Source organism: Miscanthus floridulus, chromosome 15, assembly GCF_019320115.1.
Source record: "Miscanthus floridulus cultivar M001 chromosome 15, ASM1932011v1, whole genome shotgun sequence".
Taxonomy (NCBI): Eukaryota; Viridiplantae; Streptophyta; class Magnoliopsida; order Poales; family Poaceae; genus Miscanthus; species Miscanthus floridulus.
In genome coordinates, this window is record NC_089594.1 from 45848915 (window position 1) to 45921003 (window position 72089).

The window sequence follows — 72089 nt, forward strand, 5'->3', positions numbered from 1 at the left end:
ATAATTGGTCGGTTCTGTTACAGCTGGTATCAGAGCATGGTTTAGCGTGTTACTGTTCACAAGTGTATTTAAAACAAAAAGGCATTTGGAAAACGTGATTTTAAAACTATAAAGTGTGCCAGTGATCATATCCTTTATGCCCAGTTAAGGACTTTAGGTGGCTTAATTAAGTACTGACTTGGGGTTCTTGCATCATATTTCTCTTTCGTCGCTCATACGGCGTGCTATTGTATGAGTGCCACTTGTTTGAGTGGTAATGAATGGATCATTTGCCTCTACGCGTCGGTAAGTGTGAGCTGTGAGAGCATGATCAGATACACCGCCGATCTAGGGTGAATGCTTATATGATACTGGAGTAATTACATGTTCTACGCATGTTTTACAAAGGTATCTCATGTATGGGTCTTCCGTCTGTTGAGGCGATGCCATCAGTAGGACGATGGTTCGGGTAGTTACTACCGTTGTACACGTATCTGGAGATTCATGTAGAGCGTGTAGATAAAACTTTACTGCTTTTATGCATTCATTGGAAATTTGGGACTAAATGAATCTTCTGCAGGTACATAACAACGCTATCATGTAGAACGTATTAGCTACGTATTGAGAGATCGTTGTATGCCACCGAATTCGTCGTTAGAAATTATTTATTTCCTAAGTTTGTGAGAACGTACGACACGTACATACATCATGTTACTTATGCATTTCATTCATGTCAGGCATTCCTCCCCTTATAAATTGATTATCTCCTTTTGATAAAAGTTGTATCACCTAAAATATGTTTCCCCGAGGTAATGAAAGAACTTTTGCTACAGATGGCCCGCACGAAGCAGACCGCCCGTAAGTCCACCGGTGGAAGAGCACCTCGACGTCCGTTGGCCCCGAGGGAGCACCGCACCACGGACACCTTCTTGAGCGAGTTTGGCATGCCGACTTTGCTTTGGAGAGTGCTCCATGATGTGGGGTACCCAGAGGGTCAAGAGCCGGTGTACTCTTGGAACGAGAGCCAGTTAGCAGAGGATGGACTCACAGTAGTGGAGATCACGGTTCCTGCTCTCGGTGATGCTCCAGATTGGGATGGTTGGCATTTGGAGTTTGAGGGTCGCACTCCAGCTGAGGGTGCGGAGGGAGCAGCCTTCCATGTCATCAGGGACATTATGAGCAGATTTCCCAGTGAGCTTGCTGCAGCTCTAGCTGGTACTTTTCCTAGGGATGATCCTCGTGATGCCATTTGGGTTCAGCCTCAAGGAAGTGCATTGGTCAGAGGTCCAACTGAAGGACAGGCTAGCGACAACCAGGCAATGAGTGCTATGTTCGCCGCCATCAGAGCGTATGAGGGTCTCGAGAGTACCTACTGGACTTTGACTGGTTTGCGTAGTGAGGATAAGCTAAAAGGGAAGAAGCAGAAGAAGAGACAGGCACGTGCTATAGCTAGCTTGCAGGAGCAGTTGGCTGATATGAACTTACAGAGAGATCAGGCGGTTGAGAGAGGTGATAGAGCTATGCAGCGAGTGCATACATTGACTCAAGCCAACAACAATGCAGACCGCATGATTGGACAGCTGGTTCAGGAAAGGAATGAAGCCTAGAACACAAGAAACCTTCTGCTGCAGAGGGTCGATGAGCTAGAGGAATACAACGGCTACTTGCACGAGGAGTTTCACGCGCTCTACAATGGGGTTGGCCCATATGCTCCACCAGTCGCTACTGGCATGGACGTTGACAACGACAATGAGGACGAGCCTGTAGTTTCACCTGGGGGCGATGGTGACGTCTCCGATCCTGATGATGGCCCCAAGGAGTAGGCTAGTTGCCTTGCGCTAGTATCTAGGTCTCGTCGCGATGGCATTTCTTTTGTTGGCATGTAATCTATCGTATGTTGCTTCGAACGTATGAGACTTGGCATGTGGTTGGAACTTGATTTTCGAATGCGATATCTAAACGCATAAAAAGTCCAGTGTATGTATGCTGGCAATGTGATTGTATGGACGCGATGTTTGCCGTTGAAGTAATTCGATTAAGTGTTGTTGTTTTAATTGGGATGCGATTGTTGTGCCTCTGTTTTATTGTATGAGTTTATTCTCTCCAGTAAATTCAGTACGGCATAAATTTTCCTTCACTCATAATTATTACAGCTTCACTCAATCGTTACTTGTTGCTGAAATATGTAGATGACAAACACTCGCCAAACCACGTATGAGGCCGCTGAGCCCGGTGCTAACGGTGCGGGGACCGGTGGTGGTGGTGGTGGAAACCATGGCAATGACAATGAACCTCCCCACGAACCGCATTTGCCACCTCCTCCCTCGTTTACCCCCGAGATGTTCCTCGCACAGCTGCTCGGGAGTCAGCGCAACGTGGAACAATCCCAGAAGAACATGGAGGATCTTCTTCGAACCATCGCCAACAACGTTCAACGTGGTAACAATCAAGGTGGTGGCATGGGAGTGAACCAATATAGCAGCTTCAAAGATTTCATGGACACTAGGCCGCCAGTATTCAAGGAAGCAACAGAGCCACTCGATGCTGAGGAATGGATCAACACGATGGAAGATAAATTCCGTGTGTTGAGGATGACGGAGGTTCTAAAAACGGAGTATGCTGCACTTCAATTGCAAGGACCGGCGGGAATGTGGTGGAAGCACCATCGCACTACCTTCCCTCCAAATGCTCAGATTTCTTGGAGAGAGTTTGCTGAGGCCTTCCGTGGAGCCTATATTCCACCAGGGCTGACCAAGATGAAGTTGGGAGAGTTTCTGGCGTTGAACCAGGGCACCAAAACCATGACGCAATACCTGCATGCCTTCAACAACTTGTGTCGCTATGCTCCCAACATGGTTGACACAGATGCTAAAAGGATAGCTAGTTTTAAGAGGGGTCTCAATCCAAAAATGATGAAGCATGTTGGTACCAACAACCGCGTCAGATTCAATGACTTCATCAGCGACTGTCTGAAGCAGGAGAAGAATAACAACGCCAGCACCGCAGCCAAGACACGCAAGAGAGCCTTTGAAGGTGGGCCGTCTCAAGCTAGAGCCCCTATGGGAGGTTGTCCCCCATATCGCCCATTGGCACCTGGCGCTAGGTTTCGGCCACCTCAGCCAAGAAGTCAGAATTTCCGTGGACCTCAAAAGCCGTACAAGATGGCAGTACAGCCCAACAAAGCAGCCGCAACTACGGTACAAGGCAGTTTCAAGGGAGCTATGGGATCTGCCGGGACAGTGAGAGGACCCTGCTATAACTGCGATCAACCCGGCCATTTCTCAAGGTTTTGCCCGTACCCGCCCAAGAAGAAGCAGCAGACTTATAATGCTAGAGTGCATAGTACAACAGTGGATGAAATTCCTGAGGGAGAGCCCATCACTGCTGGTAAGTTTCCTGTCAACGAAAACCCTACAGTTGTTCTATTTGATTATGGATCATCGCATTCTTTTATGAGTCAAGCATTTGCACAGAAACATGGACAACGATGTATAGAATTGGGTTATGGGTACCGTATAAGCTCAGCAGGGGCTGATGTTTTGACCAACCAGATGGTTCGAGGGGCAACCCTTGAATTAGGTAGCAGAAAGTTCCGAGTGAACTTGATAGTTATGCCTGGGTTAGTCTTGGATGTCATTATAGGGATGAATTGGATGAAGGATTGGGGAGCAGTCATAGATACTGGAAGTCGAGTACTTACCCTTAAGGATCCCCTGGGTGAGGGTACTTTCCAAGTACCATTGCCTCGGAGAACAGACCTGATAAGTGTTACCTGTGCTACTGGCAGTCATTCCTATTCATCAGATTCCGGTAGTATGTGAATTCCCGGATATATTCCCGGATGAGCTACCTGGTCTTCCACCAGATAGGGAGATTGAGTTTGGAATTGAGCTAGTCCCCAGGAATAGCTCCGATTTCAAGGAGACCCTATCGGATGCCTCTAGATGAGTTAGCTGAGCTGAAGAAGCAATTAGAAGAATTATTAAAAAAAAGGGTTTATTCGGCCAAGCAAGTCTGAATGGGGATGTCCCGCTTTGTTTGTGAAAAAGAAGAAAGAGGGCACATTGAGAATGTGCATAGATTATAGGCCACTCAATGCTGTGACCGTCAAGAATAAATATCCCTTGCCTCATATTGATGTTCTGTTTGACCAATTATCCAAGGCCAAGGTGTTCTCAAAAATAGATTTGAGATCCGGTTATCATCAGATTAAGATTAGGCCACAGGATATACCGAAAACTGCATTTTCCACCAGATACGGGTTGTATGAGTATCTTGTCATGTCCTTTGGCTTGACGAATGCTCCTGCATACTTTATGTTTTTGATGAATACAGTTTTCATGCCAGAATTGGATAAATTTGTGATAGTGTTCATCGATGACATTCTGGTGTACTCCGAGAACGAGAAAGATCATGAAGAGCATCTGAGAACTGTCTTGACCAGACTTAGAGATCATCAATTGTATGCTAAGTTTAGCAAATGCGAATTCTGGTTGAAGGAAGTTCCTTTCCTTGGTCACATTCTGTTAGAGAATGGAGTTTCAGTCGATCCAAGTAAGGTGCAAGAAGTTATGAATTGGAAAGCACCGACCACAGTCCCTGAGATTAGAAGTTTCTTAGGACTAGCCGGTTATTACCGTCGCTTCATACCAGATTTCTCGAAGATTGCCAAACTGATGACGAGTCTCCTACAGAAGGATCACAAGTTTGTGTGGACAGAGGAGTGTGAAGCAGCTTTCCACACTTTGCGGAAACTGTTGACCACTGCTCCTGTTCTAGCACAACCAGATATCGAGAAACCATTTGATGTGTTTTGCGACGCATCGAAGACTGGATTGGGTTGTGTTCTTATGCAAGAAAGGAGAGTCATTGCTTATGCATCACGTCAATTGAGGAAGCACGAGGTCAACTATCCAACACATGATCTTGAACTTGTTGTAGTTGTGCACGCCCTAAAAATTTGGAGGCATTATCTACTTGGTAATGTGTGCAATATTTTCATGGATCACAAGAGTCTTAAGTATATCTTTACCCAACCAGAGCTAAACATGAGACAGCGCAGATGGTTGGAATTGATAAAGGATTACAACTTGAATGTGCAATATCATCCTGGTAAAGCCAATGTAGTGGCAGATGCTTTGAGCAGAAAGTCACATTATTTAAATGTGCAGCCATTACTTGAAGATGGGTTCGATCTAATGCATCCTGCTGTGTTACATAGTATTCAGATTAGTTGCTATTTGGAAAGTAAGATAATAGAAGGCCAGAAAACTGACAAGGGGATATTCCACATCAAAGAGAAAATAAAAGAAAAGCCATCTCAACACTTTAAAGTGGATGAACAGGGCGTGTTGTGGTTTGACAATCGTCTTGTGGTTCCCAAGGATCGAGAGCTTAGGAATAAACTCATGGATGAAGCTCACCTTTCTAAGCTATCTATCCATCCCGGAAGTAGTAAGATGTATCAAGAATTAAGATCTCGCTATTGGTGGACCAAAATGAAGAAAGAAATTATAGCTTATGTTGTCAGATGTGACACATGTTGTCGAGTGAAAGCCATTCACATGAAACCTGCCGGTATGTTGCAACCCTTATCAGTCCCTAGTTGGAAGTGGGACGATATCAGTATGGATTTTATCACGGGTTTGCCCACTACCCCAAAAGGACATGATTCGATTTGGGTAATTGTGGATCGTCTTACCAAGACCGCTCATTTCTTGCCTGTCAAAATAGATTATCGACCACCTCAATATGCCGAGAAGTATATCGCAGAAATTGTGAGGTTGCATGGTATACCAAAGACCATAGTGTCTGATAGAGGCTCACAGTTCACGGCTCACTTTTGGGAACATTTACACAAAGGCTTAGGAACTAGTTTGATTTGCAGTACCGCTTATCATCCTCAGACAGATGGTCAGACTGAACGAGTAAATGCTGTTTTGGAGGATATGTTAAGAGCCTGTGTATTGTCTTCCAAGGGATCATGGGAGTCATGGTTACCGTTAGCTGAGTTCTCTTATAATAATAGTTATCAAGAAAGCATCAAGATGGCCCCATTCGAAGCTTTATATGGCAGAAAATGTAGAACACCATTGAATTGGGTCGAGCCTGGTGATAGAAGGTATTATGGCATTGACTTTGTAGAAGAAGCCGAGAAGAAAGTTTATATTATTCAGCAGAATATGAAAGCGGCCCAATCACGTCAGAAAAGCTATGCAGACAGAAGAAGGAGACCCCTTATGTTTGAAGTTGGTGACTATGTTTATCTGAAAGTCACGCCAATGAAGAAGAAAAGGTTTGGAATCCGAAGAAAGCTTGCCGCGAGATTCGTAGGACCATACAAGATCTTGGAACGAAGAGGTCCGGTAGCCTACAAGTTAGAGTTACCTGAAACAATGAGTACCGTTTTCCCTAGTTTTCCATGTATCACATCTCAAGAAATGTTTGCGTGTTCCGGAGGAAAGAATAGAACCTTGAGGTATTCAACTCAAATCAGATTTGGTGTATCGTGAGCAACCAGTCCGAGTGTTAGACACGAAGGAACGTGCTACTCAGAATAGTGTGGTGAAAACAAACAAGATACAGTGGGATCATCATGATGAGGGAGATGCAACTTGGGAAATAGGAGAGTATCTATAAAAAGCTTATACTTGGGAAACAGGAGAGTATCTACAAAAAGCTTATGAAGATTTTTATAACAAATGGTTCGTAACCCAAATCTCGGGACGAGATTTTTATAAGGGGAGAGGGCTGTAACACCCCGGTGTTATGCCTGCATTTAGGCACTGCAAATCACGCATATCATGCATCATCAAGCATCCAAATCATACATGCTTAATCATGTGAATAACAATTGAAACATTGCTTTGAAACATCTGAAACATGCGTGAAACCTGAATGCTGCATACACCTGTTTAAGAATTGTTTTGCCCTAAATTTTCTTGCTAGGTTAGTAAAACATGTTTGGCTACTATTGTAAATCATCTAGCAATGTTTAGTTCAATTTTTGGAGCAATGTTTGTATTCAAATTAATTCAAAATTTGGCTTCAAAAATAAATTTCAAAAATTAGGGTTTTGAGCTAAACGTGGACTTTGATGTTATAATTCAAAATCTATCAAGAATTGGACTTTGGTATTAAAAGCAAAGTTGTAGAGAATTAAATTCTAAACAACTTTCATTTTTGGTGCATTTTCAAAAGAGGTCATTTTCTTGCTCAAAATAATATTTGAAAGATGGCATTTAAAAATTCCTTGAAAATATATTTGGAAAAAAAGATTTTTCTCCTTCGCGGGCCGCCGCCTCGCTTCTGGCCCGCCTGTCGAAGCCGGCCCAGCATCCGCCCCGCATCCCCACCTTCGCCTCGGCCCAGCTCGATCAGCCGTGGCCCAATCCTCCCGCGCGCTGTCTTCTTCACCCGCGCGCCGCGCCCGACCGCGTCAGACACACCGCGCCGCGTGGCGAGCGCATGCCGGCGACGCCGGCCGGGTGGCGTCCCGTGGCCCCCGCAAGCACGCACGCCTCGATGATATCACGCCACTGCAGCTCTGCATTCAAGCTGTTCGAGCGCAGCACTCCCCACTCAGCCAGCCGCAGCAGCTCCTCCCGCGCGTAGAGAGCTTCGCCACCGAGCGCCGCAGTCGCTCCGCCGGCGATTTGCTCCTCCTCCCGCGCCTCATTTCCCGATTCCTCCCGCCCGTAGCTCCTGCCTCGCTCTCCGACACCTGGTGCTCGCGGTTGTGCCGTCGTTTGAGCCAAGGTAGCGCTTGTTCCAAGCTTCGCCGCCGTCGGCCATGGCGCCACCATGCTCGGCCGCCGTGGAACGTCCCCTTCCTCCCCTTCTCCGCCCTGCTTAGCTGCCTGCTCGCATTCGCCAATGCCTCGCGAACCTCCTGCGCTCGCTCGCTTGCCCTGGCCTGGCCGACAATGGCCGCCGGCCGCTGGCCAAGCCGCGCCGCCGCGCCAGCGCGCACACCGGCGATGGTCTCTGCCTCCGCCAGCCAGCCGGGCCGGCCAGGCAAAGCGGCCGTGGGCCGAAGCCCTGCCAGGCCGCCGCGCTCCCCTTTCGCTCAGACCGCGCGGGCCAGAAGTGGCCATGGGCCAGCTGTTTCCCACGGGCCGGCCCAGCATTGTTTAAAAGAATTGTTTTCATTCATTCTTTATTATTTGAAATCTGAAATGGTTTGAAAAATGTTTGGGTGCTCAAATTTGATCCAAATTTGTTGAAACAAATTTTGCTAGGTTCCTTATCATCAGATCTACTTGGGAAAATTATTGCATGTCATTTTTGGGATACTTTTCTGTAGGATTTTATTTAATCATGTATATTGCTGATAACTTGAAAAATGTGTAGAAAAATCTATAGGCTTCAGAAAAATATGATTTCAAGTTTGTTAATCTTCTTATGTCATTTACTTCCTAGGAAAAATATGTTTCATGCATGTACTGTGGGAAAAGTTTTAGGTGTAGTTCAAGTACCTTTAATGGCTGATTTTTGTTATTTTTGCTAGAGAACAAATTTTGTATAAAACATGTATGTGATAATTTTTGTACAGTCATTGTATGCTATGAAGAACCTAGGAAAAATATTAATTCTGTTGTTTGAAACTTTTCACAGTTCAAAGTATTTTTATGTACAAAATCATGCCATAGTTTGTGATTTTTGTGTAGACTAATTCACTCATTCAAACACCATGAAAATCTGATGGTAGGCTAATTAGAGTAGTACCATGCTACTGTAATTTTCTCAGATTTTTATAAGCACCAAAAATATAGATTTCTGTTGTAGCCCTAATTAAAAAGGAAATAAAATAATCCTCTTTAATACAAGGTTAGTTAATAATAATAGCTTTGGTGTATCTTTGAGGCATTTCATAAGATATGTTGGCTTAACATATTAGTAGTAAAAGAGAATGCAGTAGATGACATGTGCTTGTAGTATAGTTTCTTGGATGATGTTGACTACCTTGCATTTAAACATATCCATTGCATTCATCTCCTTCGATGCACCGTTTGCATAATTACTTACGCGCATTGCATCATATAGGATCGCAAACCGAGAACCCAGTCATCATACCCGAGGAGCCTGAGGAGCAGTTCGAGGTGCAGCCAGCAGGAAGTGCCAGAAGCCGACGAGGAGGACGTTGAGGAACTTCCGGAGTGCCCCGATCACCGTCCGAGCTCCTTCGAGAGAGGCAAGCCCCGGAGCATTTTCTCCTCGGTTTGCAATCATTTAATTAAATGCTTTACTTTAATTGATGCATTACGTTTAGGAGTTGTTTGCAACCGTTGCTGCATTATACCTTGTTTACCTTTGTTATACTATATCCTTGTTACCCTGGTATCCGCAGTCGAGTCATTGCTTAGCTGGCTTAGACCGGTAGAAGTCGGGTGATTTCCTGTCACCTGCGAGCTATAGGTGGTTATCTGGATCTGCTTGGATGACTATGAAGTCATGGTATAACTAAGTGTTAAATGAAATTGAGACCGGACGGAGACTTGTAGAGTTTCGGACTGTAGTGTTTTCCGTCTGTGTCGATTAAGGACCGACCGTTGTTGGGCCTCGAGTCATGTTGAACGCATGCCTTACATTTAGCTGGCCGGATAAAGTACCTTCCGACCGCGAAGCTGGGAGATTTTTCGGGCCGAGTAGATTGCCCGCAACGCACTATGCCGGAGCAGGTGTGGTAGGACACGGGGGCGGGATGATAAGACCAAAGTGCAGTCGGTCGGCCCCCGGGTACATGTGGTTCCTGGCAAACTCGAGATTTCCTAGAAAGTTGACTCGGTGATCAATATCTCACTTTAGCGGGTGAGTGAGGTTTGTGTAAGGAATAAATCATCAGCTGGTTAGGAATCGATTCGAATCGCCATCGCTCCTGGATAGTGAGCACTTGACTTGAGTTACTTCATCGTAGTAATTGTTATGGAACACTTGGACAGTTATAATGAATATGACAGTATGGAAGTTGTTTAATGATCATTGGTTATCATTATCTGCTTAATCACTTGTTTACTCTAGTATAGGTGCAAATCTAGTCGACAGGTTAATAATAATTAACTTGGCAATAAAGCTTTTCGAGAAGTTCTTGAAATGCTAAAAATGCTTCTTTTTGCAAATGAGTCAGCTACCCTACTATAGAGCCCTTCATAATCCTTGGTGTCGCTTATTTTCGGTTATGTCGGGTAAGTCTAGCTGAGTACCTTCTCGTACTCAGGGTTTTATTCCCACTTGTTGCAGATGTGCAGATGTATTACGGCTACTATATCAACTGCCTTTATCCTGCGATGGGTGATGCTTAGGACCATGGGCATGGTCATTCCTTACGTCTCGTCTGATGCTTTTGTTGGAGATGATCATTCGCTGGCACTATATTAAAACTCTGCGTGAGTGTGTGTGGTTTGAACAAATGACTTCCGCTACTTTTATTCGAACTGGTTTTGTAATAACTATGTTGAAACTCTGATGTATTTGAGACTGTGAACTTTTATGTAATATGTGATGGTGACCGCTAAACTTATTACGATCTTGGCTGGAATGGAAGTTAGTTTGAAATCCTTCGCGATTTCACGGACTACCGGGTTATACGGGCTTAAGTTTGCTAAATCGTCTGCCCTGGCGGATGATTTTCTTACTTAATTTCGTATAATTGGTCGGTTCTGTTACATTTACTTATGCTCCTGTGATTGGGTTCTTGCTTTCAAAACTGCCACAAGACTGCCGTTCAGGTATTTAAAGACCTAATCGATTCTACGTAAAATTGTGCCTATAGCCTGTGTCAATTGATAGTTTCTGGTTCTATAGGAACCAGACAATAAAACACACGAACATACATCAATCTCATGTATAAAAACATGCTTGTTGACTGCCAATCCATGCAGGTATAGAAATTTATTTCTATGCCGTATTTGAGTTGTCGAGATTTCCATGTCTTATTTTCTGATATTTTCTCATGAACAAGTTTTATACCATTTACCCCTTCCTCCATTTTATTTTGGCCAATTGGAAGATTGTTGTTGTGTTGCTGATGGTGATGCCTCTTCATCATCTACAGCTTGATGGTTAGGTCAGATTCTCAAAGCATCTAAAAATTCCCAACATTCCCAAGAAAAGTGTGACTGTGAAGGTACATATTTGCTACAGGTCATGTCTGGGTTCTACAACAAAATTGCAAATCACAATTATAAATATGGAAAATTGTAGCACTAGCCCATTTAATAATGTCCACTCCTCTTGCAGAAATCCATGGCAATTACAGGTTTGTTAGTACATACTTAGATGTCTTGTGGACTAAAATAAGGTAGCTGATTGCTAAATTCTAAAATAGATATTAATTGTTATGTCCTAAAGTTAAATAACTATATATGGTGTGCATGGCCGTGTAGCCTAGTGCTTGATATCCATTGCTGATGTTGATCCGATGTTGTCAGCATTTACCATTTGCTTTTTCCTCTTATTCAGCTTATGATGAAAAATTCCATATCCATTGCTGTATCAAGACCTTCATCTGAATTCACCGTGGCAGCCAACTATACTGAAAACATCAGACATCTGCAAAGTGCCATGAATCAACTTACTGTTGCCATAGAAGACCATCATACTACCATTACTAGGTTATTTCACAAATTCATGGAGTCAAAGGTACCGTCTATAAACTATCTAAAATTTCCAACACATCTACATAGCATTCAAAATTAGAAAAAAATATATATATACACACACACATAGGTCCAGTACCTTGGCACATACATGGAGACTGAATCCCCAACTGAAAAACCAGGGCGGCGTACTTGGGTAGAAAAAACAAGCAGTTCTCAAGGTCAGACCACACCGCCGATCGATTCAGCGCAATCATCAAATATATATGACTGAAATCAATATCTCCTATAACTTCATCGATCCAGGTAAACATGCACTCAATACTTAACAGACTTAGCCATCACTCATGCAGATATCTTCGCTATGAGCCATACTAATTTAAGCATAGCTTTGCCATACTAATTTAAGCACAGCTGGTGTATCAATGAAAACAGAAAGCTGATAGCGAAGATATCTGCATGAGTGATGGCTAACTCTGTTAAGTATTGAGTGCGCGTTTACCTGGATCGATGAAGTTATAGAAGATATTGATTTCAGTCATATATATTTGATGATTACGCTGAATCGATTGGCGGTGTGGTTTGACCATGAGAACTGCCTTGGTTTTTCTGCCCAAGTACGCCGCCTTGCAGTTGGGGATTCAGTCTCCATGTATGTGCTAAGGTACTGGACCTATGTGTATAATGATATGTATATAATTCTAATTTCGAATGCTATGTAGATGTGTTGGAAATTTCAGATAGTTTATAGATGGTACCTTTGACACCATGAATTTGTAAAATAACCCAGTAATGGTAGTATGATGGTCTTCTATGGCAGCAGTAAGTTGATTCATGGCACTTTGCAGATGTCTGATGTTTTCAGTATAGTTGGCTGCCACGGTGAATTCAGATGAAGGTCTTGATACGGCAATGGATATGGAATTTTTCATCATAAGCTGAATAAGGGGAAAAAGGCAAATGGTAAATGCTGACAACATCGGATCAACATCAGCAATGGATATCAGGCACTGGGCTACACGGCCATGCACACCATATATAGTTATTTAACTTTAGGACATAACAATTAATATCTAATTTTAGAATTTAGCAATCAGCTACCTTATTTTAGTCCACAAGACATCTAAGTATGCACTAACAAACCCGTAGATTGCCATGGATTTTGGCAAGAGGAGTGGAAAACGGGCTAGTGCTACAATTTTCCATATTTATAATTGTGATTTGCAATTTTGTTGTAGAACCCAGACATGACCTGTAGCAAATATGTACCTTCACAGTCACACTTTCTTGGAATGTTGGAAAATTTTAGATGCTTTGAGAATCTGACCTGACCATCAAGCTGTAGATGATGAAGAGGCATCACCATTAGCAACACAACAACAATCTTCCAATTGGCCAAAATAAAATGGAGGAAGGGGTAAATGGTATAAACCTGTTCATGAGGAAATATCATAAAATGACACATGGAAATCTCGACAACTCAAATACGGCATAGAAATAAATTTCTATACATGCATGGATTGGGAGTCAACAAGCCTACTTTTAGACATGAGATTGATGTATGTTCGTGTGTTTTATTGTCCAGTTCCCCTATAGAACCAGAAACTATCAATTGACACAGGTTATAGACACAATTTTACGTAGAATCGATTAGGTCTTTAAATACCTGAACGGCGTCTTGTGGCAGTTTGAGCCCAATCACAGGAGCATAAGTAAATACGCTGAAATAGGTAGAAACATACACAATGTTAGGTTTGAGTATGTAAATAACACCAATGAAATTAGTGTGTTAAGTTGTCAGTAGCAATAGGAGGAACACTGTACCAATTACAGTAATCCAAATTAAGATGAAGGCAAAACAGAGAGGGGGTATAAAATAGATCTGCAACGCAAATCATTGTTAAGGTGCGTAGATGTAAGTAAAAAATACAGAGGATCAGTATAGATATTGATGCTGTCTTAAAAAATCAAATTGGAGCATATATGCGCCAAAACTGTCCATGGAGGTGAACATTTCAAAGTCACATTCATAAATCATGCTCATCACTTGGAAGTACAACGATATTGGAAGTAATATGGTATGGTGTAGCAAGAATTCAGGAAGTTGGCATACCACTAATGCCTTCCATAGCACCTTTCCATAACAGGAAGGCTGCAACATGAAAGGTAGTCTAAGTATTTGCCGAGTGCCCTAGAAATGTATCTGAAAAAATTTATAAGAGAAGGCAGAAAAGTAGAGGCCAAGTTCATATGGTAGACGAGCACAACATAAATATCATGATATATTTTACCGAGAGATCAAGAAGTAAATACATGTGCACACTACACTTGAGGCATGAAAGGGTCTCGTTAGACAAAAGCCTATTTTTTGTGTAAACCTGGATTGATAAATAATTGGCATGACCAATAACACAAATATGAAAACCATGACATGCTTATCATCTAGCATTCGGTGACATGCTGGTCTTCTAGAAAATTCATGGATTTAAAGCACTCAGTATAGAATAGAAATATGTACCCATGGTTCGGATGAGATGTAAGATCTTTTTTAGCTGCAAGTTGCATCTGAAATGAGTCCAAAGGAAATTTCAATAGGAGTTTCCCTAGGATAGGTAGGATCAATATTTTTATTACGAAATATGTATCCTATGCTTGAGCTTTTTGTGACAGTTGTTTAAAAGTTGCTAGGACGAGTGGAGCACTCTCCTAAGTTGTATAGTTTTTGGACTCAGTTTCCGCTCAAAAAACTGGGTGGGCATTTGCCTTTTTTTTTCTTTCACCGTGTAATAGAAATCGCGGCAAAGCTTTTGCCGTCCTTTCAAAAAAAATCTGATATGTACTTTCCCAATTTTATATTTAAGGACACCATTTGCAGCTGTCTTCGTTTCCATTTTATCAAAAAGCTCAAGCATGCTGAAAAATATACCTTTAGATATGCATCCTCAGAAAGCATGGTATATGAGCCTTCGTGTAGGTTGCCTCCTTGGACATGACAGCAGGGCCTAGAACATGAGATGATCAAAAAAATTCTGAAGAGAAGCCGGCAGGAGCCACCAAAAAGAAGTACATGTGAACACTCACTTTCATGCTATATGTATTCACCAAATCTGCAAATCAACGTAGAGCGTGGTACTGATATCTATGTCTCACTGAACCGTATTACTGATGCAGGAACAAAATTTTTTTTCTAGTTCTAGTGTCACCTGGGTGGTGATAAAAATTAAGAAGGTCGTGATCAACCTAGATCATGTGTTTATCCTTTGGTGCTGCTGAAATACGTAGTAATTGTAAGTCACATGCGTGCAGAAGGACATGTAGGTGGACATGATAATCCATAAATGAAACAAGGCAAGAAAATTTGGAGTTGGGGATAATAGGAAACCAACTTTATCCATTGATATGATAATTAATAACTTGATTATCCAGAGATGACACGATTCAAGAAATAAAGATTCAGATTTCCAATTAGAAGTGATGAACTAACTTGGAACTGACATATTAAGATACTAATGCACCAAGTTGATCAAGGAATGTCATGTCACAAAACTCAAGGCCTCTCTATGCAAAATTAAGGTTGTCTAAGATCATATCTGTATAAGAAAGATCTGATAAGACTTTAATATTGCAACATATATATATAAAAAGATATGATAAGACTTTAGTATTGCAACGAATAGCCAATTGGCTGTAAATTACATAAGTGACATGAGGGCCTTTCTTTATGCATTGCTAGAAGGTGCGTAAGTCATTGGCTTTCAATAAAGTGGGAAGGCAAGCTATCGCGCCCTCTCAGGAGAGTAATGTTATCTATGAAACATTTAAGAACAATCTGAAAACACACGCATGCACCGCACAGTGTAGGATATGGGATTAAGCACAGTTATTCTAAAATCGCACATATTTTTTTTCCTAGTGTCAAGTTCTGAAACCAGCAGGTAAATAATCTATTTTAATTGAGGAACTTTCGGTGCACAGAACATGTAGGGCAAGGTAGACAGAACCGAGAACCGAGTATGAGACATAATATCATTACTAAACAAAGATTTATGATTTATTCTAGGTGTCTATCTATAGGTGTATAGAGACATTACTTTAAAGAAGTGGACAGACACAGGTATACGCTGTACATTTTCCATGTGAAATTAGGCACCCAGTCTGAGACATCTCACAGGTCATAGTAGTTATGAGTTTGACAATGAATACCTACAGCTGAAGTGCATACTAAAATCTAAGGAAGCTTAATTTTTTGCAATCCTACAAAAAAAAAACAAAATTGCAGACTTACAACTAATGAAATAACGTAAATTCGATACAAAAATGTTATAATAGGTGACCTCGAAGTCGTATTTCTAAGGAATTGATTAAGAAAAGTTCGAGATGAAGCGCACTTATGTGTGAAGCTAGAACAGTTAACACAGCAACAACCATCAAATTTGGGGGTTCCTACAAAAACCCTAGGAAAGAGAAGGAAGCAAGCTGAAATCAATACCGTAAAACAAAAAAAGAAACCAAATCAGAAGAAATAAGAAGCATGTAACCAATTTGCAGAACGCGTATAGGTAGCTAGGGTTTCATGGAGGAGCGGGGCAGACGCTCCCCGCGCGGGAGAAGGCGTTGAGAAGCCAGTGCAGAGGATGGGGGGAGAGGTAGGGGGGCCGCCGGGCCCCACCCACGCCGGAGCGGCGCCCGTAGGGGCCGTGCCCTCACCTCACGCCCGCCGCTGCATCGGAGGGAAGGGGAGAGAGAGAGGAAGGGGAGGGAGGAACATAGGTGAGAGGCAGGCGAGGGAGGGTGGAGGAGGAGGAGGGCCGCCGTCGCAGCGCCGCTTGCGCTCGGTGCCGTCGCCCCTGTTCGCGTCGGGAGAACGAGGGAGAGAGAGCGAAGAGAGAGAGAGAGAGAGAGAGAGAGAGAGAGAGAGAGAGGAGGGGTGAGAAAGAAGAATCTGGAATAAGAAGCGGAAGCTGTTATATATATTTGATTCTCCGGATTCGGGCAAGAAGCGAGAGAAGCAGAGGAGAAGCGGGAGAAGCCAACCAGAAGCACGAGAATCGGTTGTCGGCGAGAATCCGCTTCAAACGATCTGGGCCGTTGAACGCGAGATCAGACGACCGGGGGAATTTCGGACGACGTGGACGTGGCTTGTGTGCGAGGAGTCGACGCTATTTGTAGTTTTAAAAATAGGATTATCATTTTTTCCTCAAATACGTAAAAGATTTGCGTATTTTTTTACATTAAGGTAGAAAGAATCTAAACATACAAACGTCGCACTTCAAGCGAGCGCACTAGGAGGTCTAGAACGAGCAGCGCGGTCGGACCGTCCTAGTGTCTGTAATCAGAAGCTAAACAACCAAGAAGCTAAATCGAACTACCATTTTATCGCTAGATGCAAGTTGTTCTAACATGTATGAGCGGGTAATGAGTCTGGATCATATACGAGATACAAAGGGCACGGGCCAATATATATTGGAATCATCGCTACACTGCGAGCTGTTCTAAATCTACGAGTATGAGTCATAAGTATGTGTATTGGAATAACATTGTTCTAACTATGTTCTTTTTTTCGAGTTGTTCTAACTATAAAGATTTTTTGCAATGGATGGCCAAAGATAACAATGTTTGACTTAGGACGCACCTAACGTGATGTATAAAAAAGAACGGGGGAGTAAGTATATAGATTTTATATTTCGAAATCGAGTTTACCAAACATCATACTGTAATGAGGGATGTGGATCTCAGTACCTTAGGTTGAATTAGTGCTCAAAAGATCTAACATAACCTATGGGAAACACCCATACACAACACTTGCACTCGATTCAGCTAGTTTTTGGAAGAGTTGAGAAGTTGTTCAAGTGCATAAGTGTGTGTGAAGTTTCTATTGGAAATACAGCAAGGAATAGACCATATACATCCTAAGGAAGTGTGGTAGCTTGACAATCTATTTTGATACCCATTTTCCTAGTGATTTGAGCTTTTTGTTGAACTGCCTAACTTGCGCATATTTTGTGGAACTTACGCATGTGTGTGTAACTTCCAAGACAATACAAAATTGCGTGACCTATGCAGTTTAACTAATCTGATGCTTTTAGTATTCGAAGAATTATTCAGATTACTCGTATTCAACTCTCCCCTCTAGGCATCATTGATCTTTTTCAGTAGCAATGCTAGAGAGGTGGAAGAAGGCAAGGGCATGGTGGACTGGTGATGACACAGTGGGGATAGTGAGCAAAGGAAACAACAAGAGTAACGAGATAAACCAAGAGGGTGGAGTGACTGACAATCAGATTTGACCTATCAGCAACAAAAAGCGACTGACTGATAAACAAAATGCAAGTAAACTGTTAAAAGATAAAGATATGCATGATTGTTATTCAAAAGACATAGTTATTACATGCAAAATTGTGTCATCCGCTAAAAAAGAAAGAAGTCCGTTTATATTTGTAAATGTTTTGATATCCACAAGAATCTATTGCGCAATGCATGTGCTTTTCGTCCTCAGACTAGAATGAAGTTACAACAGTGAAAAGGATCAAAATGGTCATGGCTAAGAAGGGTTTTAGGGTTCGGGGATTGGGGGATATTGAATTGGCCTTCCACATATTTTTGTAGGAAATTAACATAACTGAAAATGCCTCCAGCTCTTAAGTGGATTTTATGTATTTAATGATAGACTTAATAAAGGACTAGCTTATTTGCCCAACATTGAGCAGGATATTAGGGACCTGTTTGGGACAGCTCCACAAGATCTAGATCGGCGAAATTCAGATCCAGATCTAACTTTTTAGCCAAAACGCCTCTGGCTGCTCCACAAAATTGGTGGATATATGCCCAAATTCACCAAATTAGTGGAGCACCTCAAGGGGTGTGTCATCAAATCCAAATTTGGTGGACTTGGAGAAAATTACCCACCACTACCACTCGTTACATAGAATACCAGTTCGTTTTCTTTTTTTTTCTCTCTTCTCCTGTTGCACGAGCGCCGCCTGAATGCCATGGCCACGCCCAGCGCCTCCCTCTCCCACTCCAACTAGCCCAGCGCCCATCTCCCCTTCCCCTAGCACGCGCCTCCTCTCCCCGTCCAACCGTGTCCGTGCGCTCGACCGCCGAGGCCGGCTGCTCCCCCATGGCCGCGAGCCGTGCCTACTGTGGCTGCGCACCCACCTGGTGAGGCCGACCGCGCCCCAGTGCAAATTACATCTTTTCAAACATACTAATTCTACTTCTCATAGGATGATAACACCTTTAGTTCTTAGTTAGTATTTTTTTATCTCTGAGGGCAGCTCCTACAATCGACTTTTAAGTTAGCTCTAAGTATTTTTCTTATATTTTAATAGAAAAGAGAGAAAAGCTAGCTCTTGCACATATTTCAAGGTTACATGAGAGGACCATGTGAGGCTATCCATGTTTTTTTTGCGAAAGAAAGGGGTACTTATATAAATCTTGGCATAGTACGTCCCCAAATTACACATTAAAAGAATCTGAAATAAAAAATATATAATATTCTATCCAGATTCTTTCATCTTCTTCTTTCCTAATGTCATCTCTCAAAAGCCGGAGCTAAAGTGTAGTCCTTATGCCGAATTCAACAACCAACCCCAAAACATTAGACATGCTGTAAGATCTAACGCTTCAGAACCAGTCCAAAACATATCTATGTCGCTGAAAGAATATCGGTAGTTGCATCATCAGGTACAACATAGGCTGCATGTTCATCACCTCAAGACCTTGAAATCCTCTCCGCGGCCATCGATGACCCAGAGTCGCTGTCCTCGTAGGGGCTCCCAGAAGCACCCCTCCCCTATAGATAAAGATCATAAATTGGACGCCTGTCGATGAAATCGACGCCTGCAACAATGATCTTGCCCGAAAATCATATGATTTCGCTGGAAATTTATTAGACTAAATCTTAAACAAACTAGAACTAAAAACTATGGAAAAGAGAATGGGACCCCTCTCCTTCTTACCTCGGCACACGCACCGAAGAGTAAGAAGGAGAGGAGCCCTAGGTGGAGGCGTGGCGACGGCGAGGCATGACGGCGTTTTTCTGAAGACCCGCGGCGGCTCCTGACCCTAGGCAACGGCTCTGATTGCTACCTCATCAAAGTTGTAGTGCCCACAGATTATTATATTAAAAGCTATATGCTAAAGTTAGCACTATTAATTGAAAAGTTGACCTAAAGCTAGTAACTTGTTCTAATTATTGTGGGTGTCCTGAGGTTTTTTATCTAGACAAAAGAAAGTAATAAGAGGGGGCGAACTTTTGGTTATGGACACTGAACAACATCATAATAACAACCAAAAGTTTAAATAGGACAAAAGCCTAAAATGTAGAGAAGTATGTTAATTATTAATTCCATACACACAGCTTTAAAAGCAGCATCACAATCGCATAATACTTTGCAGGTTCTCTACGTTACGAGTTACGACACCATTTGAGACTCGCTCCCGTGCACACTGCAGTACTGCACAGCCTGCTCGTCCAAAAACCTGCGACGTCGGCTCAACAACCCACAGGAGAAAAACCCTCAACTAATTCTGAGAAGCCACAGCCCTGCAGGCCCCCAGCCGTGTTCAAAACCTCACGGGGTCTCCACGGCCGCCGGCGCCGCGACCCGCACCGCACGCCAACTGCCTAGCCGCAGGCCCCACGCGTCAGCGTCTGGCCAGTATAAACTTTCCTCCCTCCGCACCTCCTCCTCCTCCTCCCCGTCTTATCCCCTCGCCCCCTCCTCCCCTCCGCCGTTCCCCCTCCGTCCCCGCCTCAACCTCCCGTCCTCCCCTCCTTGGATACGGTTAGGAGTTGCCCCCCGCACGCGCGCTAGCCATGACCTCCTTCACCTGCTCCCAGGTCGGCGCGACGGCAGCGGGCGGAGCCTCGCCCTTCCTCGGCTACCGGCGGCGGAGCGGAGCCACCCCGTCGAGCTCCCTCTTCGTGGGCCGGCGGCTGGCGGCGGCGGTGCGGATGCGCGCGCCCTCTCGCGGGGCCGCCTGCGGGGGCTCCGCGCTGCGGGTCACGTGCGAGAAGGTGGTGGGGATCGACCTGGGCACCACCAACTCCGCGGTTGCCGCCATGGAGGGCGGCAAGCCGACGGTCGTCACCAACGCCGAGGGCGCGCGCACCACGCCCTCCGTCGTGGCGTACACCAAGACCGGGGAGCGCCTCGTGGGGCAGATCGCTAAGCGCCAGGCGGTCGTCAACCCCGAGAACACCTTCTTCTCTGTCAAGCGCTTCATCGGCCGCAAGATGTCTGAGGTCGACGACGAGGCCAAGCAGGTCTCGTACGGCGTTGTCAAGGACGAGAACGGCAACGTCAAGCTCGACTGCCCCGCTATCGGCAAGCAGTTCGCTGCCGAGGAGATTTCCGCGCAGGTAACTTGTTATGTTAGATAGGTTTTCTACTCTCAGCTGGTGGATATGCATTTTACTGTAAGTTTGTTCATGATGCAACTGGGTAATTGTGGGATGACTTGTATTGAAATTCGGGTTTTGAGGATATGGATAAATGCTACTCTTGTTGTCAGTCAATTGTCTATATTGAAAAACTACCAGTTTTACTAGAGAATAGCTCCTGGACCTAGCAAATCGTTTGTTAAGGTAGTCCATATATGTTGTTTGTAATGCAAGTGGTTACATGGCGTTTGAGGTATAAGATGTATTTTGTCACACAAACATGATTGGGTTTAAAGGCAGTTCTTTTTATATAACAAGCAAGGCAACCAGTCTGTGTTACAATCTTTGGTAATGCTATAGGGTTATGATTCTTTGGAGAGTTAGTGCCAGTTTTGAATGCAGAGGTTTTTCCAGAATGCTGCATATGTAAAATTCTGAGCGGACCAAACTGGGTTTATGTATTTTGATTTCAGCCTGAAAACAAGTGACATTGTGATATTATTTCTATCAACATTGAGGTTTCCTTGAAATTTCTTTGCTTCAGTTAAGCAGTTGGGTCATTTGTGTTCTATATGTATGTACTTATGTCCTGGGGGAGCGAGTTTTTGAATGTATATAAAATATGGTACGTTATCATCTGTATAAAACTACTTTCGACTTTTCGAATTGCTACTAGCTACCCGACCAACAGATGTCGTATACTTGTCATTTTACTTTCATAGTAAGTTGTACATCTGACTTATCTTGGTTTATTATCCGAACAGGTTTTGAGGAAGTTGGTGGATGATGCATCTAAGTTTCTTAATGAGAAAATTACAAAAGCAGTGGTTACAGTCCCAGCATACTTCAATGATTCACAAAGGACAGCAACTAAAGATGCTGGCCGCATTGCAGGACTGGAAGTTCTCCGTATTATAAATGAACCAACTGCTGCATCATTGGCCTATGGTTTTGAGAAGAAAAATAATGAAACAATTCTAGTGTTTGATTTGGGAGGTGGTACCTTTGATGTATCTGGTAAGCAAGTGTTCCGCCTGTTATTTCTTTTTTTTATTATTGCTTTACTTCTGAATCACATGGATAATAATCATCTCATATAATTGAGATAAACCTTTTGCTTTCAATTGGTTCAGAACTATGTGCTGAATATTTATTCAACTGTATGAATTGCTCAACATTGTTTCATTTTGCCCTGATCGAGTCGTAAGGTCTCAAATGGTTTTTCAGGAATATTAGTGTAGCTCTTACTCTCATTTTGCCCAGTTTGAGCTATAACGTGTCAAATGATATGTCCCAGAACATAGTTGTACTTTTATGTTGCTCAACTCTTTGAACCAGGTGTTTTCATTTTTCTTTGATGATCATCTGGATGAACATGTTCCAATTATATTTTCTTAATGAAAGTGACATTCTCTTCCAGTGTGTTACTATTATATCCTAAATGCTTTTTTTGAGATGTTTATTCTCGTGTTATAACTAAAGTAACACCGTCCTGCAGTATTGGAGGTTGGAGATGGTGTGTTTGAGGTGCTTTCCACATCAGGTGACACACACCTTGGTGGTGATGACTTTGATAAGGTCTGTCAAATTTTTCTTATGTTCTTTTTTAGTAGGTCGTTACACAGGGAACTTGAACTTTCTCAACACCCGCCATTTAATTGCTTTGTATGTTGTTATAAGCATTACTGTCATACTGTGAAATTGTTTCTCTTACATTTGTGTCCTTACTTTGCAGTAAACAATCCCTGAGTAACAAGCGCTATGTAGATTTCTTTCTATTTAAAAATTCATAAACATGCCATTTTAATTCCTGATAGAGCAAATGGGCGATACATGTGAAAAGGCAGCTCACAGATTCACAATGTACCAATCATATAGAGTGTGTTCATTTCTATTTTTGAATTAGTTTGAATTCCTGATAGATTAAATCAGTAACACACGTGAAACAGCGAGACTATGGTGTTAGGCAGAGTAGCATTGCCTCGCCTAACACGTAGGAATTTCATCTAGGTGCCTGATAAGATGAACAATGATCATGAGACTCAAGGATGCATCATATCTCAAATTTTATGCTTTAGCATGCCAAATTTTATCTATTTTGCATTCCATTACTCTGGCCTTTGCTGGGCAGGTTTTGACCTCCTGTCTAGTGCCTAGCATTTCTTTTGAAACATTGATCATATGGAATGTCAAAATCGATCTGAGTATCTAACCAACTTCATACATCATGCAATTTCAAGGGAGATAGCTCTCAAGTATATTGATTATATTATCCTTGACTTGTGCAGAGAATAGTAGATTGGCTTGCTAGCAACTTCAAGAAAGATGAAGGTATTGATCTTCTGAAGGATAAACAAGCCCTTCAGAGGCTTACTGAGGCAGCAGAGAAAGCTAAGATGGAACTGTCAACGCTGACACAGGCAAATATTAGGTAGGCTACTTTCAGCGTATTTTTATAAAGTGTTTAAACTTGAGCAGTGTTCTGCTCTGCTGTTGATCTACATCATTTCAAAATGCTTATTTCTGAATGCCTTAAATGCAGCCTGCCATTCATTACTGCTACTGCTGATGGGCCAAAACACATTGAGGCAACCCTCTCGAGAGCCAAATTCGAGGAACTATGTTCAGACCTTATAGACAGGTACTGTGACCATTCTGTCAGTATTTTGTGCCCGCCGCTTTTTGAAAATCTACAATCTTCTATGTATGATAATTTTTTCAAAGGCTTTGCTGATGTTCGCTCTGGTGACAGGCTTAAAACTCCTGTTAATAATGCCTTGAGAGATGCCAAGTTGTCTGTCAGTGATCTAGATGAAGTTATTCTTGTGGGTGGATCCACCCGAATCCCTGCAGTTCAAGAACTTGTGAGGAAGCTTACTGATAAGGATCCCAATGTTACGGTCAACCCTGATGAGGTTGTTTCTCTTGGGGCAGCTGTGCAGGTGATTTTCTTTATCCTCAAATGTGGTTTATTGTTGCAGATCCTTACATGGAGAGCCCTCATTTATGTTCCTTCCCCACATAGCTGCAAAGTTGCATTTATAAAGAATTGCATAACACATATCATTACGATGTGAAGCATCATTTTGACTCATCCAATATGCCACATTTAATGTATTCTGCTTCCATTGCAACACCAGGGCGGGGTTTTGGCGGGAGACGTGAAAGATGTCGTTCTTCTGGATGTTACTCCATTATCTCTTGGTTTGGAGACATTGGGTGGAGTGATGACAAAGATTATCCCCAGGAATACCACATTGCCCACTTCAAAATCAGAGGTATTCTCAACAGCTGCAGATGGACAGACGAGCGTTGAGATTAATGTTCTCCAGGGAGAAAGAGAGTTTGTCAGGGACAACAAGTCCCTTGGAAGCTTCCGGTTGGATGGGATCCCTCCTGCACCTCGTGGTGTCCCACAAATTGAAGTGAAGTTTGATATTGATGCAAATGGTATCCTCTCAGTTGCTGCCATTGATAAGGGCACTGGAAAGAAACAGGACATCACCATCACTGGTGCTAGTACGCTACCTAAGGATGAGGTATGTTACAAATCTTCCGCATAGCATTCTTGTGTCTGATCATTGTAGTGAGCTGTTGTTGGCACCTTGGCGGTTAGACATAAAATTTGCCAGGTTTCATTCTTCTTGTGTCAATGATGTGATGCTGGCTACTTTATGATGCTGTGGTATCATTGTTATTTTCTACCATCCTGTAGTAGAGTAGTATGGTTCCGTTAATTCCATAACAAATAGTACCTACATTGGTGCATGAAGGCTTCAACTACTTCCTTTGCAGGTTGAGAGAATGGTAGAAGAAGCCGATAAGTTTGCAAAGGAGGACAAAGAGAAGAGAGATGCAATTGACACCAAAAACCAGGCGGACTCTGTGGCCTACCAGACTGAGAAGCAACTCAAGGAACTTGGCGACAAAGTCCCCGCTCCCGTGAAAGAGAAGGTGGACGTGAAACTCCAGGAGCTCAAAGACGCCATTTCTGGTGGATCAACACAGAGTATGAAGGACGCCATGGCTGCTTTGAACCAAGAGGGTGATGCAGATTGGCCAGGCAATGTATAACCAGCCTGGTGCCAGTGCTGCTGGGCCTACTCCTGGTGCTGAGGCTGGACCTACACCTGGTACTGGACCAGTGCAGAATGATGGGGATGTCATTGACGCGGACTTCACAGATAGCAATTGAGGGGTGATCGATGCATGACCATGTGTCGAGCAAGGTTGGCATTGAGTGAACAAATAGTTCCTTTTTTGTGTTGGGATTGTTACTGTAGGCTCTAGTATGGAGTTGATAGATGGTGTTTCTCGAACTTTTCTTGTGGTTTTGTCTCAACAATTAGCCGAATGCTATATAAAGTTGAAAGAAGGGCATAAGCTTTTTATTCAAATTGTAGCTGATTGGTTGAATTGTTGCAACAAAGTGTTGAATTGATCAGTTGCCTGTCTACATCCTTGACAAAGAGAGTTTTTTTTTTAATACAAGTATTTGATAACTTTTGGGATACTACTAGTAGAAACCAACGGCTATCTGGACACTTCTGTTGCAAAAACATTACAGTTTTCATAAAAAGCCTGCAACTATTTTACCATGGTGTTACCAAGAAAAAAAGTGTTGTTTCTGCACCGAACCTCCAAAACATGTGTATGCTTATGCAATAGTTTCTATAGAAGTTGCAGTTGTTTCTTAATCATATGCCAAAATGCTTGTTTTTTAAATTTACTCATTGATAAATAATTACCATTGCTTTCAGGTTAGGTCCTTGAGTTGCAACTCAAGGAGCCATGTTTATACTGAAAGTATACACCATTTTGCTAACAAAGATCCAACCACGACCGACACGGCGACACCTCCACCGAATCAATACCTTACAGCAACTAAAACCTAACCAACTGCAAGGCACAGGCGCCTGCAATCAGAAGAGAAGCAGAGAGATTTCCAAACAGTGATACAACACCAGACCTCACACACAGGGGTCAGAACAAAAAACAAAGCAAAAACAGACTACACCCTGCGCTAACAGCAAAACCACTACTACTGAGTCCTGATGCTGATTTCCAACAAATCAGCTAGCTCTCGCTACCAGGTCTTCAGCTCTTCCTTCACTTTCCCAAGTGTCTCCTCCATTCAGTTTAATTGCTCCAGAAAAGGCTGTCCATATCCAAGACCTTTGCTGTCATGTGGGGCCAAGGCTACGTCAGGCGCCGGCGCAACCGCGACGCACGCCGCGCCGAGGAACGCGCAGCCCGCGCGGGCCAGGCTGTCCCAGCGAGCCTGGGCTAGATGGGAAAGTAGGGCTGTTAGTTTGTTAAGTCCCTAGAATCAAGGAGTGATTAGTTTCCCTTTCGGTTGGCCGCATGGCTATATGTATCCAGCGACAAGAAGTTTAAGAATTAAGCATTGAATTATCCCTAAACTCTTCTCTCGCTCTCGTTCAACTAAAGCCTGCGGCGGAGGGGTAAACCTCGCCGGAGAAGACGGATCGCGACTACGAGTTACGTAGTCAGGGTCGTGCTATCATAGGGTTTGAGGCCCTTGACAACCTGGTATCACGGTCACATCGATCCTCTTCACCATCCGCTGCCGCACCACCAGACCAGCCGCCAGCCGCCGCCTCTTCCGCCTCACCACCTTCCGCCGCTGCCGCATCCCTAACCCCATCATCCGTCGCCTCCTGCTCCGACGTCGACATGGGTGACGACCTCAAGGCAGCCATCGCAGCGCTCACCAAGACAATGGCCTTGATGCAACAATCAATCGAGGCCAACGCCAAGGCGATCCATGACCTCTCCATCGCGGGATCTTCGGCATCCGGTGGCCGCCCGGGCACCGGCGAGCACCACCAAGATCGGCCGCCGAAACACTGACGTCCCGAATTTCCACACTACGACGGCAAGAGTGACCCGCTGATCTTCATCAACAAATGCGAGTCCTTCTTGCAGCAGCGGATCATGCCAGAGGAACACGTTTGGATGGCGTCGTACAACCTCCAAGATGGGGCGCAACTGTGGTACATGCAGGTCCAGGAGGACGAAGGCACGCCCACGTGGCCGCGCTTCAAGGACCTCCTCAACCTGCGCTACGGGCCCCTGCTCAGATCGGCGCCCCTCTTTGAGCTATCATCCTGCCGCCGCACGGGAACGGCTTCCCCGCGCCGGTCATCTCGATGAGGCCCAACGGGTGCATCTCTTCACGGGGGGTCTCTTGCCGCCGCTCAGTCTCCAAGTCCAGACGCAGAACCCACAAACCCTAGCCACCGCCATGAGCCTCGCTCGCCAATTCGAGCTCATGGAGTAGTACGCTGCCGCTCCGGCCAGGGCTCCTGCACGGGGTGTTCTCCCCACGCCGGGAACGCGCCCGGTCCTGCCCCAGCCTCAGGCGCCCAAGCCGGCTGCACCCACTGCTACGATCGAAGGGCGGCCCGTGCGGCAGCTCTCCCAGGCCGAGCAGGAGGAACGACGCCGCCTTGGGCTGTGCTTCAACTGCGATGACAAGTACAGCCGCGGCCACAACAAGGTGTGCAAACGCCTCTTCCTCCTGGACTGCGCCGCGGACGACGACGAAGACAATGCTTCCACGGCTGAGGACTCGGCGGACATAGAGTCCCCGATGTTCTCCCTCCATGCCGTCACAGGCGTCCCCATCGCCGACACGATCCAGGTCACGGTGTCAGTTGGGGGCACGTCCTTCCTCGCCCTGCTCGACAGCGGGTCGACTCACAGCTTCATCGGCGAGGACGCAGCGCGCCGCACTGGGCTGCTGGTCCAGGCCCGACCGCGCATGACCGCGACGGTCGCCAACGGCGAACGAGTGGCCTGCCCTGGCGTCATCCAGAACGCCCCGTTCGCCATCGCCGACACGATGTTCCACACCGATCTGTTTGTGATGCCTCTCACAGGGTATGACGTGGTGCTCGGTACACGGTGGCTGGGGACGTTGGGACCTATCGTCTGGGACTTCGCCATAAGATCCATGTCGTTCCAGCATCATGGGCTCTCCGTCTGCTGGTCGGGCGTGCCCTCGTCCTCCGCCGCGCGCCTACGCACCATCGCCGCGGCCAGTGGGACGCTCCTGGATGAGCTCCTGACCGCCTACAGGGACATCTTCACCGAGCCGAACGGCCTTCCACCCCAGCGCACCTGCGACCACGCGATCGTCCTCAAGCCAGGCTCCGCTCCCATCGCAGTTCGCCCGTACCGGTACCCGGCGGCCCACAAGGACGAACTGGAACGCCAGTGCGCTGCGATGATCCAGCAGGGCATCGTCCGACGCAGCGACTCGCCCTTCTCCTCACCGGTCCTCCTCGTCAAGAAGGCCGACGGCTCGTGGCGGTTCTGCGTCGACTACCGCGCCCTCAACGCTCTCACTGTCAAGGACGCCTTCCCGATCCCCGTCGTCGATGAACTCCTCGACGAGCTCCACGGTGCGCGCTTCTTCACCAAGCTGGACTTGCGTTCGGGGTACCACCAAGTGAGGATGCTGCCGGAGGACATCCACAAGACGGCGTTCCGCACTCGCGATGGCCTCTACGAGTTCCTGGTGATGCCCTTCGGGCTTTGCAACGCCCCGGCAACATTCTAGGCACTGATGAATGACATCCTCCGGGCCTACCTCCAGCGGTTTGTACTCGTGTTCTTTGATGACATTTTGATCTACAGCACCACATGGGCAGATCACCTCCGGCACCTCCGCATCGTCCTCTCACTACTGCGCCAGCACCGCCTGTTCGTAAAGCGGTCCAAGTGCTCCTTTGGTGTGGACTCCGTCGCCTACCTCGACCACACCATCTCCGCGGCCGGCGTCGCCATGGACCCTGCCAAGGTCCAGGCCATCCACGACTGGCCCCGTCCCCGATCGGCTCGAGCGGTGCGTGGCTTCCTCGGCTTGGCAGGCTACTATAGGAAGTTCGTCCACAACTACGGTGCCATTGCGGCGCCCCTCACGACGCTCCTCAAGAAGGACGGGTTCGCGTGGAACCTTGACGTGGAGGCAGCGTTCGGTGCCCTCAAAGGGGCCATGACCTCGGCGCCGGTACTGACCTTGCCGGACTTCACCAAGTCCTTCGTCGTCGAGTGTGACGCGTCCACACATGGCTTTGGCGCCGTCCTGCTCCAGGAGGGCCACCCGGTCGCTTTCTTCAGCCGGCCCATCGCGCCTCGGCACCGCTCCCTCGCGGCGTATGAGCGGGAGCTCATCGGTCTCGTGCTCGCGGTGCGGCACTGGAGACCATATCTGTGGGGCCACCGCTTCCTCGTTAAGATGGACCACCACAGCCTCAAGTTCCTGCTAGACCAGCGCCTCGCCACCATACCGCAGCACCACTGGGTCGGCAAGCTGCTTGGCTTTGACTTCACCATCGAGTACAAGTCCGGGGCAACCAACACTGTGGCGGACGCCCTCTCCCATCGCGATGCTGAGGAGGACAGCATGGGCGGCCTCCACGCAGTCTCGGCACCACGCTTCAACTTCATCAGCCGTCTTCGCCACGCGCAGGCCGTCGACCCTGCCTTGGTCGCCATCCACGACGACGTACGGGCCGACACGCGCGCCGCGCCTTGGACGGTGGTCGATGACATGGTGCTGTACGATGGGCGCCTGTACATACCGCCCGCGTCGTCCCTGCTCCTGGAGATCGTCGTGGCGGTCCATAACGATGGCCACGAGGGCGTTCAGCGCACCCTGCACCGACTTCGCCGTGACTTTCACTTTCCCAACATGCGTCGTGTTGTGCAGGACTTTGTGCGGGAGTGCGTCACGTGCCAACGCTACAAGTCTGAGCACCTCAACCCGGCGGGACTTCTCATGCCCTTGCCCGTTCCTACCGTCGTATGGGCGGACATCAGTCTTGACTTCATCGAAGCTCTTCCCCGGATCAACGGCAAGTCGGTCATCCTCTCCGTCGTCGACCGCTTCAGCAAGTACTGCCACTTCATCGCCCTCGCCCACCCGTACACCGCCGAGTCCGTGGCCCAAGCATTCTTCGCCAACATCGTCCGCCTCCACGGCGTGCCGCAGTCCATGGTCTCCGACCGTGACCCGGTGTTTACCTCCACATTTTGGCGCGAGCTCATGCGCCTGATGGGGACCAAGCTACACATGTCCTCCGCCTTCCACCCACAGTCAGATGGCCAGACCGAGGCGGCGAACAGGGTTATTGTCATGTACTTGCGCTGCTTCACCGGAGATCGTCCCCGCCAATGGCTCCGATGGCTGCCGTGGGCCGAGTACATCTACAACACGGCCTTCCAGTCATCCCTCTGGGAGACACCGTTCCACGTGGTGTACGGCCGCGACCCGTCCACCATCCGCTCGTACGAGCCCGGCAAAACTCGGGTAGCCGCTGTTGCCCGGGACATGGAGGAGCGCGACGCCTTCCTCGCCGACGTACGCCATCGCTTGGAGCAAGCCCAGGTGGTCCAGAATCTGCACTACGACAAGCATCATCGGCAGGTGTCTTACTCCGTCGGGGACTGGGCCCTCCTTCGCCTCCGCCAGCGTGCAGCGTCGTCCCTGCCTCAAGCGTCTACGGGCAAGCTGAAGCCCCGCTTCCTCGGCCCGTACCGCGTCGTCGAGCTCATCAACGATGTCGCGGTGCGCCTGGAGCTACCCCCGCAGGCTCGCATTCACGACGTGTTCCACGTGGGCACCCTCAAGAAGTTCATCGGAACACCGCCGACGACTCCCCCGCCCCTGCCTGACATCAAGCATGGCTCGGTCGTCCCTGCGCCAGACCGCGTGACTCAGACTCGTTTGGCCTGTGGAGTCCGTCAGGTCTTGGTCTACTGGCGCGGCGAGCCGGCATCATCAACCACCTGGGAGGACCTCGACGAGTTTCGCACCACATATCCAGAATTTTAGCTCGAGGACGAGCTGGATCTCGAGGGGGGGAGAGATGTCATGTGGGGCCAAGGCTACGTCAGGCGCCGGCGCAACCGCGACGCACGCCGCGCCGAGGAACGCGCAGCCCGCGCGGGCCAGGCTGTCCCAGCGAGCCTGGGCTAGATGGGAAAGTAGGGTTGTTAGTTTGTTAAGTCCCTAGAATCAAGGAGTGATTAGTTTCCCTTTCGGTTGGCCGCATGGCTATATGTATCCAGCGACAAGAAGTTTAAGAATTAAGCATTGAATTATCCCTAAACTCTTCTCTCGCTCTCGTTCAACTAAAGCCTGCGGCGGAGGGGTAAACCTCGCCGGAGAAGACGGATCGCGACTACGAGTTACGTAGTCAGGGTCGTGCTATCCTAGGGTTTGAGGCCCTTGACATTTGCTGAAAATAGGTACAGCAGAATCAATAAAATGCTAGAAGCACATCAATAATGGAGACTGTCGAGTGTAGTAGTTATTTTACACCTGAAACCTTTGCTTTCTGAAGAAGCTAGTAATATTTAAATACGTACATACTTTACATTCTAATTTCTTACAATATAGGAAGAACATCAATAATGTGCTTTCTGAAGAAGCACATCAGATTGCTATGTGAATCAAAGAAATTATGAAACAGCCAGAAGATACCGAGCCACATGCAACAGAGAGGTCAAGACACAAACCGTTCTATACACATGCAGTGATGCTGGTATTCTTGGTACCATTGAATTATAGATCAAAATATGAGGTGAGAGCAATGTTGCAATAAGGTTCAACCACGTGAATAGCTGTCTTCCAAGCACTCCTATTTAAGGCTAAGTCTTTAGGTATATTCCATTATTTCAAGTCTCCTTTTATTGCCTCTACCCAAGTCAACTTCGGTCTTTCTCTGTCTCTCTTCACGTTACTATCCTGGCTTAGGATTCCACTACGCACTGGTGCCTCTGGAGGTCTCCGTTGGACATGTTCAAACCATCTCAACCGGTGTTGGACAAGCTTTTCTTCAATTGGTGCTACCCCTAATCTATCACGTATATCATCGTTCCGAACTTGATCCCTTCTTGTATGACCGCAAATCCAACGCAACATACACATTTCCGCAACACTTATCTGTTGAACATGTCGTCTTTTCGTAGGCCAACATTCTGCACCATACAACATAGCAGGTCTAATCGCCGTCCTATAAAATTTACCTTTTAGCTTCTGCGATACCCTTTTATCACATAGGACACCAGATGCTTGCCGCCACTTCATCCACCCTTTTAAACTAGGAAACACGTGCAACACAATTACAAAGCATCGTTCTACCTGACTACATGTTCATTTCTGTAGTATTGCCGTATTTGCAAGTGCAATCTGATGTAGCATTTCCCCTGATCCTATTCGGCTATTCCTATGTCAGAACCTGCTGCTTGTCACTGTTGATGGAATGCAAAACTGTTTGCCAACAGAAATTTAAAAATAGTTGCTGCATTTTGGTACAGAATACCTGTTTGATCCAATTGGTTCTGTTAGCAGATTCGTTGGCAAAAGGAAACCAGCTGATATTGACTTCTAATTTTCAATGGTCTCTTTATTTTGCACAGTTGATTGGTTCTCGACTGAAGATCTGGCAGCACGGGGGTACGATTGATTAGTTGTTTTGCAGATAAAGGCCAGTTGCATTCAGGAAATTAAATAATGAAGCTTGAAAGCATTTAGTTGGGTTTTGATGATTAATGACAATACAAGATTACTATGACTAACGTGTGTTTTGTAGATGCAATTAAGTTAGGTCATGGTAATGGAGATAAATTGGGCAATCAAAGTTGGCATGCCCCTACGATGGAAATCGTTTCGGTTTTCAAATGATGGACGACAAGGTTAAGGATGACTAGTTCTAAGTGTCGATTGAAGTTGGAGAGATACTTAGAGTAGTTTAGGACTTTGTTTTTCCTTTGGCCGTACTATTAGGAGGGGTATGGACGGGTAGCTTGACCTAGGTGAGTCTAGTGAGTTAGGTGTGGTGCACACTTGTTAAAATTAGCTCTAGGTAGCTCCTATGAATGCCTAAGATCCTTTGGAGCAAACTTCATTCACATATGATCGAGAGTTGGAAGTGGATGGAGGGTCAAATGCTGACCGGACGCTGGCCCCGGTGCGACCGGATGCTGGCCGCAGGGTCCGATCAGTTCATTTGATCAACAGATTGCGTTCGGTGCGACCGGACGCTGGAATGGTCAAAGTGACCGGACGCTGAAAGGCAGCGTCCGGTCGACTCCAGTAAGGTTCCAGAGAAGGGAATCTGCGACCGGACGCGTCCGGTCAGTACTGACCGGACCCTGAGGGTTCAGCGTTCGGTCGAGTCCAGTAAGGTTCCAGTAAGGGTTTAATGCGACCGGACGCGTCCGGTCAGTGGTGACCGGACCCTACCAGCGTCCGGTCAACACATTTTCACTGGTTCACGGGTTGAACTGACCGGGGCGTCCGGTCTGTATGACCGGAGCGTCCGGTCACCCCGCAGAAGCTCATAACGGTTCGTTTTTCAGGCTGCCTTATAAATAGAAGCTCCACTCGTGTGTGGAGTCACTTTTGCTCATTCCAACAGCTGAGAAACACGTTTGTGAGTGCCAAGAAGAGCAAGGTCCTAGTGAGGTGATTGAGATTTGAGAATCCAAGAGAGTAGCCTCATTAATGAACCAAGAGTAGCCAAGTGTGCATCCATCTTCTTATTAGGCTTCGAGTGATCAAGTGAGAGTTCATGCTTGTTGCTCTTGGTGATCGCCATCACCTAGACGGCTTGGTGGTGATTGGGAGCTTGGTGATCACCCGGCGGAGCTTGTGGGTGACCCAACTCAAGTTGTGAGTGGCTTTGGGTGATTCGCCGTGACGGAGTGTCGAAGAATCAACCCGTAGAGAGCACTTGATCCTTGCGCGGATCAAGGGGGAGCTACACCCTTGCGCGGGTGCTCCAACGAGGACTAGTGGGGAGTGGCGACTCTCCGATACCTCAGCAAAACATCGCCGTGTTCCTCTCTCTCTATTTACTTTGAGCATTTACTTTGAGTATTTACTTTGAGCAATTCAATACTTGTCTTTACATTCATAGAATTGTCATGCTAGAGTAAGTTTGGAACATAGGTTGCAAGTCCGTTGTGCGTTAGATTATTAGAAACACTTTTCTAGACACAATGGGTTAATTGGGCTAACCGTAGGATTTGATTATTGCAAGAAAATTTAGAATTAGCCCAATTCACTCCCTCTTGGGCATCTTGATCCTTTCAAAGCTCATGTATAACTACATCATATTTCTCCGTATAGTGTTCTTTCCTGGTTGATGTTCTTTACTACAGCTCCTGCATGTATACACTTTTTTCCGCAGTCAAACTGCTAAAATTGTGCTTGGAGGTGAGGAAAGCTGAAGATCTGAATAAGGAGTAGTTTATCAATGCGTTCCAACCTATAACAAAACATTGCTGTAATCTGATTCAAAGATTTTAATTTTATAATGATCAGCAGAAAGCAAAGCTTGGCTAGCCTCATCCGGAGTTGGAAACATTAGAGAAGATCAAAGTTTGCAGCTGAATAAGAGCCCCAAGTGATATGTACTAACTAAAGTGATACTCCTTTTCAAATTTCAACATTACAGTTCACTTTACTTCTACTCAGTAAAAAAATCTCTAACTTTGATTAAGTTTTTAGAAAAAATATATTAACATACACGAATTCAAATAAATACACTATCATGAAGAATTTGATGTTGTAGATGTTGGTGCAGTTAATATAAAGAGGATCAAAATTAGAGAAATTTGACTTAGAAAAAAAACTGAAGTGACCTATAATTAGAACGGAACAGGATTTCCCCCCTCAAAGCTCTTTCCAAACTCCACAATTAAAGTAGTCCCTTTGTTCCAAATTGTAAGTCGTTCTGGCTTTTTTTCAAGTACATACATTTTGCTGCACATCTTGATATAAGCTGTCTAGAACTATGTATCTAAAATCCCTCATCCTGGCCATGCCGCGCCCGACACACTACAAGCCCCCGCACTAACAAAATGCAAGCATTGAGTTTGACCTAGCATGCTGTTTGAATCGGTGAAGCCTCTAACCAAAACACAATGAAAATAAAAATGAAAGACATGGTAACAAACTAACTACTGCCAATAAGCTTTATTTGACATAATAGGGATCAGACTGGACGGTTACCTTCTGATGTTAGACAACATCATGAGCCTAGTAAACAGATGGAGTAATCCAAATTGGGACTGGGAAAGGCATCCAAGAAAAGGGAAAACATCCAGCGTTGGGCGTCCTTGGTGGACCTCCATTGTATATGGGAATTTCTCCGATTTTGAAAAAACCCATGTCCCGGCCCACTTTCTGTCATCCTCATACACATGTTTGCAGTTGTCCATCAGATAGAAAAGGTTGGGCTCCAACATTGGCGAGTCCTTGGTTGAAATGCACATGGAGTTATTGTATCCAAGAAACAATGAGTGATCTCCCAAGGTGGTGATCTGGTCCAGTTTTTGTCCATGGAGATCAACCTTGAAGACCTGCACATCAAATGTCTCAATCTCTTCGTATGTGGTGTAGTCCTCATTGTCATCAGTGTATGGTGGATTGCGGAATTGGTACAGGCTTATGACTATCCACCTGAACGCCTGCAGGAGGTTGCCTGATGGCGTCTTGACAAGGTACATTGTTATGAGATCATGGTTGCGGCCAGGATCGTACATTGGCATTGCTGAATTTGATGGCGTCTTGACAAGGTACATTGTTATGAGATCATGGTGCTCTTGGCAGTGTGATGGCCATGGGCGGCAAGGTCAGTGCGGCAAGTCAGCTGGGCATGCAGACATGCCATCGAGGGGCCAAGAGGGTGGAGCTTGGCCAAGGATGAGCTCACCCGTGCATGGTCATACCTTGGTCGTGCAGCACTACGTGCAGGAAGGGCTCGGTGCGGGCAGATCGCGTCAAGGTGGTGGCGTTTCCGATCGTGATCACGACGTCGTGGTGTGGCTATCCAGGCTTGGTGGACGGAGGTGGTGCCGGTGGCTCTTGGCTACGGTTCAGGGCGAGGTCGAGGCCCAAGTTGGTGACGGTCCGACACAGGGACATTCCGTGGCGGCCATGGTCTCCGAGGGCTCAACGTTGCTGCAGGTTCCAGAACTCGGCGCAAAGGCCGGTCAGGCATGGTCACTGAAATGTGTCGAAAGGTGGGGTCTTGGGTTCAGGGATGGCTCACCATCCGCTTGTGAAGGTCATGGTGGAGATGAGGTGGATAGCGGCTCGACGTGGTGTCGATGCCAGGGCTTGACGCGGATCCATGGCTACGAGATCTCCGGGCGACGTGGCTTGGCGAGGCCGTGGAGTTTCCGTGGTCACGCGGCTCGATGACGCGTCCGGCGTTGTAGGCTTGATGGTGAGGTCGCTCGGTGATTGTGCTCGCAGCGCGGTGGCAAAGAACGGTGGGGCTCAGTGCAGACCCAGAGCTCTGCGGCGGTGCCGTGGCCCCAAGGCGTCCCGACCATCGCGTCCTTGGACGGGGGAGAAGGCAGAGAGGAAGGAGGGGCTCTGTGGCGACGGACAGGAGGGAGATGGCGAGGGAGAGTGCGGTTGAGGGGTTCTTGTAGCCCGCAAGCTAGGGTTCCACGAGGGGTCGCCGGCGTACGTGCCGCTTGATGGGACGGTCGGTGCACGTGGCGGTCATCCGGAGGCTGGAGCAGGTAGCGGCTCAGAAGATTCGTGAAGAGGAGCGTCAGGGCTTGGTCACGACGGCCCGAGGCGCGCGGTCAAGGTGACGCGCGGGTGGGTGGTCAGGTCCAGACGGCTAGGATGCGGGGCGCGGCATTGGGTGCTCCTTGCCCGGTGCGCGTCGGTGCTTTGCTTTGTCCGAAAAGCAGAGGAAGGGGGCGACGAAGGGGATGACAGGTGGGTTCGGCTAGTCCACCTGCCAGCGACATCGTGAGAGGGGGGGGGGGTGAGAGAGGCGGTCGCAAGGGGGTAGCTGGGCCGCTTGGCCGTGCGCGCATGAGCGGGCTGAAGGGGAGAAGCTGGGCCAGGCTGGGCTGCTGCGCCAGTTGGGCCAAGCAGGCCACGCGCGCGCAAACGGGCCAAAAGCAGGGGGCTAGGTTGGGCTGGTTCGGTTGGTTGGACCGATCAGGCCAATATGGCCTTCACCTTTCTTTCCCAATTCCTTTACTCTTTTCCATTTCATATATTGCTTGATTAATTCCATAATCGAGTGTTAGTAAAACTTAATTAGCTTAGGTGTGGGCCCACTTGGGTAATATCCAAGGGCCACTAGGGTCTATTACGGGTCTCGAAATCCAATGCCAAGGGTTGGCATCAATGGGCATTGATTTACATGGAAGGTCGATTGACTTTATGAATTAGATCAAGGGATTCGAATGAGGTTCAAAAGCAAGAAGATGAATTGAGAGGGAGGAGAAGGGATTCATAAGATATTCTAGAAGGGATCAAAAGGATTTGCTACGGACTTGTGCTCTCCAACACAAAACACTAAACCAACAAAAGAACTCCGGCAAACTCCTACAAGTAATTCTATATGTATGCAACAATTTATTTATAAATTGTTCTTAGTTCGACCAAGCATCTACATGCTTCACTCAATTGCAAGAAAAATTTTAAAAAGTTCGTATTTTTGGCTTTACCAAAAACCCGGTTTGTTACAATAGGCGAGTCAGAACAGTTCATCATCATAAATGGGAAAGGTCAACCTCACCTCATGCGTCGGAGATGTTGGTTCATCGGCATATTCCCCTCCGGGATCTCCTTTGCTGCTCGCTTGCCGCGGTTATACTCGCCGACCATGGATTTGATTGGATCTACAAGAAGGGAAGGGAACCGCTATAGGGTTTTGGAAGGTAGAGAAGTGCAGAGGAATAGTTGTGAGCGGTGACGTGTTCAAGGCTAAAACCATCGGCTAGTATTTGAAGCCACGAAGCGAAGAGGTGAACGCTTCGGGAAGTGCGGTAGACAACCGCAATTAATAGAAGGTGAATCGCCACCTCACTAATGTTGAAGAGAATACGGCATTGGGCGACTGAAGGCCGAAAATCAAAGGGTTCTCTTAATGAAAGCCGTGTTTTCAGACTCAATTGGAGTGAGGTTAGAAGTCTGGGATCGGCTGTTTTAAATCGGCTCTTTAGCCGAAACAAGAGATACAACGAGACAGCAGGGAAGTATAGTTATCATCAGTGTTACTCAAGATACATGTGTTAACCTATGGATTACAAGTTCAAAACATCCTGGATAATTTTCAATATTTCTAGCCGAACAACATCAGCTTCTACAATCTTTTGCACGTATTCTTCGGCTCTTCCAGGAGTGTTCTCAAGACTACTATGGATGGCTCTGCTTGCTTTCACTTTGGCCAACAGTTCCTGTTTCTTCTATTTGATGGCATCGGGTATTTGGGCCAGAGTAAACTTGCAACGATCAATAGCAGCCTTCATGTCTTGGACCAAATCGGCTATGTTCTTCTCAAATATAGGCAGTATATTTCTTAGCCGATTTCTAGTCTCCTCTGTCAAAGCTTCATTGGAGGAAGTGGCTAACGATCTAATTTCATCTTCATCAAAATACTCCTCAAGATTGAAAGAACAGCTCCGGGCTAGAAGATTAAGCGCCTATGTATAAGGGAAATCTTGATTAGGAGGTTTGAATCAATTTATCGCAAAGTGGATGGCGAAAAGGATACAGTACCTTCTCTGTAGTGGCCCCTATCAGAAGAGGGGGAACAGCTGATGATGCACCGATGACATCTGGTTGAATCAGCTCTGAGCTTCTAGCATTGGTGTCTGCAGTAACAAGGAAGGATTTTTTATGTTTGTTACGGGGAAACGAATTGAGCAAATAACTCCCTCACCATCAGTTGTTTGTCGTACTAGGGAATCAACAGTATGAGTATAGACAGCAATAAGACCACCTTCAGCGCGAACAGGGTCACTAAGCAGACTGTCAAATGTTTCCTCGAGAAGTATCTGGCATAGTAAAAGGTCAGGTGAAGGGTAAAGGACTAAGTAAATCAACAAGTTAAAGAAAATACTTTTACAAGCATCAAAGAAAAATTCAAATTTTCTGCTGTTTTGGAAGCATCGGTTACTTCCACCGAAATTGGCTCCTTTTGAGGATTGGCCGACAAAGGTTCGGTTGGTGTTGAATCAAGCGCCTGAGATAGCAGTCCCGCACCCAAAGCAGACTATCATTGTCTATTTCTGATGCTGATGCAATGAGGTGCCTCTACGCGGTTGCGGCAAGACCAAGCGTAGGGCCGAGCCATGTAGATACGTAAGTTTTGTAAGCGGCTGATGCGGCGTTGTGCGGGTCACATGTAGAAGTATTTCATTTGGACGTTTTTTCTTTTAAACTTTAACTCAATCAATATGCATCTATTGTACATGAAATTTTTTACCTTAGATTCTACATATCATTAGAATATTACCTTAAAAATTTCACTACAAAAGGACTACGGAAACATCCTCTATCAGTTTATGAAAGAAAACATAGATCTATAACTACATCAAATATTTTATACTAATAGCAAATATGCTCGCGTCATTGCAACGGGAAACAAAAAAGCTATCAGACTTGTTCGCTTCAGCTTGCTGCACAGCTATAACAGCTGCAATAACTTAAATTTGTGTAGGTGCTACTTTTGATGTTCACCAAACACAAACAAACGGGCTCGTTAATGGAAACTGAACGTCAATGTTACATTTCTATTTACTCTTTATCCTTTCTACAAAATTTAAAAGTTATACTTTATTTTGTGATGACCATGGCATCCATAATATAAGTAAATATTAGCAATAATGTATGATAATGTCTTAATAATTTTGTATTCAATTAAAATATAACCTTGATGTATTTTTTTCATTTTAAGGAACAAAAATATTTACTCGTAAATATCTTAACTTTAGTTTTCATACTATTCATTTGTTGATATAGATATCAAGTTCCGTGACTTTTTTTGAGGCTACACAAAAACATCTAATTTTAATATCTTATTAAAGTCGGTAAGGGTTAGTCGTCATCATTTCAATAATTGGTCTCTCTATTGATGAGTATGAAGTATGACCGATGTCAACCCTTGTTGAGAGTTATACTGGTGTGTATGAACAACTTGGAGATTTGCACTGGTATATGTGGATAACATAGAAAAACATTTAATTTGATTAGATTGGTGACAAACGTATCAAGATTTCAGTTTAAATTTTGATTAGCTAGGCCATACACTAATTTATATTATAATTTTATTTCTAATCAAAATTACATTGAGAGCTTAGTGATAGAAATATTTAATTATTATAGGTAACGGTCGAAGTGTCGAAGACCCGTAATAGTGTCTTTATTATTTTTTTAATCTTTTGTAAGAAAAAGTAGAGTTACATATAAAAAACAAAAAAGCATGAAGAGGGATATGGGAGGGGCACCGGACGATGCCACAGTCCAGGAGCAGGGGTAGCAAGACAGTACCGATGGGAAAAAAACAGGCCCCGCACCAAAAAAAAAAGGAACACAGTTGATTGGCTAGAGGCTTTGAAATAGATTTTTAAAAAGGGACCCAACTTTATCTCTTCCCCCATCAAGCCCCAGACATTTTCTCTTGACGGTTTTTCATGTGCGCCATTACAAAAGATGACAATTACCTACGTGCCATAAAAAAGTTCAAGCGCACTCAAGTGTCATCTACCGTAATTTCTTTGTCGTTTATGCCATTTCCGTCAATGTTCTGTTTGGTTTTCACGGTCTAGAGCTATGACATGTGGGACCAGCCAGTGAATATGTCCAAAATGCCCCCCCTCTCCCGCGCCTTATCCTCTCCTTCCTCTTCTCCTTCACCCGATTGCGAGTCAGGAGCAGCCGCGCTGCCGTTGGCGTAGCGGCTACCATGATGCTGTCTTCAACTCTGACAATGGTCTGTTCTATGTGCTGCGCTTTGACAGCGCTATCTACACCTTGGACCTCAATGGGCATTCACCGTCAGCTAGCAGGATCATGCATTCAGCAATGCCAATGTACGATCCTGGCCGCAACCATGATCTCATAACAATGTACCTTGTCAAGACGCCATCAGGCAACCTCCTGCAGGCGTTCAGGTGGATAGTCATAAGCCTGTACCAATTCCGCAATCCACCATACACTGATGACAATGAGGACTACACCACATACGAAGAGATTGAGACATTTGATGTGCAGGTCTTCAAGGTTGATCTCCATGGACAAAAACTGGACCAGATCACCACCTTGGGAGATCACTCATTGTTTCTTGGATACAATAACTCCACGTGCATTTCAACCAAGGACTCGCCAATGTTGGAGCCCAACCTTTTCTATCTGATGGACAACTGCAAACATGTGTATGAGGATGACAGAAAGTGGGCCGGGACATGGGTTTTTTCAAAATCGGAGAAATTCCCATATACAATGGAGGTCCACCAAGGACGCCCAACGCTGGATGTTTTCCCTTTTCTTGGATGCCTTTCCCAGTCCCAATTTGGATTACTCCATCTGTTTACTAGGCTCATGATGTTGTGTCTAACATCAGAAGGTAACCTTCCAGTCTGATCCCTATTATGTCAAATAAAGCTTATTGGCAGTAGTTAGTTTGTTACCATGTCTTTCATTTTTATTTTCATTGTGTTTTGGTTAGAGGCTTCACCGATTCAAACAGCATGCTAGGTCAAACTCAATGCTTGCATTTTGTTAGTGCGGGGGCTTGTAGTGTGTCGGGCGCGGCATGGCCAGGATGAGGGATTTTAGATACATAGTTCTAGACAGCTTATATCAAGATGTGCAGCAAAATGTATGTACTTGAAAAAAAGCCAGAACGACTTATAATTTGGAACAAAGGGACTACTTTAATTGTGGAGTTTGGAAAGAGCTTTGAGGGGGAAAATCCTGTTCCGTTCTAATTATAGGTCACTTTAGCTTTTTTTCTAAGTCAAATTTCTCTAATTTTGATCCTCTTTATATTAACTGCACCAACATCTACAACATCAAATTAACATGCACCACTTGCCCATGTCGCTAGCACACTGCGCTAGCACTCACACTAGTCACTGCCATCACCTGACAAGGCCCTGCCTTGCCTCGGCGCCACGCCGTCAGCGAACCTCGTCGTGGCCATGACCACGCCCGCGCACACACCACCTCGCCCTCATGTCCATGGCATGGCACCGCCATCGCGACCTCACCATGGTGAGCTCAGCCGACCCCTACACCTCTGTGACCCTAGACCTTGCCGCCACACTCACGACCATGGCCACCGCTCGGACGCACGCACACACAGACCCAAAGCCCGACCTTGGCCACGCTGGCACTCATGCACCAAGCAGTGTCACGGCGAGCCAAGCGCGCACTGTGTCCGTGCCCCCAGGCTCTTCGGTCAAGCACCGCTGGGCACGGTCGTGAGCTGCTCACCCAAGGCCTCGGAGAACGTCGCGCGCGACACCATCCGCGGACATGCACGTCGCGAGCAGCCCCAGCCCTAGACCCTGCCTTGGAGAGCAGCTTGCGGGAAAGCACCAAGGCTAGCTGGCCCAATGCCCAGCACCAGCTCCCTCTCTTCTCTCTTGGGCCGACTGCAGCAGCTGCAACATCGGCCCAGTGGCCCTATGCTGGCCCTCTCTCTCTTCCTTGCAGTTTGGGCCAACAAATAGGCCGGCCTGCCTTTCCTCTTCGCGTAAGCCAAGCCCGACAGTAGCCCAGTGGTGGCCCAGTAGAAACCTTGGCCTCCCTTTTCTTTTTCAGGAATGGATTTAATCTCCGAAATTCATAGAAAATTCATACGCTGTCCAAAAATTATGAAACTAGTTTCATAATTTTTCTAAAATCAAGCCCTACAATGTGGACCAACCCTTAAGTACTTTTGACCCCTCAAAATTGAAGGGCTCACTCTTTGCTTGTGCTCACACCGTTTGCGCAAGACATGTACGATGCCCTGGAATGCCACCATATGGTTCCAAGCACCCCTCGGCCATGATCTATGACCAAGCCACTGACTCGATGCTCTTAGCCATGCCGCGGCGAAGAGTTACCATGACCTCATCGTGAGCCCCGAAGCCGTAATTGGACCTTGTGGTATTGATCGCCGCATTATGGACTGCAGGTTTCCTTTCTTTGGTTGCCCTGACGGTTCCGTGGAACCCTGTGTCCGTGTTTCACCACTGTTCTGGCTACCCCGAGTCACGAGAACATGCCGTCGAGATCTATCGGGACCCGCACTAAAGGCCTGTTGAGGTAGTCACATTGCACTACTCACAGACAAAGCCCTGGTATACACCGCATGACCTAGCACCGTTACTGAGACCACCGTTGCCGAGACCACCATTGCCGAGACCACCGTTGCCAAGACCACCGTTGCCGAGACCACATGGCCTCGCTGGCCGAGACCACAGGGCCTCGCTTGCCGAGACCACCATGACCCCGCCTACTACGAGCCGTAACCTCTGGACCATGAACCCTAGTCGTATGTCTTATCGAGACCATGGAAAGCCCCATCTCGCATCTTTCCGTATACGCATATCTACCTTGTCGGGCCCTATTCTTACAACCTATCTGTCCATGACTGTCTTACAGGATCTATCCATCACCCAGCTATGGAATGTGCTACACCGCAGTCGTGACAAGTTGTTGCATCTTTCGGTCGTGTTTGGTTCTTATCGCTGGTTGTTGGTGTTGTTGCCTATGTGCCGAGCCCTCGAGCCAGTTGAGGGATCGTACCTCGTTCGGACGTTACAGTCGCGGGATCCGTCTCACCATGACCGTGATGCCGACTGTAACTCGACCCCTCGCTTTCTAGTTGACTTCATAATACCACGAGTGTTAGCTCCTGTCTTCGGCCCTAGAACGTGGTCGTGATGGATTCAATATCGATAGCGATATCGATGCGGATATTACCCGCACATTTTGAGACCTTCGTGACCAAATTCAGTGGGAGATAACCTGGGAGTAAACAATCATGGAACGATGGATACCCACTCATTGGCATAGCTTGTGCCCGCGAGTTCACCTCGCCATGACCATGGAGCTACGCCTCTCTTTTGCTTTTGTTTGCTTCTTCGTGCACAAGCCCATGTATGCTTGTACCCCGTTCGACCATCGCATTTCTTTGATTCTCACGGTGACCACCGCACCGCTACGAATCAGAGAGATGACTTAGTGCCAGTGCACCCAAGTCAGGTACCCTACAAGTGGCTTACGCACTTGGTGTTCTTGAGTGTCGCTCCTTCCGATGCCCCGTCTTTGTCATGGCATGTGTGTTAGAAGAAGTGGACCTTGCTCTTGGTTGTTCTTGCTCTTATTGCCCCGATAGCCCGCTTTGTTCGATCCCGTCTTGCCCATGACGATTGGATCAAAGACCAGACTATTCCCTTTTGTTAGCAAAGCAATGATCTATGTCGTACCTTGGACCCGTGCGTGTCGACCCGATCGACCGTCTAAAACCATCTTTCCCGAAGATGTGTCTGAGAACATGACATGGATATGCCTAGCTAACCCCACATCTTTTGCCATGTTAAGCGACTCTCCTCTCGGCTCCTGACGTTATTGTGTCATGTGGATCGAGGGGAACCATTGATGTCTAATCTCTTTGCGCCACCGCTTCCTACCATAGCAGGTGAGCCAAAGTACATTGGAGCCAAGTCACAATAGTGTTATTCGTTCTTGTCTGCTTCTTGTATCCAATGGTGACCTACGGGATAAGGCTATAAGAGCCAAACCCCATCATTCTTCTTTCTTGGGGACCGACTTCCAATCCCCATCAATTCAATGACACCGGATCGAAAGCTCGTGAGCCATGGTGTTTGCTCTGGATAAGCTCTAGGCTTAAACCGTTTATCATAAAGCCATACTGGCTTGGCCATAACTTAAGCTTGTGCTCAGCAAACCACCACTCGTGTTTCTTTGGCCTGAGGAAATCAGACATCCACCGATAGGGCCAAGTCGTTTCCTCTTTGTGTTCATTCTGTGTCTTGTCACCTTTTTGGAGTATTATTTGTTCTCTTGCCTTGAGTGTGTTTTGGGAGGTAATTGCCTCGAGGACAACGTTGGATCAGAACCTGATGGAGTAGGAGAACGTGATCGATGATAGGACCCTATGAAGAGGAGACCTTGCTGATCAACTACATCAACTAACGAAGATTTGTACCGCTACTACCTCGACATCGCAGGTGTCATGGCAGCACCCTCTTTTAGAGAATCCTATTAGACATTGCATAATATCTAAAACTGCTAGCGCTTTATAATTATTCCTTTGCTAGAACTTTGATGCATGCTACTACCTAAGCCATTATTACCCTGATGCAACCCACTCTACCACATCATCCTGCTTTGCGCATTCGCTCGATTATATATGCTTACTTGCCTGCTTGCTTGCATATTACACCACTATACTTATTATTAACTCCACTTCGCATTATATCGGGGATGTGATGCTGGTGGTGCACTCCCCTGGGAATGGTTTGGCTATGGGTGCCGAACTTGGTGGTGTGAGAGCATGCTGCGTGTGTCTTGGGTGCGTGGAGAGTGAGGGTTGTGTCGACCGAGCTGGAATAATGACGAGCCTGGGGCGAGTCTTACCTTGTGGTGCTACCTGGGCACTTGGATATGGAATACCTGTGGTGGGTAAAATGGTATTTGGAGGTGGCCTTGGGTGTGAACCTCGGAGAGGTGGAGCCCAGGGTGGAGGTGCTGTGGTGGCACGTAAAATGGAAACCTTGATGAAGATATTCTGGCTTGGTCAATCCCTAAGGACTTACTAGTACTCAGATTCACTAGGAATCCTTTACATCCCACTCGCCCTATATGGTGCGGGACGGTCGGACTACTTGGTAGAACAATGCCACTACTGCTAGGCGAACATGTGCAAGGAGGTACAGGGCGCACAGTTTCCCCCACACCCTTCTGAGACTTTAGGAGGTCTTGTGGACCCCACACCCTTCTGAGACTTTAGGAGGTCTTGTGGACCTAGCTCTTGACATCCGAAGGGCCCCGGCTCTATCTACGACTCACAGTATCAGTCATCCCAGACTAGACTTGGGATGTTCCAGGGCTGAGAGGTAGGGTGGCATCGTTCTAGGCTAGCAAGCGGCTAGAATCTGCCTAGACGGGGCACTGTCGAGGATGGCTATCTTGTGGGTATGTAAAACCTCTGCAGAGTGTATGGTTGATCGATCGATACATATGCTGACTCGTTGGCCATGGACCTTTCCTGGGTTTTGCTTAAACTAGATAGGAGATGAGTCCTTCTATTCTCCCTCTAGGGTTTGGGGTATTTTTCCGGTCGTGAGCCTTAGGGGCTGCGGGCCGTTGAGACAAGGTCGAGAGGGAGTTGGCCTGTTGACCTGAGTGTGTGAGATGAGATAAGGTGTGGTGGTGTGGAGATGGTTTGGGATGGATGGTTGGTGGATGGATATGGATGGTGTGGTGGTGAATGTGTTAAAAATTGGATATTATTATTATATTACTAAGGTTATTTAACTCTCCTACGCTAAGGATGCAAACCACAGCCAAATATTAGGATTGCCAGATCCCTTGTTTATCTTTTCCACTAAAGCTCATCGGTGCTGACCATGGCCTGCACACATCTGGTGGTGTGCAGATTTCCTACTTCTTAGAGATGCTAACTTTAGAAGGATTAGGAGGTCTCATGCCTACGCTCGAGTTTGGTTCGGAGATGGAATCTACGCTACACTACACCAACTTTGATGATGCCCGTGAAGGAGGAGCCTTCACTCGATAGTCTTCCGCTAGATTAACTCTGTAATAGGAGTGTTCCCCAGTGATGTAATATTTTGTATTCTTGTAATCTTACGATGTATGACTGTGACATCGACTGGAATAAGATAATATGATGGAATCAGTTCTTGGTTTTATCATATTATAATTCATTCTGTGGATTTTCCCTTCGTGGAAAAATTGAGGATGTTTCAGTTGGTATCAGAGCCATACTTGACCTTAGGACGAGACCTTTAGTACCAAACACTAGTTTAGAAGCCAAACATTCTATCTATAGTGGAGTCATAGCTACTAACACTTGATTCCCCATCTCTACCTTGAGTCATATTTACTAACACTTGATTTCCTGTCTCTACCTTGAGATCTACTGCTAACTGACTATTCCTGATCTGAAAAGTTAACCACTAGGAAATGATTCCCTATGTCGCCCACGCAAGATCGATAGATGTGTGAGACTCAAAGGCTTAGGAGTCACCTTAAGTCAACACTATGCATATAGGAGTTGTAATGCTGCTTGAGTGCTTGGATCTTTTTACTTCTTATGCTTCTTGTGATTGTACTGCTTGAGTGAAGAATATAAAAGCTATTTTATTTACATGTGACTCTAGGACCCTGGCTAACCTAGCAGGCTATGAACCAAGACCGCCATATTACTAGACAAAACCTCTAGAGATCCTTGGACACCCCGTACAAAATTGGATTGAGTTATCGAAGAAAACAAAAGGACGACAATTCCTTTTGCAAGGTTCTATGGAACAACTACCCCGATCAAGAAGCAACACGACAGGAGTTTGGACTTCAAAGGCAACAGCCCGCCTCATCACTGAGCGAGCAACACCTTAATCTTGGGGACGAGATTCCTGTAAGGAGGGTGGACTGTAACAAACTGGGTTTTTGGTAAAGCCAAAAATATGAACTTTTTAAAATTTTTCTTGCAATTGAGTGAAGCATGTAGATGCTTGGTTGAACTAAGAACAATTTATAAATAAATTGTTGCATACATATAGAATTACTTGTAGGAGTTTGCCGGAGTTCTTTTGTTGGTTTAGTGTTTTGTGTTGGAGAGCACAAGTCCATAGCAAATCCTTTTGATCCCTTCTAGAATATCTTATGAATCCCTTCTCCTCCCTCTCAATTCATCTTCTTGCTTTTGAACCTCATTCGAATCCCTTGATCTAATTCATAAAGTCAATCGACCTTCCTTGTAAATCAATGCCCATCGATGCCAACCCTTGGCATTGGATTCCGAAACCCGTAATAGACCCTAGTGGCCCTTGGATATTACCCAAGTGGGCCCACACCTAAGCTAATTAAGTTTTACTAACACTCAATTATGGAATTAATCAAGCAATATATGAAATGGAAAAGAGTAAAGGAATTGGGAAAGAAAGGTGAAGGCCATATTGGCCTGATCGGTCCAACCAACCGAACCAGCCCAACCTAGCCCCCTGCTTCTGGCCCGCTCACGCGCGCGTGGCCTGCTTGGCCCAACCGGCGCAGCAGCCCAGCCTGGCCCAGCTTCTCCCCTTCAGCTCGCTCATGCACGCACGGCCAAGCGGCCCAGCTACCCCCTTGCGACCGCCTCTCTCACCCCCTCTCACGACGTCGCTGGCAGGTGGACCAGCCAAACCCACCTGTCATTCCCTTTGTCGCCCCCCCTTCCTCTGCTTTTTGGACAAAGCAGAGCACCGACGCGCACCGGGCAAGGAGCACCCAATGCTGTGCCCCGCATCCTAGCTGTCTGGACCTGACCACCCACCCACGTGTCATCTTGACTGTGCGCCCCGGGCCGCCACGACCAAGCCCTGACGCTCCTCTTCATGAATCTTCCGAGCCGCTACCTGCTCCAGCCTTCGGATGACCGCCACGTGAACCGACCGTCCCATCAAGCGGCGCGTACGCCGGCAACCCCTCATGGAACCCTAGCTTGCGGGCTACAAGAAGCCCTCAACCGCACTCTCCCTTGCCATCTCCCTCCTGTCTGCTGCCACAGAGCCCCTCCTTCCTCTCTGCCTTCTCCCCCGTCCAAGGACGCCATGGCTAGGACACCTTGGGGCCATGGCACCGTCACAGAGCTCTAGGTCTACATCGAGCCCTGCCATTCTTTGCCACCGCGCTGCGAGCACAATCACCAAGCGACCTCGCCATCAAGCCTGCAACGCTGGACGTGTCATCGAGCCATGCAACCACGAAAACTCCACGGCCTTGCCAAGCCACGTCGCCTAGAGATCTCGCAGCCATGGATCCGCATCAAGCCCCGGCGTCGACACCACATCGAGCCGCCATCCAGCTCATCTCCATCACGGCCTTCACAAGCGGACGGTGAGCCTTCCCAGAACCCAAGACCCCACCTTTCGACGCATTTCAGTGACCATGCCTGACCGGCCTTTGCGCCGAGTTCTAGAACCTGCAGCGATGCCAAGCCCTTAGAGACCATGGCCGCCACGGAATGTCCCTGCGTCGGACCATCACCAACTTGGGCCTTGACCTCACCCTGAACCGCAGCGAAGAGCCACCAGCGCCACCTCTGTCCACCAAGCCCGGACAGCCACACCATGACGTCGTGGCCACGATCGGAAACACCACCACCTTAACGCGATCTGCCCGCACCGAGCCCTTCCTGCACACAGTGCTGCATGACCAAGGTACGACCATGCACCGGTGAGCTCATCCTTAGCCAAGCTCCACCCTCTTGGCCCCTTAATGGCATGTCTGCGTGCCCGGCTGACTTGCCGAACTGACCTTGCCGCCCATGGCCATCACACTGCCTGGAGCACCGCGCACCACTTGCCCATGTCGCTAGCACACCGCGCTGGCACCCACACTAGTCACTGCCATCACCTGACAAGGCCCTACCTTGCCTCGGCGCCACACCGTCGGCGAACCTCATCGTGGCCATGACCACACCCGCGCACACACCACCTCGCCCTCACGTCCACGACATGGCACCGCCATTGCGGCCTCACCATGGTGAGCTCAGCCGACCCCTACACCTCCGTGACCCCAGACCTTGCCGCCACACTCACGACCATGGCCACCGCTTGGATGCACGCACACACAGACCCAAAGCCTGACCTTGGCCACGCTGGCACTCATGCACCAAGCATTGTCACAGCGAGCCAAGCGCGCACTATGTCCATGCCCCTAGGCTCTTCGGTCAAGCACCACTGGGCACGGTCATGAGCTGCTCACCCAAGGCCTCGGAGAACGTCGCGCGCGACACCATCACCGCGGATGCGCGCGTCGTGAGCAGCCCTAGCTCTAGACCCTACCTTGCAGAGCAGCTTGCGGGAAAGCACCAAGGCCAGCCGGCCCAATGCCTAGCACTAGCTCCCTCTCTTCTCTCTTGGGCCGACTACAATAGCTGCAACATCGGCCCAGTGGCCCTATGCTGGCCCTCTCTCTCTTCCTTGCAGTTTGGGCCGACAAACAGGCCGGCCTGCCTTTCCTCTTCGCATAAGCCAAGCACTTGATCATCACCATGGCATCACCATCATCATGTCATGATGTTTATTTGCCTCACCACTTGGAATAAGCTACCTATCTCATAATCACTTTGATAAACTAGGTTAGCACTTAGGGTTTCATCAATTCACCAAAACTAAGCTAGAGCTTTCAACATCTCATAAGACTTAAGGTGTAATAAAGATTTATAAATACTAGAGAAGGATTTATGCTCTGGGGCTTGCCTACATTGCAGAGAAGGTTAAATTCCAGAGAAAGATCTAGTAGTCAGACTTGGCATCACTACTACTGGTGGATGGACCTTCTCCGACACTTGATCAACACGAGTCTTCTCACTCTCGTAAGCACTTGATCAACACGAGTCTTCTCACTCTCGTAATAAATGATGTTTTGCTTAACATGATGGACTAAATGCCATGATACATGATGAGAGACATTCAAGTGCATAACAGAAGCCTAACAAAGTTAAGAAAGTTGAGTACAACTTTCCTTCACCAAAGAACTAGGGTTTGTTTTATAAAAGTATGTTCATTTATTTGACTAACAAGTTAATTAGTTGTCATCCTGAAACCAACACTTATTATACTAGTCAAGCAAGACAAGGTATTTAACTAACATGGACTAGTAAGAAGTGATTGACATTTAACTAACTCATGATCATATAAGGAACTCATAAAACTAAACTAAATATTTGATAAAACCATTTTAATAATTATATAAACATGTTGATTCAAAGCATAACAAGTAAGTAATTAAATTGCCAAGGAACATCAGGGGTTTGGATGTCCCAAGGTCCACAAACAATATTTAAAATGCACCAAAGCCATTCAAGGATTTATATAAATCATTTTAGCATTTATTAAATAAAGAAAAGGCATTTAAACACACTTAAATTAATTAACCAAGTTAGAATTATTGAAACAGTACCAAACTTTTTGTGAAGTCAGGTATTAGCACATAACATTTACACAAAAAGTTTCATGATTAAAGGATTAATATTTTTATCTATAAAAATCATGCAAGGTCTATTTTATAATTAAAAGAGGTAATTTTTATGCCTACCGAAACTACTGATTATGACCAAACCATATTTTTCCATAGTAGAGCACATCATAACAATGCTACAAAAAAGGTTTCATATTTTTATCATGCTCCAATATTTACTTATGAATTAAACAAGAAACTGCATAGTTTAACATTTTCTGAAAAAACAAAATGGATCAAAACCTTTTCTCACGCAGCTCTGTCCTACCCCCTACCGCTGACATGTGGGGCCAGGGTCAAACCTAACCCTGACCACTTTGACTGCGGGCGCGTCGTTGGGTATAAGGCAAAGCTCGCCGCCAGCGAGTCGGCCGGCGATGGGGAGGGCAGCATCGTGCTCCCCATCAACACGCGCATTGATCTATGGGTCTAACTAACTAGCTAGGGTTCTAGGCAAGCTCAACACTATCCATGGTGGCCATGGCGGAGTAGAGTGTTGTGGCGACGGCGACGGTGGTGCGGCCACTATGGTCCTATTCGGCCTAGCTGGGGTTCGGGATAGACTCAGGGTGCTCATTGCGACATGGTGGCACGCGCGAGCAAAACAGGGATGGAGCGGAGGTGGTTGCCGGCGGTGATGGTGGCGCGAACCGGTGACGAGGTTGCCGTTTTGGCGCATCCTGCATGGGATTCAAGAAACCGGCAAGTCTATGAGAACCATGGCAACACAAGGAAGCTAGAACAAAAAGAGAGAGGGCGAGACAGCAGTCAGTGAGGCCTAGCCACGGTGGTGGTGACCTCGGTGGCTATGGCGAGCCACTGTGATAGGAACGGTGCCAGCGGCTGATTCTGGTGGTGATAGGTGGCGCAAGCGGATCGAGTGGATGCGCAAGGATGAGGCAACCCTATGGCCGAGAGCTATTGTGCAGAGATGGAATGGCCACGACGAATTTCGCCAGCAAGCCAAGGGTGCACGACAGCAGCGGAACAGACGGAAAGGAGAAACAGCTAGCGGCGTTGCGCTTAAAACGACATGGGCAAAACGTTGGGCATCTAGCACCTGCTTGAGCATGGCCATGCGAATAGCTGTGTGTCCACGCACGTGAGGCCAACCAAAATAGGGGCCAGCCGGCGGCAAGTAGCTGCGTTCCAGCGAAGCTGCTAGACCGGCGAGGCTACAGTAGCAGCCTGACACGCCACTTCTTCCCTCTCTTTCTCATGATTCCAAACATAAACTCAAGGATCTTCATTAACAAAAGTTGTTCATCTATCTATGATCTCAACATTGCTTAAGGAATCGACACTCAAAACTTTATGGTTTTGAAGATTTTGAATTTAGAAGGTGGGTATAATGAAACTGTAAAACTGGATTCAATTCATGGGTTTCAAATCTGTTTCAGTTAAGCATATTTGACCAATTAATTACTGATCAACCATCAAACAAGCATCTCAAGCAACTACACATTATCATAAACCACGCATAATATCAAGCAATGAAATAAAAGTTGCACAAATTTTAGTCATGAAAATTGATTTAATAATTCACCAAAATTTGAACTTTAATACTGAATTTCAGGTACAGGTTTAAATGACTGTGTGAGAAACAGTGCTGGATTCCACTTTGGAGCTCAAATTTGAACATATTTAATACAGAAACATCATCAAATTTTGATTCTACATGAAAGCAAACATATTGTACTACAAAGTTTATATTAACAAAATTTTAATTATTTAAGCAAATATTACTCTATAAATTCATAAAGAACCTTAAACATTATTGTTATTAACATTTCATGCAACATATGAAATACTATATATGCAACATAGCAATGCTATAAATGAAACATGGAGTGCAAACATGACATGATACTTGGTGATTATGCTTGATGATGCTCATGATCAAGTTTTGACTGTTTTTTAACATCTGGGATGTTACAATCACCCCCCCCCCCCCCTTAAAGAAATCTCGTCCCAAGATTATAGAGTGGCAAAAACCTTGGGTTGAGTAATGGAAAAGGAAATGTGTCAAGCACATTAACTTGTGAGAAGCTCATAAAATAGCAAGGGTCGATTGGAAGGTTACAACCAAGATCTGTGAAAGGTTGTAACTAACATGGATTTAGGAAATTCAGGAGAAGCACTAACATAAATTTCCAAAAGAGGTTTCAAGGAGAACAAAAGCACATTAATTGTGGTCTATAATGGATCATGACCACAGACCTCGATATTAGCGAGTGCTTAGCAATACTTCCTTATGGTCACGAGCCACAAGAGACTGTAGGTTTCAACGTCGCACCGAGGTCACGAGCCACGATACCATCATAGGGCATAGTTGTAGTAAATTTCAACCACCATGTCGATTATCAAAGTCAAGGGAGTAGCATATGTTAGGATAGAAAAGACCAAGATATGACACATGTATAGGTTGAGAAGCCAAGGATTAGTTCTAGGTTTTCGTACTGAGTTGGCATTGTAAAGAAGGTGCATCCAGAAGTTCCCTAATGGCTTGAAACTTATGGAGCGAAGATTATCAAAGGAAAGTTCATTGGTAGAAACCTAGTACATGACGAGATTCATTAAAACATAATAGCTATAACGAAGAATAGCTGTCCCTAAAATTATATGGCCCATGTGGAATGGTATGATGCATGCTCGTCCTATATGTCTTCACAACGTTAGTTAGGATACTACTTACTTATATAGGGCAATACTTTATACACTATATCTTCATTGCACCAGACGGGATATTGAATAGCACTAGACAAAGCATTGTCGGAGAAGATCAACTCTTGACTTGCTGAAGAAGAGTTGAAATCTTTTTGGTGTCTTCTTCTTGAGTCACTAGAAAGTCTTCACAAGATCTTACAGCAAGCATAAGGGAGGTTCAAGAGCATTTTTAGTTTGTTGCCTTCAAAAACTTTTAACTTGCAAAATCATTTTGAAGTTTTCAAAGGTAATGTTGTAGCAGATCCAAGTATGTGCTCTAATACCAGTTGTGGAACAACTACCCAAATTATATGGCCCACGTGCACTTGTCATTGTCCTAAAGACCTCTGACTGCTGCACATGAGAGCCAGATAACTCCGATAGTCTGTCGGGTGTCCTTAGGGAACCCCAATTCATCCACATTTTACAACTTATACAGGATCAACATGGAGTTATCACAACATTACAATAGTTAGTACAAAAATATCATACATTAGAGTGAGAAAGATTTACAAAATTAGATTACAAACCATTTTCAAGTCAAAACTTAACTTAAGTTCCAAATGGTGAGTAGAATTGCGAAAGCGACTTAGGTAAAGCATCTAAGGTAGAAGAGATGACCAGATCCTATCGAGCCTAGTGACATGACCTTGATCAACAACACTAGTCAGAACCTACAACAGGGGTTAACAAACCTTGAGTACTTGACGGTACTCAACAAGTCTTACCCAATGAAAAGAAAAGACTCTAAGGGCATGCTGGCTTTAAGAAAAGATTGAAGCAAGAAGTAACTTTTACAGAAAAGCTTACTATAAGTGAATCCTTACTTTCAATGTTTTAGCTATGTATTAAGTTATTATCAGTAACTAATTTGCACCTATTCTACATCAATCACTTCATTAAAATATGATATCTTCTCATGTTCATCTCTTATCCATAAGTAACCATGTTCCATTGATTAACTATGATGCAGATCAGGGGGATCGAGTCTTCTTCTCCAAGAAGCACAACAATTCGAATCGATTTAGCCTAGCTAGGGTTACCTTACCACATGATATATGTAGGTCTAAGACTTACATATATCAACTTTCACTCGGATCCTCCAAAACGTGAACTGGTCTACGCTACCTAAGAATACAGTACTCCACTATCCTACATCATTCGTGATGTTTCCATAAGGTGGGTATAGTCTACTCTCGCCATCTCCCATTCCCAGTGCGTAGGTAGCTTTTCATGTAATGGAATAGCTGAGGTCTTAGATTTACCAGAGTATGTGGACAGTACTATAAGGTCTTGAACATGACTGGTCTACAATGAATGGTCCTCAATTGACATAGGCGGAGCACTATACCGAATCATTTCACGATGCAAGCTACCCACTCGGTCTCAATTTAATCATTAACATTATCATGGTATTCTCATGACCCAAAAATAGATCCAAGAAGAACCAAGGTAAACCTATTTCTGTCAAACAATGAAACCATCATTCGACTTCTATCGAAGTCGAAGCATTACTAAGCATAAGAGGATATCGACCTACTCATACTAACAGGGTATGACTAAGGATATCTGAATATCAAGGTAATCATGCAGCAATGATATTCGACCAACTCCTAATTACTTAATGCACATCTCACAAGACTTAAGGTGTAATAAAGATTTATAAATACTAGAGAAGGGTTTATGCTCTGGCGCTTGCCTGTGTTACAGAGAAGGTTAAATTCCATAGAAAGATCTAGTAGTCAGACTCGGCATCACTACTACTAGTGGATGGACCTTCTCCAAAACTTGATCAACACGAGTCTTCTCACTCTTGTAAGCACTACACGTAATAAATGATGCTTTGCTTAACATGATGGACTACATGCACTTTTGGAAATATCCACTTCTATGACAAATAGCTTTCGTCACTAAAGGAGCCAAATTCATCATAATTTTAGTTTTATGATGAGTTTATGATGGAAAATGGTTTGTCATAGAAGTCGCGTCATTCCTTAAGTTCTATGACGATTCTTGAAATTTGTCATAGATGTGGATAGATCTATGACGAAAACAGAACGTCATAGAATGGATAGATCTATGACGAAAATAGAACGTCATAGAACTATATTGGCATGCATGGTAGGGGGCTTCCACGCTGGCGGTTGCTTCCATTGGAGATGCTTTCCACATGTACCAACTATAGTCGGTTGCATTGGAGATGGTTCGGGTACATGTCACCTTGGTATTGGACAACGTGGCCATCTCTGGTTCTTGCACGTTTTAGGTTCTTAATGGACCATGTGTTGGGCCCCTATTGTTCCACATGTCTATTTTCTATTGGCACACATGTCGTGTTGTGGTTGGGACACGTGTTATTTCTTCATTGGACCATGTGTCATATTTTTATTGATCCATGTGGCCGTTTTGTATTCAACCACGTGTCACGGTGCTGTTCGTCCATGTTTCATTTTTTTATTCAGCCATGTGGCTTGACGGCTTCCTTCCACATGTCGGATTTTTATTAGCCACGTGTTGTGCCATGGCTATTTCATGTGTCATGCACTGGTTCGTCCATGTGTCGCATTTTTATATGATCACATGGCCTGCCTAGGTTCTACCACATGCCCAACAATCAATTCATCATAAAAGTAATTCAAGATCATCATTGCTGCACAGATTGACTACATAATTATTCAACGATGTCTACATAATTATTCAGCATGACAATCAAATATAACAAATTATTGTTTACACATCAGCAGTAACCCGCTGACAGTTTCACCACATCAAACCAGCACACAAGTACACACATCAAACCACAAATGTTCACTGCATCAAGCCAACAGAGTTGACGACTGAGAGTTACCAGAAGAACAGCTGAAGCACATGATATCCTCATGTAGCTTATTGTACTCCTCATGTTGCTGTATCTTGAACTCCTCAAACTCCCTTTCAGTCTTTTCTATCTTCCTCTTTAGTTCATCCACTTGTTCGACGAGGTTAGCGGTACTTTCCTATTTAGCAACAGGCTATTCCTGAAGCATTCTCTCCACCGATATCTCTGTTCTAGCGGAGCTTGTCGGGATACCAGTATTCTTCAAAAAAAGGGTGTTGCCACTGACCTGGGAGTGGACTTGGCATTGGTTCATGCCCATCAGCAATAGGTTCTGCTCACATAGTTTCCATAGCTTCCTATGAAATTCAAGTATAAACATTAGGTTATAGATAGTGGAAGAGGACTTTAATTGAAAAGCCAAGAGATTATTTCATAACAAGTAACGCAGGTTTAATATTGATATGGATTACATAAGCACAATAGACATGTACTAATATGGATTACATACTATGAAATTCAAGCAGTAAACAATAGGTTATAGATATGGATTACATAAGCACAATGCACAGGTATTGCAACTTCAAAATTAAATGATGATGCCAAATTTAGGGCCCCTTTGGTTCATTGGATTTCCAAAGAAAAAATGTAGGAATCAGTAATCCTATGGAATCAGCACCGTAGAGGCCTTGGGTTCATAGGAAGAAATGGGAGACGAAAAAACCATAGGAAAGTTTTCTATCCTTCAACTTTCATAGGAAAAACAAAGGAAAAAACATCCAGTGAAACCTCATTGTATTGGTTTCATATGTTTTTCCTATACAAAACCAAACACCCCTTCTAACAAAATTCCTCTATTTTTCATTCCTCTGTTTGTCACATGCATTCCAATCATATTCCTGTATTTTTCCTATTCCTTCGTTTTTCTGATCTTGCATTCGAAAGGCGGCCTTAGGCTCCTGCCACTATTGCTTCTATTAATAGTGCACATGAGTTTCTATTTATACAAAGGCTAGAGTAACAATAAAACACAACCATCACTTAGAAATGATTGCAGCTATACTACATTGGAGCGAGATCCTGTAGCCTGGTGGCACTTCGCTTTTGCATAGTTTTGCTTGTTCTTCTTAGATCCATGAGTCAACTCTCTAGGCCGTGTTGACTTCACTCTCTTGGACTACCTTCCTCTAGGACTGATATCAGTGCTGCCTTTTGTCCTGCTGGTGGAGCCTGCTCTATGGCTTCTTCGAACTAGATGCTGAAATTGGAGAAACAAATTTAAGTAGGAAGCATGTACAAATTGCATTGCTATCTGCACCCACCCCCTACCCCTCGGCCCCTCTCACCAGAACTTAATACATGGTAGAACAAGCACCTCAACTGCAAGGGCCACTGACTCATCTTGTAAATTTGAATATGTTTCATCTGCATCACCAAATCCCTCAACAACCACCCCTCGTTCTTCCATCTTCCTATGATTCTTTGTGACTTGTGCCTCCTGCTCTTGTTCAAAAGCAGTTAGTGGCTGTTCATCTAGATTATAAAGGTATTTATTAACTAAAGCTTCTAGCGAATGTCAACATAACAGAGAGCAAGAGTATGCAAATAAGCGCTTAACTAGTAACTACAACTTATATGGAAGTGATTAATCCAATAAAACACATGTCAGTTGCACTCAACTATAGGAAATATGCAACCCCATTGCTATCTACATATCCTAGGTTGAACCACTACAATACAACACACATCATAAAAGGAATTTGGGTACCTCTTCCTCTATGTACCGTAGCTACACTTCGTTGTCGGCACAGCCATCTTGTCATCGTGGTCATGAACTGGTGTGGCCGACATTGATGAAGGGTACTAGATCTGGCTCTAGCTAGGGTTTGGATCTAGCTAGTCATGATAGGTGCCGAAGTAGGGGATTAGGATCTAGCCTATACCCTTGTCGAGGCGGTCCTTCTGCCATCAGCTAACCTGCTGTTGATGAACCGAAGGGGATCTAGGTCTGGCTAGGGTTTAGAAAGCTATGATAGAGGGTGTGACTGGAGAGTGGAGATTGATGAGTTGAGCTGCTGTGCTGATGGCACCTATGGTCTTGAGAGGGGTGGCAGAGGGGGCGGCTGGAGAGTGGAGAGGAAGGCCATTGGGCTAGGATTTGGTGCGGGAGGAGAGATGGTGGTGGCTAGAGGATGGAAATGGAGGTGGAGACGGTGACTCCTTGTGCTTTTATGTGGCCATCATAGTACCACAAATGCCCTTGTTTGAAATCGATGGCATGGTAAACCTAATTTTTGAGCAGAGGGCAAAAGAGAGACATCTAATTTTTGGTGCATGTTGGTGGCACTGCTCGGCGTAGCGCAAAATTTTTGCTGAAAATCAAAGTTTCACGTGGGGCCCACCGACACTGCAAAATGGAATCCTAAGAAATGGACAATAGAAACTCAAAAACCTATGGCTCCTTTGGAAAGGAGGAGAAATAGGAATTTTGAAGGATCCCAATCCTATATGAAATAATCCTATGAAGCCCTTTGGACCTGCAGCTCTGGCAGGAACCCTGGTTCCACCACACGCAAGTCCATGTCTAAATAGATGTGGGCAGTGGCCAGGGCTGGCGTAGCCCCATGGCGAATGCCATGTGTCACTTCCTCCTAGATTCGTGCTGGTAGAGCACGGACATGCTCAAGGAAGTTCGGTCCCACCGATAGCATGGACACGACGTTCAACTGCTCCATGACGGCTGAAAGAGCAAGAATGAAGAAAACCCTACCAATTAATAAGATGCGGTGCCACACAAAATAGGAAGATACAGTAATGATAATGCCTTACCAGCGAGCTGCGCCTGCACTTAAGCCGCTATGGCTTCAGCCATGGCTGTCTCCCTATCAGCTATGACAAGTGTCGTCTCCATAGCAGAGAGGCATGACCACAGCCGCTCCGCCTCCCGGTTCTCCATGTGGAGAGCCTGCCTGGTCATGTCTAGGTCCCACACCATCATCTCCTCCCTTGGACGCTTCTCCGCCACCATGGTTCAAGCTTGAAGAACGAGGTGCTAGGAAGGACGTGGCAAGCAGGAAAGGTGAGTTCGCAAGGTTATAAGGCAACTATACTGACTCCCTTATTTTTCCTCTATTTTTATAGCAAGGGATGCACATGGTTGATGGAGTTTCAGCAGATGCCGGGCGATAGCGGGAGGTAAGGCCAGGCAACATCTCCATGATCTTCGAGGAGCACACGTTCCGAGAAATACACATTAAGAAATGAGCCACCAAAATGGAGTAGCCAGATAGCTATTCATATTTTACTGCACTCGCAAGAAAGTCTTGATGCGACATATTTGATCTCGTCGGACACTATACAATACAGAGCTGTGAGTAAAACTATTGCCAATGGAGTGCACTCGGTCACAATATTTGTATCAGTAGTAGTAGTCATGAGTGGCTTTGATCTGTGTTGAACCCAACTCATCTTATTTTCATGTATTTGATAAGATTTGTTGAACTTGCAAGAACCATGCATCAAAGATAATTTTATTTAGAATTTAGTTTTTATAATCTGATGCGTGCCTTTGCAAATCAAGATAATTTGAAGCAAGTCCTTAGTATTCCCCTCGACTGTCATGACTGTTTGGATTAGACCACACTATCTATACTTCATAGGATCACACAAGGTTCGGCCATCTGAAATCTTGACTACCCAAATAGTGTAATTAATGAACAACGTGCTCCTGCATTCTCACATAGGCACGTGCGTGGGTGGCGTTAGCAGCTTGTTATAGCAGGGGACATTGCCTCTAGGCTCATCGCATTGACGTGATGGGGCGAAGCCCTGCCGCCCACCCACGCAAATGTCTCGGTCATGGGGTGGTCGATGGTCCCCAAACTATAGCAGTAGAGACAAGGGGCGAGAGGGAAGGTTATACCTACTACCTTCTGTCTCTAGAGCTCTTGATTCCATCCCAAAGCTTTTGTCTTCCACCCTACTATGCCACTGATGCCTCCTGCCAAGACCATGGCAAAGTGGACGAGGTCGTCTATCGATCAGGCTGAGTTCGACCAGTTGTGAGAGAGGGGGTGATCTCAGAGGCCGCTGAGGAGCTCGGGTGGAGAGTCCTAGTGAGGAGCGAAGTGGAGCCGAGGCTGAAGGAAACAAGGTCATCTCTTTTGTCCCTTTCCACCGTCTTGGGTTAAGGCTACAGGCACACCCCTTACTCAGGTGGTTGCTCTACTACTATGGGCTCCACCTCCATGACTTAACCACAGAGGGGATCCTCTACCTCTCGGTCTTCATCATGCTATGTGAGGGTTTCCTAGGAATACCTACCCATTATGATCTATGGTAGATTCTTTTCTAGGTGGTTCTATCAGCGTGCTCTTGGCACCATCATTGTCTAATTGGGGGCGCCTTGATTGAAGTTCGTCCTAGATTGGAGGAGCGCTACATGAGCCTTGACCGCCACTATGTCATAGACATGGATTGGGAGCATAGGTGGCTCTACATCCCCAACAATGAGCGGCAACCGCTACTGACTTTTTCTCATGACCAGCTGCATCCTAACATGCTAGAATCATGGTCGAGGATGCCAGCCCTATCAGAACCACAGCATTTGTGCTTATTGCTTGATGCGATCGAGGAACTGAAGGACCGGGGACTAACAGCGTTGAGGGTGATCCATACCTTCTTCAGCCGTTGGGTACTCCCCTTAAAGATGAGGGGCCATCCCTAGTGGGAGTTCTAGGGCACAATGGATGCTATAATCGACTCGAGCGTCCCCATCCATGTGGAGGAGGTAGACGATCTGATGATGGCAGCTATTGGAGTGTCCACGCCGGATCATGGTGATGGGGAGGCCCTAGATGCCTTCCACACTGGCAATCCTCTTTCGACAGGCGGATCTCTCATCGATGTGGTCTCTCACCCACCACCAGTTCCCTCTTCGAAGGTGGATCATTACCATACCGCTGTTCATGTTGTTTATCTCCATTTAACTGAATATGCGAGCAATGCTCACACTAGCTAGTATGTGTTCATGCTATTTAATTTAACTAGTATTTGGAATTTGCCTACTTTCTCAATAGGTGAACATGGGCGTGATGGTGTCTCAAGCCTCATTGGCCCTAGAGCCTAGTTCTTCATTCATGGTCATGCTCGAAAAGCATCCTCGTGAGGCATCCCCTAATGGGGGCAACCACCCGTGATTCCATGCCATGTTGTGCCAGTTAGTTCGGTAAGTTGTTTGCATTCTCAATCCAATTGCTCTTCCCCTTATCCTATATGGGCTTGAACTCAGCTTGCATTGTGCAGCGCTTTCTCCATGACGGTGCCATCCCCGGTCGTGGGGCTTCCACCCGGTGTTGCCGGAGAGTTGTCCTGTCGCTGTATGACGGTGCCATCCCTAGTTGTGGAACTAAGGATGTGAGTCAAGACCCTGTAGCTGTGAGTGCAAGCTGCCTATAATGTGGCCTTCCCTGTGGAAATAGCGGACAGTCTGGTCATCGCAGAGGAGCGCCTCTGAACTCTGTTGGCCTGCCTTCGAGCTATGGTGACCGAAGCCATTTGTCAGGGGGATGCCATGGTGCTGGCTACTACCTAGCTTCAGATTGGCACAACAGCGAACGTCCAAGTGGTGGAGCAGGGTTTTCCTTCAGGTTCTATGGACGATGACATCACTGATCTGATCAAAAGTTTCAAGCCGGCCGCTAACGCCATCTTACCGAAGGTGGATGTGGAGTTGATCCTACGTGCCAACCTCGACCCTTGATTTGTGGGACATATCAGTAGTATTAGTAGTCATGAATGGCTTTGATCTATGGTATGCCCTTGCAAATATGTGAACTCTTATTTGCATATTGGTGTCAACTTTTGTTGAACATTGTATTAGGTGGGTTAAACTCTGTTGAGCATGGTGTAGCTCAGGTCCATTGGTCATTTTGTAGCTGGTTTCTAGCCCCTATTGGTTGCTTTTCGCTACAGATTTCTTTCTAGCTCTGATCCTAGTGGACATATGAATTAGGGTTTTTGGATTCTTAGCTCTTAGGATCAAATGAGACATGCCTTGGAGGGGGGTGCAGGTAGATATATATATATCCCCATTGAATCATCCTAGACCCTCAGATCAAACCGACTTGAATAAACGGTGTAGATGCATCCTAAGAGGTGGTGGAGAACCAACGTAACAACGGGGCTAATAGGTGGGACCCACAGGGGCTGGGTGTCCTGTATGTGGGGCTGGCTTACCCCACATGTCAATGACATCTATCCCACTTCGGTGATTCACCTTCTAGAGTCTTCCCACATTGTTTACGTGGTGGAATTCCGTAATTTCCTTTGACGAATAGGTCTTCCTTCGCGGTTTTCTGATTAAATCCTGTTGGAAACACAGATTCACAAAAACTCATGGAATTTGTTAGTTTAAACCCCTAAGTCTACAATGTTGATCCATTTTAGCCATTTATACAAGTTATATTGACCGTTTGTGATGAATTTTAACTACCATCAATAGTAATGCAGTGAGAAAAGATGAAATAACAGGGGTGAAATAAATGTAATTGATGGTCATTAGCTGACGTTCCAGTGCTCAGTGAGTTCCCATCGCTAGACCTTGTCTTCAGGAGCAAAGGTTGGTGTTAGGTTTGAAGTTGAGGGGAGCGATGTCATTGCCTCTGTCCTGTGGCCCTTCGTTATCTCTTTTGCCTAAGTGAAGCCTCCAATCGCTGATGGAAAGGACGTTCGGCTTTGGGTTCCCAATGCTGAATCACCGGCGAGTCGAGAACGATCGGGCTCTTGGGTGGGTGAGAGCACAACAAGATGACCAGTGCAGTCATGTAGCTATGCGTGTAGAACAACTCCTAGAGCTTCTAGCCATACTCAGCTCAGGGGATGCCCATGGTAACTCGATTCCTTCCCTCGAACATTTCTGCTTTGTGATTTGTTGCCTAATAGGGGTTCCCTTCTTGATATAGGAGGGATGATAACCCCCTCTTCCTCATAGCCATTGGCCATCGGACTATAGGCATAAGGTAGGTATCAAGAGTTTCCTAATGTGGGATCAGTGCTCGAGTGATCGACCGTGATACCCCACTATTTTTTCCTAGCTAGGGGAAAGGCTTCAATCTTTTGTCATATGGGACTGTCTGAGTTTTGGCTACTCGTCCGATGATGCTTTTGTGTTAGTGCCCGACGCATGTGAGATGACCCCATTATCATTGCCATTAGAATCCGAGTCCTTGAGTAGCTGGTCGCAGTTGTAGAGGAAGCAACAGAAAGCTTCTAGGTCGATGAGTCTGGATATGTCGACGACGTCACACCAATCTTGCCAATCGGGAATGTTAACTACCATCAACAAACTCCCCCACACTTAGGCTTTTACTCGTCCTCAATAAAAGGATGGATTACTCAGGACATAACCTTGGGACAAGGCATCAACATAAAACCATTCCTAGTCATGCATGCACTGCAGGATTCAAAGTGTCTACTATGAAACTTTGGGCGGTTGAAGAATGGAACAGCTTGAAATAGATCACCATCTTCCTTCAGTCAAGTCAATTGGAGAAACATTTTGAGATTTTTTAAAACAAAACATAGCTTACCTTCTCCATTTGTAGTACTCTCAAATCACTCTATATACATGGTATTTCTGGATCCTCACCAAGGTAATGATAATTTTGCCTTCTTTTTACCTACTTTTAAAGCTTATGTGGAGCTCAGGTAGGGACAAATATGAAAACTTACTTGCATTGCATATATTGTAAAGTCAAAACAAGGATCCAAGGAGAAAAATGTCATACTCTTAGATCAAGATGTGCATGTGTGCGGATGTATATGTGGTGGCTAACCTAATTCTACTATGCTCCTTGAAATATATCTCTCTTGATTGAAACTTGAAAATACTTTTGCAAGAAAACATGGGGTATCTTGTGGTAGAACCGACCAATTTATAAGAGCACAAGTGCAAAAACAATTGCCGAAACGATCAAATTCTCGAACTTGAGCCCATATAAACTCGGTAGTCAACTAAAATCTCGAAGGATTCCAAACCAACTTGCATACAACCAAGATCACAGCAATTCAACATAACATATCATACATTACATCATTTCGCAGACGTTTGCAAATAGATTACATCATCACAGAGTCATCGTTATTACAAAACAAGTCTTGTAAAGTACGCGGAAGCAAATAGTTTAACTTACACACCCGAGTTCAAATACAAATACTGGTTCGCTGATCACAACCCGCAAAAGCATTCAGATAAGAGAAACAGAGATCATGCCCATGATCTAGTCTTTGTCACCCGCCAGGTGGAGACAATACTTACAGAATCCCTGATATAGAAGGTCATCTACAACAAGAGGGAATAAACCCTGAGTACGAGAATGTACTCAGCTAGACTTACCCATCGGAAACCAAAACAAATGACACCAAGGATTATGCATAGCTTAATTTAGTGGATCTGGCTGACACTTTCTTTTTGTGGAAAAGCATAAGTAATAATGATCAACTCTTAACCTAAACTAGCAGTGACTTTTAGCCATTAACCTATCATCTATATTAGCACCTGTACTAAGCAATCATTTTATTAGGGTGCAAACATTAATAACCATATCAGGTATACATTATGGCAACCTTATCATCATCATCTATTTAACCATATCGTTAAATTAATTGAATCTACGTTGCCGCTGCTCAGTCAAGTTCTCACTATCCGGGAGAGACGGTGATTCGAATTGATTCATATCCAGTTGGAGGGGTATTCCTAACACAAACCTTGCTTACCCCATCTGGGTCGCAAACAAGTCACCGTTGGTACAATTCAGAAGTCGCGAGTCTAAACAGTGCCGCAAAATTAGAGAACCACTCTGCCATGAGTGCTCAGTGACTTAACCCGCCCTTGGGCTTACGCCAATGGTTCCCTGCACATCCTTACTTCCATCTAGATTGTGGACCCCTGCTCGCGTCCCCGGCCTGAACCGAGCTACTAGGCTTCGTGGTTGGAACGACTTATCCGGCCAGCTAAGTGTTAGGCTATGTTCAACATGACATAAGGACGTACAGCGTATCGGTCCTTAAACGACTCAGACGGAGTCACTATGTCCAAACCTACACAAGACTCCGCCCGGTCTTAATTCATTATTAACATGGTTCTTTTCCATGATAGCAAATATAGCCAACCGTGATCCACCTCATCCTAAAGCTCGCAGGTGACAGAAAATCACCTGACTTCTACCGCACTAAGCATGGCTAAGCATTTAACCCGTTCTTGAACTTAAATAGGATTCCAATACGATATCTGGACAAGGAAGGATATATAATGCAACAATTGGTTCCAACCAATTCCTATACTTAATGCATCATCAACGAATAAAAGATACTCAATGTATTTGTAAAAACATGGGAGGCTTAATATGCTCCGGGGCTTGCCTTTCAGGAAAGAGGAAGGCTGGTGGTCAGGACACTCGGGCAACTCCTCCACGGCGGCTGCTTCGTCGGCTTCCTGCACCTTGGGCTCCTCCTCCTAGTTGGCTCCCTCAAACTCCAGCAACGTCACTCCCTCTGGCACACCTATTGCATGAATGCACAAGATAAATATCATGGATGCACATGAACGAAGTCAGGGATGCTCGGGGAATGCACATGCTCACTGTAGTCCGCATATTCCAACTTAAGCTCTATTCAAATCACTTTACTTACCAAGTTTATAAAACCTAATGTATAATTGCTCGTCTTCAGTTAAGGACCTAGCACCTATACCTAAGCATGTTCTCAAGTTAGGCTAGCTCCTAAACAATCAACGAGAACATTGAAACAAGCATACACTCAAGGATTTGTATTTTAGCAAAGTAGAGACTATATAGTGGTATAGTAATTTGACAATAACCGAAAATCTACAATTCCAAATGGCATGCAACAAGACAATTTGGAAATCTTATGAAATTGTCTACAATTCATTTTCAGACCTCAAAGCATCATTCCAACCTTTACTAGGTTGAATTCTTTAATCAACAGAACTCTATCCTCACAAGACAGAGAGTAGGCAAAACTGGAACCTAACTTTAAACAGCTGTAGTTCCTAAACTGCTAGGCCAAATGCCATCAAATTTTGACAGGAGCTAGATACATAATTTATCTACAACTTTTGTGTTCACCACATTCACATCCAACCAAATCATCATGGGGAACTTTATAAAGTCCCCAGATCTGTCCAGAGGGACATAATGCCAACAAAATAATTATTAACTTATGATGTAAACACATAATTGGACAAAACTAACTCTACTCACTTATTACACATATCACAAGAACACCAAAAAGTAGGGTGTTCCTCACCAAAACATTTCTTTTAATATCTTTCATAATTTATTTAATTAATTAGAGGAAATGGTAAACATATAAGAAAACTACACCATTAAATCTACAAAAATTACAGTAGATACTACATGCTCTAAGTAGACCCCCATACAAATTTCACACCATTTGCACAAGTATCACAGCCTACACAAAAATGATAAGACATAATGGCTTAAAATGACATAATTAGGAAACCTTAGTGAAAAGTGTCAAGCAACAGATTTCATATTTTTCCTAGCATACTTAAGGCACTAGGATACTACCCACAAAGTTTCATGGTCATAGGATTCCTAGATAATTTACAAAAATTTACACAATTATCAATCAATGATAAAAGGAAAATCTATAACTCAAATACCATACACGCAATGACTCTCAAATTTTTACCAGAGCTTCTACTAAGCAAGAATAGCTTACCCACAAAATTTCATAACTTTTGGATCACAGAAACTCAAGATATAATTTAAACAAGTTTGCATGCATTTAAAAACACATTTCAAGTTCCTATTTAATTCATCCAAAATTTCTACATCATGTGCTCATGTCATATTTTTCTTAAATACTAGACTTCACTGTGAGTCTACCAAAATTGGAATCACACCATTTGGATCTACACATTTGGAGTTACAAAATTCACAAAACAGCATCCAAACAGGAATTAAATGAACTGGCTTTTGAATCTATAGTCACTGACGCGTGGGACCCGTGTGTCAGCAGGGCCCGCTGGTCAGTGAGACGGAATAGGGGAGATGGCATGCGACAGCGCGGCGGTGGTCTAGCTCATCGACGGTGAGGACTCCGGTGACACCGAGGACACCTATGTGATCTATGTGATGAGGTGAGTCGATTGGTGCTACCGGCAAGACCTACGGTTCATCAGAGGTGGCTCGTCACCGGTGAAGGCGGCATGACGGAGCTCCGGCGCGAGGCACCGATGATGGTGAGCCCTTGCTGCCTCATCCGAGCTCGGTATGAGCTCCACGAGGTCACTACGGAGCTATCCAAGCAGAGAGAGGAGGACGAGAAGGTCTCGGTGGTGGGTGGCCGCAGGGAGCTCCGCTCCAGTGAGGCGCGGCCATAGAGACGGCGGCGGCCAATGGCCCTCACCTAAGGCACGGATGGCTTGGCTAGGTGGTCGACGAGGTAGAGGAGAACATGGCGGAGCTGTGGTCGAGCTGGGGTTCACATTTTTGCGGTGGCGATGGAGCTATGTGACGGCAGAGCTGCTCGGCAATGGCGGAGCCGGCGGTGCTCTGTTGCTGCGCACGGTGGAGGCGAAGGAAGTGAAAAATGGACTGTGAGTCGGTCGGGCAAGTGGGCGGGGGGTTCAAGACGTGGCCTACAGCGCCAGGATGGCCGCGGCGCGTGGCTGCGCGGTCAGGCGGCCGACGACAGGTGGCGCCACGCGGCGGTTGTTTTCTGAAACCGATCGACACTGTAGCTCGCCTGAAACTTTGATTCAGTTATCATGGAGCCGACTAATAGGCACTTTTCAACGCTACACAGTTCCTAAACCATGAAGAATTAGTGGATGCAATGTACATGAAAGTTGTAGAGCTATGATAGGGCTACAACAATGCTTCATAAATCACCAGCTAAAACTCAATGGATCATGAGTTATATCAAGCCAAAGTCAGCTCGATCAAACTGACATTGCATTTTAGACTTAGAAATTTTTTCTAAGTGTTGAATCAGCCCTCAACACTAACATGTGGGACCTTTTTTAGCATGTTGTGCACATTTTTATGACTTAGCTTCTAAACAAAGTTTGTTCCTTATAAAATTTACTACAACTTTGCTTTAGGTTGCTCAGACATGCAAACACTCTAAGCTACACTTTTTAAACAGCCAAACAAAAGGGTTCCAGAGTCAAAACAAGTCAAACCACCATTTGAAATCATAATTAGGTAATGTGATCAATATGAACAATGTTCCAAATGACATTCTAGGTGTAACTAAGTTACTTAAGAGAATTATTAGCCACACCACACATTGGTCACACAAGAATCAAGCATTGTATGTATTGAAACAAGGAAAAACCAAGGAAATGTTACATTTGTTTCATAGTCATGTTTCACATGTTTCATGATCTTGTTGCATAGTACTAACTAACTTTGTTTTACTAAAGTGAGTTGCACATGTTGCACTTAAGTGTTGCACACTATTCATTTCATAAAAGAAACAACACACATGAAATACGCAACATGTTGCAATGTTTCAAAATCATGTTTCATGTGATATTAGCTTATGAATGGATGAATGATGCTCATGTTCATGAAATGCAAGTGCAAATGTGGAAGCCAAACACCTGGGGTGTTACAGCCCTCCCCCCTTATAAAAATCTCATCCCGAGATTTGAAAAGCGTACCATTGTTGATAGAATTCCTTATAACCGTCCCTCAAATAATCTTCTCTTTCCCACGTTGCATCGTGTTCACTACCCTGATTACTCCACATGACTTTGTAAAACTTGACCACCCGACTCTGAGTCACTCGCTCACGAGTGTCAATCACTCGGATTGGCTTTTCTTCAAAGGTCAAATCTGATTTTAACTCGATATCCCCCAATGGAACTCTCTCTTCAGGGACGCGAAGACATTTCTTCAATTGGGATACATGAAAGACATTGAAGATAGCACTCATCTCAGGAGGTAATTGAATCTTGTACACCACCTTACCACTTTGTCCAATGATTTCAAACGGACCAACATATCTCGACGTAAGCTTTCGCTTCACACCAAAGCGTTGGACACTCTTCATGGGTGAGACTTTCAGATAAACGAAGTCTCCAACTTCGAACTCAATAGGTTTTCTACGTCGATCAGCATAACTTTTCTACCTAGCTTGAGCTATGGCCATGTGGGTTTGGATAGTATGGACTTGTTCTTTGGCTTCTTGAACAAAATCAATTCCATAGTATCTCCTTTCACCGGCTTCTACCCAATTTAATGGGGTTCTACACTTTCGGCCATACAAAGCTTCAAACGGTGCCATCTTGATACTCTCTTGATAACTATTATTGTACAAGAATTCAGCTAGGGGCAACCATTTTTCCCATGAGCCCTTAGCCGAGATGACACATGCTCTCAACATATCTTCTAAGATTTGATTCACTCGTTCAGTTTGCCCATTGGTTTGCAGATGATAGGCAGAACTTCTTACTAATTTAGTTCCTAATAATCCGTGTAAGTGCTCCCAAAAGTGAGCAGTGAACTGTGGTCCTCTATCCAAGACAATAGTATGAGGGATCCCATGAAGTTGGACTATCTGATTAAAATACAACTCCGCATAGTTGGTTGGACAGAAATCTATGCGGACAGGAATGAAGTGTGCAGACTTGGTCAGACGGTCTACAATCACCCAAATGGAGTTAAAATTCCTCTGAGTAGTAGGAAGTCCAACTATAAAATCCATACTTATCTCCTCCCATTTCCAACCTGGAATAGAGAGTGGCTGAAGTAATCCAGCTTTCATGTGCACAGCCTTGACCCGACAATAGGTGTCACACCTAGCCACATAAGCGACTATCTCTTTCTTCACTTTGGTCCACCAAAATCGAGGCTTCAAATTGTGATACATTTTGCTACTACCAGGATGAATAGATAATTTAGAGGAATGGGCTTCGGATATGATTTGATTTCTAAGTTCTCTATCCTTCAGAACTACCAACCTATCCTTGAACCATAACATGTCATTCTCGTCCACCCAAAAATGTTTGGTTTCTTGCTCTTTCATCTTGCGCTTGATGTGGAACACACCTAGATCTATCTTCTATAGCTCGATAATTCGACTTTATAGAGTACAACTGACAGTGATGTTGTGAAGGACTGCAGGATGAAGGAGTTTTGACAAATGGACATCACTCTCAATCAATGAGTGGTAATGAGATTTCCTACTTAAGGCATCCGCTATGACGTTTGCCTTGCCAGGGTGATAGTGCACTTGGAGGTTATAATCCTTGATTAACTCGAGCCATCTTCTCTGATGCATACTCAACTCTGGTTGAGTGAAGATGTACTTGAGACTTTTATGATCAGTGTAGATGTTGCACACATTGCCGAGCAAATAATGTCTCTAGGCCTTCAAAGCATGAACAACTGCAGCGAGTTCCAAGTCATGCGTTGGATAATTCACTTCATGCTTCAGAAGTTGGCGAGAGGTATAAGCAATGACTCTACCTGATAGAGCTGGAGTACCCGATCTTTCGGTGAGTGGAGGATAACTACGATTTGGTGGGTGTCGACCCTCGCGATCCGACTACGACGAACAAGTCCATGGCGCCTTAGCAATCGCTGAACCAACTCCCGATGGTTATTGACCTTGCTGGTGCGAGATCAACCTGATCATGAAGATCAATTCCTGCAGGCAATCGAAGAACAAGCAAGAATTTGAGGCGAGCAACCCTGAATATTACTCGAAGGTGGGGTTCTGAATTACACGAAGACGAAGCTTCGGAAGTAGCAATGGCTAACTTAAGCAAAACAAAACCCAAGCCAAAGAGGGGGCGCAGCCCTTGGCTAAATAGGGGGAGGAGGGAGGAAGGAGGACGCCCAGCCTGCCCACAAGGTAGGGAATAGGCGCCCAAACAGCCACACACCATCTCCTTGATTCCCTTTCCTGATTTAGATGGTGCAGCACCTTCCTGGTTATTTCTTGACAAAACTAAAAACACATAGGTGGCGCAGCACCTAGACATTATTCTGGGCAGGTTCATCATGAGCATTGATGGCGCATGCACTTAGGAAACTTCTGGTCCTTCATTCTTCAAAATCATCACGAAGTTTAATTCACGTGCACGAGCTCGAGTGATGGGTCCTAGTGGCGCCTGTGCTGGTTCAGTTGGAGTAGCCATTCCCGTGTCGGTGTTGATGTCCTCATCATCCTCCCCTTCTTGAATCGAAGTCGTCCTCGACGGCATCTCCTCACCCTCGCCCGCATATGGTTTCAAATCTGCAACATTAAAACTAGAGGAAACACCATAGTCTGTAGGCAGGTCAAGTATATAAGCATTATCATTGATTTTCTTTAACACCTTGAAGGGACCAGCAGCACGGGGCATCAGCTTAGACCTGCGCAAACTAGGAAAGCGATCCTTGCGCAAATGCAACCAAACCAAGTCACCAGGTTCAAAAGTAACAGGTTTACGTCCTTTACTACCAACAGCCTGATTTTTAGCATTAGTGTGCGCAATGT

General features: G+C 45.5%; 1 protein-coding gene, 1 long non-coding RNA gene and 1 pseudogene across 4 annotated transcripts; 2 read left to right on the forward strand and 1 right to left on the reverse strand.

Moving 5' to 3' along the window:
• Positions 1–20314: 20314 nt before the first annotated feature.
• Positions 20315–25424, forward strand: LOC136507968 (stromal 70 kDa heat shock-related protein, chloroplastic-like; annotated as a pseudogene).
• A 306-nt stretch (positions 25425–25730) lies between these two features.
• Positions 25731–35557, reverse strand: LOC136507969 (uncharacterized). Of its 3 annotated transcripts, XR_010771811.1 has the most exons (4): positions 35018–35557; positions 34114–34237; positions 32322–32441; positions 25731–26144 (listed from the first exon to the last, which is right to left on the reverse strand). It is a non-coding gene; the product is annotated as an uncharacterized lncRNA (long non-coding RNA). The 3 variants fall into 3 exon arrangements; XR_010771812.1 differs by lacking the exon at positions 34114–34237; XR_010771810.1 differs by lacking the exon at positions 35018–35557 and having other exon boundaries at positions 34114–34551.
• Positions 35558–35621: 64 nt separating this feature from the next.
• LOC136507453 (uncharacterized) lies at positions 35622–41665 on the forward strand. Its single transcript, XM_066502169.1, has 2 exons — positions 35622–35639; positions 40697–41665. Exons 1-2 carry the CDS (start codon positions 35622–35624, stop codon positions 41405–41407), a joined length of 729 nt encoding a protein of 242 aa, XP_066358266.1. The 3' UTR covers positions 41408–41665.
• Positions 41666–72089: the final 30424 nt, after the last annotated feature.